The 72,089-nt window shown below is 33.3% G+C and overlaps 1 protein-coding gene across 1 annotated transcript; it reads left to right on the top strand.

The window, feature by feature from the left end:
- The first annotated feature begins 43,778 nt into the window (after positions 1 to 43,778).
- LOC112785862 (uncharacterized) lies at positions 43,779 to 59,482 on the top strand. The gene is made up of 6 exons (XM_029296603.1): positions 43,779 to 43,814; positions 43,905 to 43,937; positions 56,823 to 56,954; positions 57,245 to 57,428; positions 57,525 to 58,034; positions 58,224 to 59,482. The coding sequence occupies exons 1-6, from the start codon at positions 43,779 to 43,781 to the stop codon at positions 59,480 to 59,482; spliced, it is 2,154 nt and encodes a 717-aa protein (XP_029152436.1).
- Positions 59,483 to 72,089: the final 12,607 nt, after the last annotated feature.

The following is a 72,089-nucleotide window of genomic DNA, read 5'->3' as shown; positions in this document are numbered from 1 at the left end:
AACTGACTTCCTGACTAAGAATTACAAGATAACCATAGATTGCTTCAAACCAACAATCTCCGTGGGATTCGACCCTTACTCACGTAAGGTATTACTTGGACAACCCAGTGCACTTGCTGGTTAGTGGTACGCGTTGTGAAAAGTGTGATTCACAATTCGTGCACCAAGTTTTTGGCGCCGTTGCCGGGGATTGTTCGTGTTTGGACAACTAACGGTTTATTTTGTTGCTTAGATTAGGAAAAATTTCTCTTTTTTTGGTTTTAGAGTCTTTTATTATTTATCCCTTGTTAAAATACTTTAAACTTATAGCTCAGTTATTTAGAACGTGGTGTTTATGTTCATGGTAATTGACTATCATATTTTTAAAACCTTTTTCAAAAATAATTTTTCTATTAAATCTTGTGCCAAACTTTAAGTTTGGTGTTTTCTTGTTGATTTCCCTTTGGTTTTCGAAAATTTTGGTTTGGTTTTCTAAAAGTTTTAAGTTTGGTGTTCTTTCTTCATGTTCTTGTGTTCTTGTGAGTCTTCAAAGTGTTCTTGAGTTTTCCTTGTGTCTTGATCTTAAAATTTTTAAGTTTGGTGTTCCTTGGTGTTTTCCCGCCAAAATTTTCAAAAACAAGGAGCATTAGATCTAAAAATTTTAAATCTTGTACTATCTTATTGTTTTTCTCTCTCCTCACTAAATTCAAAAATATCTTTTCAAAATATCTCTTCTAACTTCCTAACTTCTTATCTTTTCAAAATTTGTTTCAACTAACTAACTAACTTTTTGTTTGTTTCTTAACTTTTTCAAAACTACCTAACTAACTCTCTCTCTCTCTAATTTTCGAAAATATCTTCCCTCTTTTTCAAAAATTTCTTTTTTATTAACTAATTATTTTTATTTTTTTTATAAAAAAAAATTTTAATTTCAAAATTCAAATTCTTTTTAGTTATTTTATTTTATTTAAGTATTTACTTCTTATAAAATAAAATAAATAAAAAGATAAATCAATCCAAGTTATATCCATATATCCATCATGGACATAAGTGGAAATGAACAGTCCAGGAGGACTCTGGGGTCATATTCTAACCCCTCTACTGCTTCATATGGGAGTAGCATATGCATACCCTCCATTGGAGTTAGTAGCTTTGAGTTGAATCCTCAGCTCATTATCATGGTGCAGCAAAGTTGCCAGTATTCCGGTCTTCCACAGGAAGAACCTACAGAGTTTCTGGCACAATTTCTACAAATTGCTGACACAGTACATGATAAGGAAATAGATCAGGATGTCTACAGACTATTACTGTTTCCATTTGCTGTAAAAGATCAAGCTAAGAGGTGGTTAAATAACCAACCTAAGGCCAGCATAAGAACATGGAAACAGCTGACAGAAAAATTCCTGAATCAGTATTTTCCTCCAAAAAGGATGACACAGCTAAGGCTGGACATCCAAGGCTTTAAACAAGGAGATAACGAATCTCTTTATGATGCCTGGGAGAGATACAGAGAGATGCTACGAAAATGCCCCTCTGAAATGTTTTCAGAGTGGGTTCAGTTAGACATCTTCTACTATGGGCTTGCAGAAGGAGCTCAGATGTCTCTAGATTACTCAGCTGGTGGATCTATCCATATGAGAAAGACAATTGAAGAGGCTCAAGAGCTCATTGATACAGTTGCCAGGAATCAGCATCTGTATCTAAGCAGCAACCCTTCCATGAATGAAGAGGTTAAAACAGTAACTGCTGAATTCAGTACTGTAAAACAAGCTGCTGAATTCAATCAGCAATTGGATTTTCTAACAAAGCAGCTAGCTGAATTCAAGGACAGGCTACAGGAGACAAGGATAGCTAATATACATATGGACGAACAGTTTAAGCAAACAAAGCAGCAGTTATCAAGGCAAATAGCAGAAGAATGCCAAGCAGTTCAATTAAGAAGTGGGAAAACATTAAATACCCCACCTCAAGGCATCAAAAATTCAAGAAATGAGCAACCCACCAAAGATTCACCTGAGGACAGTAAGAGCCCAGGGAAAAATAATTCTGGCACTAAAACGCCAGAAAATGGGTGGAAGGCTGGCGCTGAACGCCCAGACCATGCCCAAAACTGGCGTTCAGCGCCAGAAACAAGGCAGGATTGGCGTTCAACGCCAGAAATGGGCAAGAATCTGGCGTTGAACGCCCAAATGGGGCAGAATCCAGCGTTGAACGCCCAAAATGGGTACATTTTTGGCGTTCAGGCGCCAGGAACAGACAGTAAGCTGGCGTCTAACGTCACTCCAGCTTCTGACTCTGACACTCAATTGCCAGTGAGGGATCAGACACACACAAGTGTTGATAACAACCCCTCTAAAAAGGCTTCTTTAACCACTAAGGTTGAGGAATATAAAGCCAAGATACCTTATCCTCAAAAACTCCGGAAAGAGGAGCAGGATAAGCAATTTGCTCGCTTTGCAGATTATCTAAGGACTCTTGAAATAAAGATTCCATTTGCAGAGGCACTTGAGCAAATACCTTCTTATGCCAAGTTCATGAAAGAGATCTTGAGTCATAAAAAGGAGTGGAGAGAAACAGAAAGAGTTCTCCTCACTGAAGAATGCAGTGCAGTCATTCTGAAAAGCTTTCCTGAAAAGCTTAAAGACCCTGGGAGTTTTCTGATACCATGCATATTAGAAGGTGATTGCACCAAGACAGCTTTATGCGATCTTGGGGCAAGCATCAACCTGATACCTGCATCCACTATCAGGAAGCTTGGCTTAACTGAAGAAGTTAAGCCAACCCGGATATGTCTCCAACTTGCTGATGGTTCCACTAAATACCCATCAGGCGTGATTGAGGACATGATTGTCAGAGTTGGGCCATTCGCCTTTCCCACTGACTTTGTTGTGCTGGAAATGGAGGAGCACAAGAGTGCTACTCTCATTCTAGGAAGACCCTTCCTAGCAACTGGACGATCCCTCATTGATGTCCAACAGGGGAAATAACCCTGAGAGTCAATGATGATGAGTTTAAGTTGAACGCTGTCAAAGCCATGCAGCATCCAGACACATCAACAGACTGCATGAAAGTTGATCTCATTGACTCTTTGGTAGAAGAGATCAACATGGCTGAGAGTCTCGAATCAGAGTTGGAAGACATCTTTAAAGATGTTCAGCCTGATTTGGAGGATTCAGAGGACATGAAAGAGCCTCTGAACTTTCTTCTGAAAGAGGAAAAACCTCCTAAACCCGAGCTCAAGCCACTACCACCATCCTTAAAATATGCATTTCTGGGAGAAGATGACACTTTTCCAGTGATCATAAGCTCTGCTTTAAATTCACAGGAAGAGAAAGCACTTATTCAAGTGCTAAGGACACACAAGACAGCTCTTGGGTGGTCCATAGGTGACCTTAAGGGCATAAGCCCAGCTAGATGCATGCACAAAATCCTATTGGAGGACAATGCCAAACCAGTGGTTCAACCACAGAGGCGGCTAAATCCAGCCATGAAGGAAGTGGTGCAGAAAGAGGTCACCAAGTTACTAGAGGCTGGGATTATTTATCCTATTTCTGATAGCCCCTGGGTGAGCCCTGTTCAAGTCGTCCCAAAAAAGGGAGGCATGACAGTGATTCATAATGAAAAAAATGAACTGGTTCCCACAAGAACAGTTACAGGGTGGCGCATGTGTATTGACTACAGAAGGCTCAATACAGCCACCAGAAAGGATCATTTTCCTTTACCATTCATAGACCAGATGCTAGAGAGACTAGCAGGTCATGATTATTACTGCTTCTTGGATGGCTATTCAGGCTATAACCAGATTGCAGTGGATCCCCAGGATCAAGAGAAAACAGCATTCACATGCCCATCTGGAGTGTTTGCTTATAGAAGGATGCCATTTGGGTTATGTAATGCGCCTGCAACCTTCTAGAGATGCATGCTCTCTATTTTCTCTGACATGGTGGAAAAATTTCTGGAAGTCTTCATGGATGACTTCTCAGTATATGGAGACTCATTCAGCTCCTGTCTTGATCACTTGAAACTTGTTCTGAAAAGATGCCAAGAGACCAACCTAGTTTTGAACTGGGAAAAGTGTCACTTCATGGTGACTGAAGGAATTGTTCTTGGGCATAAAATCTCAAACAAGGGAATAGAGGTGGATCAAGCAAAAATAGAGGTAATTGAAAAATTACCACCACCTGCCAATGTTAAGGCAATCAGAAGCTTTCTAGGACATGCAGGATTCTATAGGAGGTTTATAAAAGATTTTTCAAAAATCGCAAAACCTCTAAGCAATTTGCTAGCTGCTGACACGCCATTTGTGTTTGACACAGCATGCCTGCAGGCATTTGAAACACTGAAAGCTAAGCTGGTCACAGCACCAGTTATTTCTGCACCAGACTGGACATTACCATTTGAGCTAATGTGTGATGCCAGTGATCATGCCATTGGTGCAGTATTGGGACAGAGGCATGACAAGCTTTTGCATGTCATTTATTATGCCAGTCGCGTTCTAAATGATGCCCAGAAAAATTACACAACCACAGAAAAAGAACTACTTGCAGTGGTTTACGCCATTGGCAAGTTCAGATCATACTTAGTAGGATCAAAAGTGATTGTGTATACTGACCATGCTGCTCTTAAATATCTACTCACAAAGTAGGATTCAAAACCCAGGCTCATCAGATGGGTATTGCTTCTGTAAGAGTTTGATATAGAAATAAGAGACAGAAAAGGGACAGAGAACCAAGTGGCTGATCATCTGTCCCGGATAGAGCCAGTGGAAGGGACGTCCCTCCCCTTTCTTGAGATCTCTGAGACGTTCCCTGATGAGCATCTATTCGCCATTCAGGAAGCACCATGGTTTGCCGATATTGCAAACTATAAAGCTGCAAGGTTCATACCCAAGGAGTACAATAGAATACAAAAGAAGAAATTAGTTACTGATGCAAAGTACTACTTGTGGGATGAACCCTATCTCTTTAAGAGATGTGCAGACGGAATTATCCGTAGGTGTGTCCCCAGAGAGGAAGCACAGAGAATCCTATGGCATTGCCACGGATCTCAATATGGAGGCCATTTCGGAGGTGAGCGAATAGCCACCAAGGTCCTCCAATGTGGCTTCTATTGGCCCACACTCTATAAAGATTCCCGAGAGTTTGTACGTCATTGTGACAGTTGCCAAAGAGCTGGTAATCTGCCTCATGGTTACGCCATGCCTCAACAAGGAATCTTGGAAATTGAGTTGTTTGACGTATGGGGAATTGACTTCATGGGACCTTTTCCACCATCATATTCAAACACTTATATTCTGGTGGTAGTTGACTATGTATCAAAATGGGTTGAGGCTATTGCCACACCTACCAATGATACTAAAACAGTGCTGAAGTTCCTCCAGAAACATATCTTTAGCAGGTTTGGTGTCCCTAGAGTGTTAATCAGTGATGGGGGCACTCACTTCTGCAATAAACAGCTTTACTCTGCCATGGTTCAGTATGGAATTCGCCACAAAGTGGCCACACCATATCATCCACAAACCAATGGGCAAGCTGAAGTCTCTAACAGAGAATTAAAGAGAATCCTGGAACGGACAGTAAATACCCATAGAAAGGATTGGGCAAGGAGCTTGGATGATGCTCTGTGGGCTTACAGAATAGCATTCAAGACCCCTATAGGGACCTCTCCATACCAACTCGTATATGGTAAGGCATGCCACTTGCCCGTGGAACTGGAACATAAGGCCTACTGGGCAACCAGATTCCTAAACTTTGATGCCAAATTAGCAGGAGAAAAACGATTGCTCCAGCTAAATGAGCTAGAGGAATTCAGATTCACAGCTTTCGAAAATGCCAAGCTTTATAAAGAAAAATAAAAAAAATGGCATGACAGAAAGCTGTCATCTAGAATCTTTGAACCAGGACAGAAGGTCCTGTTGTTTAACTCTAGACTCAGGCTATTCCCCGGGAAACTGAAATCTCAGTGGAGGGGACCATACGTGATTATAAGTGTATCACCATATGGTTATGTGGAGCTTCAAGATATTGATTCTGATAAGAAGTTCATTGTCAATGGACAGAGAATCAAGCATTATCTTGAAGGCAACATTGAGCAAGAATGCTCAAGGCTGAAGCTAGATTAAAAGCTCAGCAAGGTCCAGCTAAAGACAATAAAGAAGCGCTTGCTGGGAGGCAACCCAGCCATGGGGCATCAATCCTCTAAGCATTTTTGCCCTATTTTTATTTTTATTTGTTTATATAAAGTTCACTGACACTAAGGTACAGAATCATTTGTATAAGTTTACAGGGTTACAGAAGGAATCTGCACACAAAACAGAGATAGGGAGCTCAATGGCAAGAAAACGCCAGTAAAGGGGCATTTTGGGCGTTCAGCGCCCAAAATGGGCACCCACTGGGCGCTGAACGCCAGTAAGGGCAGCAATCTGGGCGTTCAACGCCAAAAACAGGCACCCAATGGGCGTTGAACGCCAGTAATGGCAGCAACTGGGCGCTGAACGCCCAGGAGATCAGCATTTGGGCGTTGAACGCCCAAAACAAGCAGTGTTTGGGCGTTCAAACGCCAGGAAGACAGGGAGGAGCCAAATCCATTTATCCCACACGTATTTCCATTCTAATTTCAAATTTTATGCTTCAATGCATGATTTTTACATGAACATGTCAAGAACCCTGATTTCTAAAATCCTTAATTTCAAAAAAACCCATCTTTCCAAATTCAATCCAACCCTTTTCAAAATCTTTTCTGAAAACAAATCTATCTTTTTCACTCAAAAATCTTTTCAACTAATCCATATCTTTTTCAAATATCCATATTATCTTTCTCAAAATTCAGAGTTATCTTTTCAAAAATCTATCATATATTTTCAAAATTAAACTCTATCTTCTATCTTATCTTTTTCAACTCAATCTTTTTATCTTATCTCCTCCAATTTTTCGAAAAACCCACCCCCCCACCCCTTTAAAAATTGGGTTCGGCCTCCCCCCTCCTTCATCAACAAGTGCACCTCGATCTCCTTCTATCCCTCTCCTTTCTTTTCTTTTGCTTGAGGACAAGCAAACCTCTAAGTTTGGTGTGTTTATCCGAGATCACTAAGATCATGGCTCCTAAAGGAAAATAATCCACTCCAAGAGGCAAGAAAGAGAGCGTTCCAAAACCACTTTGGAATCAAGGGAAGTTCTTATCTAAAGAACATTCAGACCATTATCTTAAAGTAATGGGTCTGAGATCAGTGATCCCGGAAGTTAGATTCGATCTGAAAGAAGACGAATATCCGGAGATCCAGGAGCAAATTCGAATCAGGAACTGGGAAGTCCTGGCTAATCCTGAAACGAAAGTAGGAAGGAACATGGTCCAGGAGTTCTATGCTAATATGTGGCAGACTGACAAGTAAAGACTATCTGGAACTGCCTGCTACGAATTTCGGACCATGGTCAGGGGAAAGATTGTTCATACCACCCCTGACAAGATCAGAGAGATATTAAAGCTACCTCAGCTAAAGGATGATCCAGACTCCTTCAACAGGAGGATGATGAGAGCAGACATTGGCCTGGATAAGATTCTAGAGGACATATGTATCCCTGGAGCCAGGTGGACCACCAACACAAAGGGCGTTCCAAATCAACTCAAGAGAGAGGATCTCAAACCAGTTGCCAGAGGATGACTGGACTTCATTGGGCGTTCTCTGTTGCCCACTAGCAACCGTTCTGAAGTCACAGTTAAAAGAGCAGTGATGATTCATTGCATCATGACGGGGAAGGAAGTGGAGGTTCATCAGCTGATTTCCACTGAACTCTACAAGATTGCTAATAAAAATTCAAAAGAGGCCAGGTTGGCTTATCCAAGCGTGATTTCTCTGCTCTGCAAGGACGCTGGAGTCAAGATGGGAATAACTGAATATATCCTAATTGAAAAGTCAATCACCAAAGCATCAATGGAGAGACAACAAGCACAGGAGGATCCTATCAAGAAGAGAGCACAGGAATTCCTCCCAGAGATTCCTCAAGCAGAATATTGGGAATATCTTGAGACGTCTGTCACCAAGATACAGGAAGCTATGGAGCAAATAATAAAACAACAGAAGGAACACAGTCAAATGCTGACCTATATGTTTAAAGAATAAGAGGAGCAGGGGCGTGACTTAAGGGAACTGAAGCGCCAAAAGTCTTCTCTTGTAATACCAAGCATCCCAAGGATCAGAGGAACCCCCGTGCCCCCAGAATAAAGGTTGTTAATTTCCAATTTCTGCCTTAACTCTGTGACAAGTGTCCTTATAAAAGTTTACCTTAGAAGTCATATAATAGTAATTAGTATCTATTTGATTTTATCTCCAATTAAGCTATAGTTTATTTTTCTCATCATCATTAAACATGAATAAAATAGTAGATCTTTTGAATAAGAAGCAATAAAATTTCGAGTTTAATAAAAGGAATTCTAATTGGTTAAATGTGGTGGCAATGCTTTCTATCTTCTGAATGAATGCTTGAACAGTGCATATGTCTTTTGAATTTGTTGTTTAAGACTGTTAAATATGTTGGCTCTTGAAAGAATGATGAACATGAGACATGTTATTGATAATCTGAAAAATCATAAAAATGATTCTTGAAGCAAGAAAAAGCAGCAAAGAACAAAGCTTGCAAAAAAAAAAAAAAAAAAAAAAGCAAGCAGAAAAAGCCAAAAGCTCTTAAAACCAAAAGGCAAGGGCAAATAAAAAGGATCCCAAGGCTTTGAGCATCAGTGGATAGGAGGGCCTAAAGGACTAAAATCCTGGTCTAAGCGGCTAAACCAAGCTGTCCCTAACCATGTGCTTGTGGCGTGCAGGTGTCAAGTGAAAACTTGAGACTGAGCGGTTAAAGTCAAGGTCCAAAGCAAAAAGAAGAGTGTGCTTAAGAACTCTGGACACCTCTAATTGGGGACTTTAGCAAAGCTGAGTCACAATCTGAAAAGGTTCACCCAGTTATGTGTCTGTGGCATTTATGTATCCGGTAGTAATACTGGAAAACAAAGTGCTTAGGGCCACGGCCAAGACTCATAAAGAAGCTGTGTTCAAGAATCATCACACTGAACTAAGAAAATCAATAACACTATCTGAATTCTGAGTTCCTATATATGCCAATCACTCTGAGCTTCAATGGATAAAGTGAGATGCCAAAACTGTTCAAAAGCAAAAAGCTACTAGTCCCGCTCATCTAATTAGGATCTGAGCTTCAATCAAAAACTCTGAGATATTATTGCTTCTCAACCTATTAGTCTTCTATTTTATTTGTCTAGTTGCTTGAGGACAAGCAACAGTTTAAGTTTGGTGTTGTGATGAGCGGATATTTTATACGCTTTTTGGGGATAATTTCATATAGTTTTGAGTATGTTTTAGTTAGTTTTTAGTCTATTTTTATTAGTTTTTAGGAAAAATTCATATTTCTGGACTTTACTATGAGTTGTGTGTTTTTCTGTAATTTCAGGTATTTTTCTGGCTGAAATTGAAGGAGCTGAGCAAAAATCTGATTCAGGCTGAAAAAGGACTGCTGATGCTGTTGGATTCTGACCTCCCTGCACTCAAAGTGAATTTTCTGGAGCTACAGAACTCGAAATGGAGTGCTTCCATTTGCGTTGGAAAGTAGACATCCAGGGCTTTCCAGAAATATATAATAGTCCATACTTTGCACAAGAATAGACGACGTAAACTGGCGTTCAACGCCAGTTCTCTGCCCAATTCTGGCGTCCAGCGCCAGAAAAGGATCAAAAACTGGAGTTAAACGCCCAAACTGGCACAAAAACTGGCGTTCAACTCCACAAATGGCCTCTGCACGTGAATTGCTTAAGTCTCAGCCCCAGCACACACCAAGTGGGCCCCAGCACACAGAAGTGGGCCCCAGAAGTGAATTTCTGCATCATCCATCATAGTTTATCCAATTTTTGTAAACCTAGGCTACTAGTTTAGTATTTAAACAACTTTTAGAGACTTATTTTGTATCGCATGACATTTCAGATCTAAACTTTGTATTCTCATTGTTGGGGGTGAGGAGCTCTGCTGTGTCTCGATGAATTAATGCAAGTATTTCTGTTTTCTATTCAAACACGCTTGTTCCTATCTAAGATGTTCATTCGCGCTTAACTGTGATGAAGGTGATGATCAGTGACATTCATCACCTTCCTCAAACCATGAACGTGTGCCTGACAACCACCTCCGTTCTATATCCGATTGAATGAGTATCTCTGAGATCTCTTAATCAGAATTTCCGTGGTATAAGCTAGAACTGATGGCGGCATTCATGAGAATCCGGAAAGTCTAAACCTTGTCTGTGGTATTCCGAGTAGGATTCAAGGATTGAGTGACTGTGACGAGCTTCAAACTCCTGAAGGCTGGGCGTTAGTGACAGATGCAAAAGGATAGTAAATCCTATTCCAACCGGATCGAGAACCAACCGGTGATTAGCCGTGCTGTGACAGAGCGCGTGAGCGTAGTTTTCACTGGAAGGATGGAAGGTAGCCATTGACAACGGTGATCCACCAACACACAGCTTGCCATAGGAGGACGTGCGTGCGTGAGTCAGAAGACAGAGGAAAGCAGAGATTCAGAAGACAAAGCATCTCCAAAACTCCAACATATTCTCCATTACTGCATAACAAGTAATCTTTAATTTATGCTCTCTTGGTTATTCACAATTCAACTGATAAACATAACTGACTTCCTGACTAAGAATTACAAGATAACCATAGATTGCTTCAAACCAACAATCTCCATGGGATTCGACCCTTACTCACGTAAGGTATTACTTGGACGACCCAGTGCACTTGCTGGTTAGTGGTACGCGTTGTGAAAAGTGTGATTCACAATTCGTGCACCAACGTGCAACAGACGCGCATGCGTGGAAAGTGAAGTCGCATGGAGATGCGTACGTGTACGCGTGGAAGGAAATTGCCAAGCGACGCGTACGCGTGACACATGCGTACGCGTCAATGCTCGCACGTGACTCACTTAAAGGCAATCCACTGGGGGCGATTTCTGGGCTTCCCAGGCCCAAATCCAACTCACTTTCTGAGCCTATTTACATGCAGAAGTTAGAGGATGTTAGACACAAGGTAGTTACCAATTAGTTTTAGAAGTAGTTATAGTCTAGCTTTCTAGAGAGAGAAGCTCTCTCTTCTCTCTAGAATTAGGATTAGGTTTAGGTTAATTTTTTCTTAGATCTAGGTTTAATTCATGTCTTGATCTACTTTTCCTTCTCAATTTCTTGTTGCTACATCTTGTTCTCTTAGTCTTTGGTTGTAATCTCCCTTATTTTGCATACTTTGTTGTTGATACAATCTTGTTCCTTTTATTTTCTTTTAATACAATTTAAGGTAATTCATGTCAATTGTTCTTTCTTTGATTGTTGTTATTAATTCTTTGCAATTAGTAGTTGTTAGATTTCATTCTTGTTGTCAATTTACTATGCTTTCCCTTTATGCCTCCCAAGTGTTTGACAAAATGCTTGGAAGGATGTTAGAGTAGACATTTTGTGTTCTTGGCTTGGGATGGTAACTTAGGAATTCTTGAGTTACTAATGTCCAAGTGTTTGATAATTGATAGCCATTGACTCTAGCTCTCATTAATTCAATTAGTGAATAGCTAGGACTTATGGACTAGGATTGATATAGCTCATTTGACTTTCCTTTACTTGTTATAGGATGATTTAATGGGATTGATCCTTGCAATTATCATATTGTGGTTAGTAATAAGGATAGAGATCCTTGACCATCAATCCTTGCCAAGACCTTTTTATCATTTGATTTTCATTACCAATTCACTTTCCTTATATCTCATCCAAAACCCCAAAATATACAACTCATAACCAATAACAAGAACACTACCCTGCAATTCCTTTGAGAGACGACCCGAGGTTTAAATACTTCGGTTATTAGTTTTATTAGGGGTTTGTTCTAGTGACAACCAAATGTTTGATTGAAGAAGATTGTTTGTTGGTTTAGAACTATACTTACGACGAGGCTTTATTCATTCTTTACCATCGACAATTTTCCCTTCATCAATGCTTCCATAAGTAGTTTAGGCATTTCAATTCAGTTTTTGCACTTAGTTTCTTTGGATTTATCCTTAGTTTACTAGTTTAGTTGATTAGACCTTTGCATTAAGTTCTAGTTTGTCTTTTGCTTGCTAGCTGAGTTGCTTAGGCCACTGCACCAATGCTTATGATTGTATGCTTAGTTCTTGAGTTCAATAAAATAAAATGTTATGAAAAATAAGAGTGAAGTTCAATGATGTAGAATTAAGTCCTAGTGTTTATGGTGGTGTTTGCTAGCTAAGTTGGTTCATCAATAAGGAACAAGGCTAAGATACCTCTTGAATTATAAGCTTAAAGTGCATTCTATGAGACTTAGATGAATAATAAGATCCTAAAAAGAAGAAAAAGAGAATGAAAAAGAAAGAAAGCAGCAAGAAATAAAGCTAGACACCAATAGTTTGAACCTTGAGGCATGTGTTTGTGGTGTTTTTGTGCAAGGATCTGCTTGGAAAAGTAAGTTCTTAGGAGTGCTTCATTACTTGATAACTTGGGTTAACTAACCCGGGATTGTCAACTGAAAGTCCACTATCAAGAGCAACTTTGTCACTAAACATTTAGTAACCCAAAGAGGTGTTGGGCACCAAGGTCTCAGGAATGAATAACAAACCATGTGCCTGTGGTGTGCATGTGCTGAGGAGAGGCTTGAGTAAGTAGGTCCTTAGGGGCATTTCAACACCTAGCACCTTGAACCAACTGGTTCGGGAGTGTTGGCTGAAAGCTTATCATAAAGAGTTGCCTCAACACAGAGCACTTAGCTAAAGAAAGCAATAAGCTCTAAAGAGGAAAAGAAACAAAAGCAAAGCTAAGACAAGGATCAAAGAATAAGGGTCTCATAGAAGGCAATAGAGTAAGTAGTCAAGAGCATGTTATAGCCTAGAAACTAGCAAGAACATGAACCTAATTTGCTATGGATGAAACTCCATGGACCAAGGATTTGAATTCTCTTAATAAGGACTTGTATCTCTTGTACTTTCATTCATTCTTCTTATGTTCTATTACTTGCTTGAGGACAAGCAAGATTTAAGTTTGGTGTTGTGATGCCAGGGCATCTTGGCTAGTTTTACTAGCCATTTTTTGTATGTTTTAGGTTACTTTCATGCATTTTATTAGGAAATAAGCAAGTATTGGTTGAATATGCATCCATACCTTGATTCAAGCAAACATTGTGAATTTTAAACACTTTCATGAGAATAATGCTAGAATTGAATGATAGAACAAATCATGCATCATCTAATGATTTAGAGGAAGACTTTGATGCACTTTGTTTGTTTGATTTCAGGCAAAAAAAAGCAGAGAAGAGCCACGTAAGTGGCCACATTAGTGCCACTAACGTGGCCATTAACATAGAAGAGAGGACGGCTTGCAACGTTAGTGGTGAAGTTAGCACCACTAACGTGTTCGAAGGCCATATAAGCCCATGTTAGTGGCCAGGTTAGTGCCACTAACGTGGGCACTAACGTGGAAGAAGGGGGAGTTTGCAACGTTAGTGGTGAAGTTACCACCACTAATGTGTTTGAAGCTAAGGCATGCCCACATTAATGGCCACGTTAATGCCACTAACGTGGGCCATTAACGTGGAGGAAAGGGAGTTTGCAACGTTAGTGGTGAAGTTAACATCACTAACGTGTTTGAAGCCATGGTTTGCCCACATTAATGGCCATGTTAACACCACTAACGTGGGCCATTAAAGTAGAGGAACGGGTGCTTTGCACGTTAATGGTGAAGTTAGCACCATTAACGTGACCAAGGGTTAGGAAAGGCTACGTTAATGGCCACATTAGTGCCACTAACGGTGGGGTTAACGTGACACAAAGAGGTTGGGGATGTTAGTGACCAAGTTAGTGTCACTAATGTCTTCAAACCAGGAATTTACACTTGATGTTAACCACACTAACGGCCTGACTAACGTGAAAGCTACCCAATTCAAACTCTCCCAGCAAGCTAAGCAAAGCCCACGGAGATTGTAACTGCTTCAACTGAGCTCAAAGGTCCACATCCAGAGACTTGCAGAGCTAACTGAAGATCAGAGAAGTAGTATATATAGGGGTAGTTTTGAACAAGAAAAGAAGGATTGGGACCTGGGAATCCAGGATTGTAAACACTCTGTATTTTACTTTCTCTGTAATTTAGTTTTACTTTCAATGCAATTTACATTTTCATTTTCCATTCCCAGAGCTATGAACAACTAAACCCTCTTCATTGGGTTAGGAAGTTTTGTTGCACTTCAATGGATCAATCATAGTTTTCATTCTTCTTCTTCTTTCCTTTCTCTTTGACTTACTTGAAAGCTTTTGATCTTCATCCAATTGAGTAACTGTCTCGGAAGAAAAGTTGCTCATACTTGGATTTCCTCTGAACCTTGGAAGAGGAATGAGGAAATCATGCTAAAAATGCTTTCTCATGTTGGACTCGATTGGGGTTGGATGGATATAGTGACATATAATCCTACCAATACTTTGATTTAGAAAGACATGTAGTATAATCTGTGATCATACTTCATCTCTTCCCATGGGCAATTAGATCAAGGAATTGGACAATTTTTCAAGCTAAGAGAGATTGAATTGCCAAGGAATTGGGATTCAATCACCTAATATTGCCAAGAGATCAATGAGTTGGATGGATTGAGGAAGACATGAGAATGAACTCGATCCGGAGAATGCAACATCTCATGAGCTCAATGAACCCCCGATTTCTGATCTTCCCATTCTCTATATTCTGCTGTTTCACATTTATGTTCATCACCACCATTCCCATTTAATTTTCTGCAATTTACTTTCTGCACGTTATATTCTGCTATTTACTTTCCGTTATTTACATTTCTTGCTATTCACGTTTTTTGCCATTTAAATTTTTGCAATTCTCAACTCAATTCTGCTTAATTCAACTAGAACACTCATCTTATTAAAGTTGCTCAACCAATCAATCCCTGTGGGATTCTGATAAGCGGATAATTTATACGCTTTTTGGCATTATTTTTAGGTAGTTTTTAATATGTTTTAGTCAATTTTTATTATATTTTTATTAGTTTTTAATTAAAAATCACATTTCAGGATTTTACTATGAGTTTGTGTGTTTTTCTGTGATTTCAGGTATTTTCTGGCTGAAATTGAGGGAGCTGAGTAAAAATCTGATTCAGGCTGAAAAAGGACTGCTGATGCTGTTGGATTCTGACCTCCCTGCACTCAAAGTGGATTTTCTGGAGCTACAGAACTCCAAATGGCACGCTCTCAATTGTGTTGGAAAGTAGACATCCAGGGCTTTCCCGCAATATATAATAGTTCATACTTTGCACGAAGATAGATGACGTAAATTGGCATTCAACGCCAGTTCCATGTTGCAGTCTGGCGTTCAGCGCCAGAAATAGGTTACAAGTTGGAGTTCAACGCCAGAAACAGGTTACAACCTGGCGTTTAACCCCAGAAACAGCCCAGGCACGTGAGAAGCTTAAGTCTCAGCCCCAGCACACACCAAGTGGGCCCCAGAAGTAGATTTCTGCACTATCTATCATAGTTTACTCATTTTCTGTAAACCTAGGTTACTAGTTGAGTATTTAAACAACTTTTAGAGATTTATTTTGTACCTCATGACATTTTAGATCTGAACTTTGTACTCTTTGACGGCATGAGTCTCTAAACTTCATTGTTGGGGGTGAGGAGCTCTGCTTTGTCTCGATGAATTAATGCAATTATTTCCGTTTTCTATTCAAATACGCTTGTTTCTATCTAAGATGTTCATTCGCGCTTCAATATGATGGATGTGATGATCCGTGACACTCATCACCATTCTCAACCTATGAACATGTGCCTGACAACCACCTCTGTTCTACCTTCGATTGAATGAGTATCTCTTGGATTCCTTAATCAGAATCTTCGTGGTATAAGCTAGAATCCATTGGCAGCATTCTTGAGAATCCGGAAAGTCTAAACCTTGTCTGTGGTATTCTGAGTAGGATTCAGGGATTGAATGACTGTGACGAGCTTCAAACTCACAAGGGTTGGGCGTAGTGATAGACGCAAAAGGATCAATGGATCCTATTCCAGCATGAGTGAGAACCGACAGATGATTAGCCGTGCGGTGACAGCGCACCTGGACCATTTTCACTGAAAGGATGGATGGTAGCCATTGACAACGGTGATCCACCAACACACAGCTTGCCATAGGAGGAACCTTGCGTGCGTGAAGAAGAAGACAGGGGGAAAGCAGAGATTCAAAAGACAAAGCATCTCCAAAACTCCAACATATTCTCCATTACTGCATAACAAGTATTTAATTCATGCTCTTTTATTTTTCGCAATCCAAACTGATAATTATAATTGATATCCTAACTAAGAATTACAAGATAACCATAGATTGCTTCAAGCCAACAATTTCTGTGGGATTCGACCCTTACTCACGTAAGGTATTACTTGGACGACCCAGTGCACTTGCTGGTTAGTGGTACGAGTTGTGAAAAGTGTGATTTACAATTCGTGCACCAAGTTTTTGGCGCCGTTGCCGGGGATTGTTCGAGTTTGAACAACTAAAGGTTTATTTTGTTGCTTAGATTAGGAATAATTTATTTTGTTGCTATAGAGTCATTAAATCTGAGTCCTTTAATTTTTTTTCAAAAAAAAATTCTTCAAAAATATTATTTTTCTTTATTAATTTTTAATTTTTTTTCGTGAGTTTAGTGTCATGTTTTAAGTTTGGTGTCAACTGCATTCTTATCTTTTTCTTTTAAATTTTCGAATTTGTGTTCTTTATTCTTCCTTGATCTTCAAGTTGTTCTTGTTTATTTTTCTTGTTTGATCTTTGGTTTTTCTTGTTCTGTGTCTTTTCTTGTTTTACTTGTGCTTTCTCAAAACATTAGTTTTCAAAAAAATTAATTTTTAGTTATTAAAAATACCTCTTTAAAACAAGTGTTACATTTACTGCTCAATTGGCTAGAGCGTTGGTTTATGTTCTTGGTAATTAGGTATCTTCTTTTTAAAATCTTTTTCAAAAATAATTTTTCTTTGATTGAATCTTGTGTCAAACTTTAAGTTTGGTGTTTTCTTGTTAATCTTTTTATAATTTTCAAAAATTTTATTCAAGTTTTCTAAAAATTTTAAGTTTGGTGTTCTTTCTGTTATTCTTGTTGTTCTTGTGAATCTTCAAAGTGTTCTTGAGTCTTCTTTGTGTTTAGATCTTAAAATTTTTAAGTTTGGTATTCCTTGGTGTTTTCCCTCCAAAATTTTCGAAAACAAGGAGCATTAGATCTAAAAATTTTAAGTCTTGTGTCTTTTGTGTATTTTTTTCTTTCATCATTAAATTCAAAAATATCTTTTCTCTTTATTTTAAGTAATTTTAGAAATTTTCCTTTAAAAATTCAGATTTTTATTTTAAAACTTTTTGTTTCATCTTATCTTAGTTTTAAAATTTCAAAAATCATATCTTTTTCAAAATCTTATCTTATCTTATTTCAAATTCAAAATTCAATTTTCAAATTCCAAAATTCAAAATTCAATATTCAAATTTCAAATTTCAAATTTCAAAATTTCAAATTTCAAAATTTCATTTTCAAAATTTAATTTTCAAACTTAAAAATCAAATCTTTTCAAAATTTAAATCTCTTTCAAATCCTTATCTTATATTGTTGACTTTTTCGAAATTCAAAATTCAAATTTTCAAATTTCAAAATTCAAATTTCAAATTTCAAAAATTTAAAATTCAAAATTTAATTTTCAAATTTAAAATTTAAATTTCAAAATTTCCTAACTACTTTCTCTCTCTTCATTTTTCGAAAATCCTTACCCCTTATTTTTCAAATCGTTTTAATTAATTAATTATTTTAGTTTTCAATTTCCTTTTAATTTTTGAACTTATATTCGAATTTTCACTTATTTTATTTTATTTTCGATTTCCAAAAAAAAATTTTGCAATCCACATCATCTCCCTTTCTCCATCATGGATCTAAGTGGAAATGAGCAGTCCAGAAGGACTCTGGGGTCATATGCTAACCACACTACTGCTTCATATGGGAGTAGTATCTGTATACCCTCCATCGGAGTCAGTAGTTTTGAGTTAAATCCTCAGCTCATTATCATGGTGCAGCAAAGTTGCCAGTATTCCAGTCTTCCACAGGAAGAACCTACAGAGTTTCTGGCACAGTTTTTACAAATTTCTGACACAGTACATGATAAGGAAGTAGATCAGGATGTCTATAGATTATTACTATTTCCATTTGCTGTAAAAGACCAAGCTAAGAGGTGGTTAAATAACCAACCTAAGGCTAGCATAAAGACATGGAAACAGCTGTCAGAAAAATTCCTGAATCAATATTTCCCTCCAAAACGGATGACATAGCTAAGGCTGAACATCCAGGGCTTTAAACAACTTTTAGAGATTTATTTTGTACCTCATGACATTTTAGATCTGAACTTTGTACTCTTTGACGGCATGAGTCTCTAAACTCCATTGTTGGGGGTGAGGAGCTCTGCTTTGTCTCGATGAATTAATGCAATTATTTCTGTTTTCTATTCAAACACGCTTGTTTCTATCTAAGATGTTCATTCGCGCTTCAATATGATGGATGTGATGATCCGTGACACTCATCACCATTCACAACCTATGAACATGTGCCTGACAACCACCTCTGTTCTTCTACCTTCGATTGAATCAGTATCTCTTGGATTCCTTAATCAGAATCTTCGTGGTATAAGCTAGAATCCATTGGCAGCATTCTTGAGAATCCGAAAAGTCTAAACCTTGTCTGTGGTATTCCGAGTAGGATTCAGGGATTGAATGACTGTGACGAGCTTCAAACTCACAAGGGTTGGGCGTAGTGACAGACGCAAAAGGATTAATGGATCCTATTCCAGCATAAGTGAGAACCGACAGATGATTAGTCGTGCGGTGACAGCGCACCTGGACCATTTTCACTGAGAGGATGGATGGTAACCATTGACAACGGTGATCCACCAACACACAGCTTGCCATAGGAGGAACCTTGCGTGCGTGAAAAAGAAGACAGGGGGAAAGCAGAGATTCAGAAGACAAAGCATCTCCAAAACTCCAACATATTCTCCATTACTGCATAACAAGTATTTAATTCATGCTCTTTTATTTTTCGCAATCCAAACTGATAATTATAATTGATATCCTAACTAAGAATTACAAGATAACCATAGATTGCTTCAAGCCAACAATCTCCGTGGGATTCGACCCTTACTCACGTAAGGTATTACTTGGACGACCCAGTGCACTTGCTGGTTAATGGTACGAGTTGTGAAAAGTGTGATTTACAATTCATGCACCAAATTCGACCTCACTCTATTGTGATTTTTTACTTGACGACAATTTGGTATACTTGCCGAAGGAAGATTGTAGTGATACAAGATTCCGTGCATCATTATGATACTAAAAAAGGAGCTCCACCTTCCATTCCCATTCCAAGTAAGCTTCAGGGTCACTTCTACCTTTAAATTCTGAGATGCACATCTTGATAGCATTGAGGTTACTATCAACATTTTTCGATTGTCTATGACACCGGAATTCAGGCGAAGTCTCCTCTTCAGACTCCTCAGAATGATTATGAATAGATTTTTGAGACTGTGCTCTTCGATTAGGGGAAAGAGAGTTAATTCGGGAATCCATGTCATCAAGACGTTGTTCAATTCTTGCAAGGACGCCAGCGAGTGCGTCGACGCGGAACGTTAGTCGTGGATCGGGGTTTCCGTCATTGTTAGCCATCAATGAACCTGTGAAAAAAAAAACAAAGACCTCACAGCACACTTCTCACGTGTATCACTCGGAGTAGGACACTCATGTTTACACTCAATACGTGGCTTTTACCCTTTGTTGAGCTCATCACTCTTGCCTTTTTCTACTCTTGGATTGCTTTAACAAGTTGCATTTCAGAAAATAAGGAATTGAGACACAAAACTAAGGTAATCTGAATGATAGAGACGTTCAACTTGACAAAAAGACAGCCAATGTATGTGACTGACGAGAGGATTTTTACCAGTAAAGAGATTCATAGAAATGGTTGCGTTGTAGATATAGTCTCTAAACCGACAAAAATCCCTTCGTACAAACGTTTTGGGTGTCACAAGTAACAAACCCCTTTAGAAATTGTTAACCGAGTATTCAAACCTCGGGTCGTCTTCTCAAGGAACTGCGATGAAGTATGTTCTTATTATTGGCTATAAAGGTTGTAATCGGGGTTTAGAAGGTGAGAAGCAAGTAATTTAAATGACAGGTAAAGTAAATGGCACTAAACAAATACTGTAAAGCAGACTTTTGGTAAGGTAAAAGAAGTTGGAGGTCCAACGTGGTTATCTCTCTCAATTATAATGAAAGTTGAATCTAAACTCCACGTGGTCAACCTTTACTAAGGCAAATGAAAGTCAAGGGACTAATTAATCTGGCCTTCGAATCCTATTTATTTCCTAAGAAAAGGTTGGGATTATTTAAGTTCAGCTTAATTAGCAAGATAACGATTATCAATTATATTGAGTTTAATAACTGTTGAGTTACTAAATTCTTAACCAGAACTAAAAGGGGAAAAAGTAAAATTGCTGAAGTAATAAGAATATCCTTAGATGGGAAGCAATGGTAACTTAAATCAAAGTGAATAATCATAAACTGAAAATACCTCAATTATCATTAATTCAAATAACAATCTGTGACATGGAATAATTCATAAATCAAATTATAATAATCAATTCAAATGTTGGAATAAATAAATAAAAGTAAAACTAAAATAAAAGAACATTAAACCTGGGATCCAGAGTTACTCTTAAAACAAGAAGAAATCCTAAATCCTAAAAGAAAGAGAGAGAGAATCTCCCTCTCAACTAAATCTAAATCATTGAAAGGTAAAATATGCGAGCTCTCTTTGAATGGGTGCATTCCCATACTTTATAACCTTTGGTCTATACTGTCTGTACTTGGATCTGGGCCAAAAAGGGCTTTAGAATTCGCTGGGGGCGCATTCTGTAAATTCTGATACGTGGCCCCTGTCACGCGTCCGCGTGGGTCACGCGGTCGCGTCATTTGGAGTTTTTTCTTGCCACGCGATAACGTCAGCCACGCGACCGCGTCATGTGCATTCTGCTTAAGGCGCGCGGTTGCGTCAGTCATGCGGCCGCGTCGCTGCTGATTCGTGCTTGGCACGCGATCGCGTCATTCATGCGATCGCGTGGATACCAGTTTCCTTAAAGCTCTGTTTTGCTTTCTCCTTCCATTTTAGTATGTTTTCTTTTCCATCCTTTAATTCATTCTGCCTTAGAAAACCTGAAACTACTCAACACACCGATCACGGCATCGAATGGAAATAAAGGTAATTAAAATAATTAATTTTTAAAGCTTAGGAAACATGTTTTTCACAATATGACATAATAAGGAAGGGACAGTAAAACCATGCAATTAATGTGAATAAGCAGGTGAAGGATTGTATAAATCACTCAAATTAAGCACAAAAGAACTCATGAAATATGGGTTTATCAACCTCCCCACAATTAAACACTAGCATGTCCTCATGCTAAATCCAAGGTAAATAATTAAGGTTAAAGTGATGGAATGTCATGCAATGCAACCTAATTTAAATGCAACTACCTAAATGAATGATGCATCATGCAACTCTAACTTATTCACTCATATATAAAGCTTACATGTAGTCAAGTTAATTCACATTCTCAAGGAGTCATGTATATATATATATATATATATATATATATATATATATATATATATATATATATATATATATATAGCTAACCCTTAAATAATAAAGCATTTTAGCAAATGAGATGGGAAAGAAAATATTGTACAAACTTGCAAAACAATTAGTAAATATAAGCATAGATATATGTTGATGAGTTATAGAACCCTCACTGGATTTTGTGTTTACTCTCTAGTCACTCAGTGTTTATTGGATTTATTCACTCTATTTTTCTTTTTATTCTTAATTTCTATAGCTTTGTTTTTCATCTAACCAATCAACAATTATAGAATATAGTCATACCAAAAAGTCATGAGGTCTTAATTGAGGTTGTAATGGGGCCAAGGTAAAGGTAAGGATTTATGTATAGGGTTAAGTGAGCTAAATAAGTGAATCCTTAATTAGACTAAGATCTCACCTAACATACACATCTAACAAGATAAAACTTCTTTACCTATTTTCCCACATTTCCTACTTATTGTTACATGCTCATGTTTCACTTTTTTGTTTCTTTTTTCTATTCCATGTGCATTGCTTTTATTTTGCAGTGGGGAATTTCTTTTGTATCCCCTTTTATTTAGATGCTGAAAAATAACTCTTTTTTTTTAATGCACATGGCAATTAAAGCACTTTGATTTTCTCATGAACATGCTTCCCAAATTTATTTTATTTCTTTTAACCTTTCTACCTTTTGTTTCTATCATCCATGTTCCCAAAAGGTTTCCCACATTTAACTCTATTCATGATTTTCTATCTTAAGCTAACCAAGGATTCACTTAGGATTTTCTTTTGTTTTTCTGCTTAAGGCTAGTAATTTGGCTAAATAGAATAAAGGGGTTTTAAAAGGCTCAAGGGGGCTAATAAGGGTGATGTGAAAGGTAGGCTAATTTGGGGTAAGTGAGTTGAAATCAAATGATGGCCTCAATCATTCTCTTGGTATGTATCTATTCTATATTCTATAATTGGACATATAGATTAAAGCAAAGGAAAGAACATCAGAATAAAAAGAAATGTAACACACAGAAATGAAATTATGGTTTGAATGCAACCATACAATTTAAGCTCAAGACTCACAGGCTGTGTGTTCTCTAACTCAAGCATCATATATCATTTATATATTGTATGCAGGTTTAGTTAAAAATTCCAATTATTCTCATAAAAAAAATTATTTAGGGTGGCTTTTAAAGTTTTAATGTTCCTCCTTGATGAAATGTTGTTAGCTTAACTACATCATGTAATGCTATATACAAGTTTTGTGGATTTAAATCTGATATGTTCAATTTTCTAGCTTACTTCCTTTTTATATGTTTCAATTTAAACTATACTATCTTATGCTAAAAAAGGTAAACTATACTAATTAATCCACTAATAAATCAGAATTGCAAACTAAACTAAATAACTAAAATAAACTAAATGGCTAAAGTATGAACTAAAGATGCAAAATACAGAAAATAGAGTAAAAATACATAAAAGCAATGTATAAGTACTCAGAAAATAACAGTAAAAGGAAAAATACAGAAAAATATCCAAAATAAAAGAAAAAGTATGTAGTGGTTCACCAAAATAAACGCCAGAGATGGCGACCTCCCTACACTTAAAAGGAAGCATCGTCCTCGATGCTCAATCAAGCCGGGTGTGAAGGAGTGTCATCACTGGGAGGGATGGTAGCGGGGATCTCAGTGGTGGTGGTGGGCTGAGGGTCTGGCTGCTGTGGAGGAGGTGCTGACTGGATCGGGATCTCAAGATCCGCAGCCTCAATCTGATGTGGGACCGCTGCCTTGGTGCGGCTGGTGCTGCCTCCTGGGGATGGGTCTCTGCCTCGGGCGCATCCGCCTCCTCCTCAGATGCCTCGGATGGTGTGTCGGGCTCGGAGGGGATATCGCCGGATCGTATCATCAGCTTTAGGTGCTCATAGTGCCGCTTGTTGTGACGCTCCATCTGGTCAAGTCGTCGGAACAAGCAGTGCACCAGATGATAGACGGGCTCTGTGGCAGGTGGAGGTGCAGTGGTGGTAGCAGGGGTAGGTGGTGCAACAGTGGAGGAAGAGGGTCCAGCAGACTGTGGGGCTGACTCATCAGTAGCAGTGAATGGTGCTGGTCTGTGGCCCAGGGCTAAGAAGTTCCGGCTGTGCGGAATGATCTTCCTGCAATCCGCCGCTGGTGGTCTCTCATCAGCATCCTCCCATGGCACGTCAGCTCGACGGCCAAGCTGTGTAACCAGATACGAAAAGGGGAGGGTACCTCGGACGTGGACCCTGGCCATATAATGCCGAATGAAACGTGGCAGATAAAGGTCCTTACCCTCTAGCACACACCAAAGGAGGGTGATCATAGCAGCCGGGATCTCCGTCTCGTGAGTACTCGGCATCACATAATTACTCAAGATCTGATGCCATAACCGAGCCTCATCGTCCAAGTATGCTCTCTTGATCCCTCTAGGCATGGTAGTGTCCTGACCCATCTCCCAAGGAATTGTCGGGTCGAGAGCTATCCGTGCCTTCACGGCATCCCAATCAAACTTCATCTGGCGCATGTCCTCCTCAGCCTTTGAATAACCATCAGGCTAATCGGACTTGGCTGGGAGCCGGAGAATGTCCTCTAAGGCCTCCTCAGTGACTAGAATTTGTTTTCCTCTCAGGTTCACTGCATCTAGGGTGGTGAGGTAGTAGTTGCAGTAGAATTCCCGGACCCAAGATGAATTTACCTCTGTCAGTGTTCTCTCCAGAAAGAACCAGCCCCTTTGCTTAATTTGCTCAGTGGTGTACTACTGGAAGGCTTCTAGAATCTTCAGAGTTCGTTCCAGATATAGATTTCTGGAGTTTGCAAAAGCCGGGTACTTCAGCTCACAGTACCGGTTTGCAAATTTGATAGGATCATTTGCAGGGAGCAGCTGGTCAGCCTTTTCCTGCTGTGTGAAGTTCTTCTCCCACCATGAAGAATCGTGCATTAGAACAATGATGGATTGGGAGGAATTTCCTCTCTTGCGCTTGCCAGTAGCCTTGTCTTTTCCTTTCCTTTGTAAGGCAGACATCCTGAAAAACAGAAAATCAGGAAATGGATAAAATAGGAAAGCAAATAGGCAATTAAACAAAGGAAACTCAAAGCGGCAAGGGAGAATTAGAATAAGAAAAATGAGTAAATGAAATGTGATTGAATTCATGTTAAATGGAAAAATAAGCAATATGCCATGGTTAGAAAGTTAGAGGAAAGTGAAAATAATCAGAAAATATATTAAAAGAGTTAGTATGGTTAGAATTTGAAAAGGAAATTAGTAAATTAAAATTAGTGAGTTAGTAAAGTGCGGGTTAAAGTAAGTGGCATAGAAAAATTCCATATAACAAGGATTCACGGGTAAAAATAGAAGTACTCACAATCGAACAAGGAAAACAGGGTGATGCTGATTCGAATAGAAATAAAGAAAGCAACAATTGGAATCAGTGAATCACAAATGCAGTTTATAAACAAGGAAATTAAAGAGGATAAGAATGTCTGCCATAGCATTCAAGAAATGGTTTGGGTAAAGTAGAGTAAAACAGAGTTCAGAAATGCCAAACCAAAACATGAATGAAAATAATTTTCAAAAAAAAAAATTTAGGCAGCATTCCGGCTAAAATTGGATTGTTCCGGAAAATAAACAGCAGTCATAGCAGTTCATATGAATTAAAAACTTGATGCAGTTATCAGTAATGAATAGAAACAGGAAAATTTAGAGTAACAAGCAGCAATTACAAGAAAGCACAGCATATGAATGAGGTCACAAGAACAACAAAATTGCAGTTATGATAAAACATAAACAGGAACAGTGCAAGTAAACAGACCTAGATCTACTAACCACAGCCTAAGCTACCTAGCAACCTAAAAATCCACTACAGAATACATGTCTATCTATCCTAATGATGAACAAAAACGGAAAAAAGTACAGAAAAAATGACGAACGGATAAAAGGGGGTTGCGTTTTGCGGAACCTGTAGGCGGAAGGGGTGGAACGGGGAAGAAGGTGGCTGCGGCGGCGTCCGGCGCGGTGGCGGGGCACGGTGTCGCGGTGGCGGCTGATGGGGGCAGTGGCGGCGAGGGTTTTGGGTTAGTGAAAGAAGAAGGGGGGTGCGGGTGGGTGGCGGAGAGAGAGGGGGGGCGCGGCTGGGTGGCCGGCGGTGAGGGGCGGTGGTCGCGGAGGCAGTGGTGGAGAGGGGAGGAGAGAGGAAGAAGGGAGAAGAAGGGAGGGGAGGGGGTTGCGGCGGCAGCGTCTGGGGTGGCGGCGGCGTCTGGGTGGCCGGCGGTGGCGGCTGATGGCGGCTGGGTGGTGGTTAGAGGGAGAGGGAGCAGAGAGGGAGAAGAGGGTTGGGGGTGGGGGGCTCGCGACTGATAGGGTTCGCGGGCTGGGGGGTTATATTTTCGAATCCACGCGGCCGCGTGGGGCACGCGTTCGCGTGGTTGGGACGAAAATGGGAGTGACGCGATTGCGTGGGGTGCGCGATCGCATGAGAGGGGGGAAAAGAAGGTTGACGCGATCGCGTGGGTCGCGCGATCGCGTCGCTGGAATTTGTGCTAAACGCACGACTCCAGCGCCGTTTTAGTGCAACTCTCTATCTCCTTTTGGGGTGATGTGCAATCCATGCGACGCGATCGCGTCGCTCACGCGGTCGCGTGGGAATGGTTTTGTGCAAGTGACGCGATCGCATGGGCCATGCGATCGCGTGGGCCAATTTGTGCGAAACGCACAAGGGCCGCACGATTCCAGCCTAACTTTCTGTTCGTTGGATCCTTACACCGATATATAGATCACGCGGCCACGTGGGTCACGCGGCCGCGTGGGTCACGCGGTCGCGCGGGTGGTGTTTTCCGCGATATGGCGCGATCGCATGGGGCATGCGGTCGCGTCGTGCATTCCCTTTTTTTTTTATGCATGAAAAATGCAGAATGCAATGATTAACATGAATGTTATGCATGATTCCGAGTTTAATAAATTAAAATGAAAAAGGAAAAATGAAAGCAATTAACAAGAAATAAATTGAAAAAGAAGCGACCATACCATGGTGGGTTATCTCCCACCTAGCACTTTTAGTTAAAGTCCTTAAGTTGGACATTGGAGGGGTATCCTGTTATGGTGGCTTATGTTTAAATTCGTCCAAAAATCTCCACCAGTGCTTGGAATGCCAATAGCCTCCGGGGTCCCAAACTAAGCACGCAAAGCTTCCAAACAGCTTTAAATATATTGTTAGGCTCCCGGGATGACAAATGTCAGAATAAACTTCCGGATTCCAAGCCTTGCTTTTAAATCTGCCTCCGTCTTGATCTACATGTCTCCATTCGGGCGGGTTAAAAAGTAGAATCTCACCTTGGTGACCAAACGTTTTTCGTGATCCATGTAATTGAGCATGATACCAATCCGTGTACTTCGAGGTGAAGCGTGGAACCTTATTGAACCTTGTACACCAGCTCTTAGTACGAGCCGTTTCCCTCTTACTCTTAAAGCCGCAGAGAGCTCTAAGCTGGTCATCTGTTTCAAGCAAACCATATTCAAGCGAATAAGTAAAGTTATAAGTTAAGGATTGTACCCACTTGAAGCTTGTATTAGGTGGTAATGGCCTTGGGATAGGTGTTTTTGGTGGTTCTGCAAGTTCCGTTTCCTTGTGCTCTTCCGTGAATTCCTCCACTTCTTTGCAAAGATCTTCAATTGTATCTGTGTCCTGGTCAAAGTCTTCTGTGTCTTCCTCATCACTTGAGTCATAGATTGGAGGTTGAGAGAAATCTACCTCTGCATCATCTTCATATTCACTTGGGGAAGATTTTTCGATCTCAGAGAATTCACTTGCGGATGCAAGTTCATCACTAAGAGAGCTAGACTTGTGACTATCATCATCAAGGGAATTTGTTTCTTGGATTATTCCGTCTGATTCTTCATAAACGATTTGCCTTGGAGAAATATCCTCCTTAGCATCAACTGTAGCATCATGGACGGAGTTTTCCTCAATTCTGGATTTCCATGGAGGTTCAGCATCTCCTAGATCTTCAACTAACTCTTCTTCTTGAACAAATACAACTTCTTCTAATTGTTCCAGTACAAATTCATGCTCTGTCTTGTCCACTGGAGTTTCTGGCACTTCCTTCATGCTCTGCTCTTCATTGGGCTGTCCACATGGAGCTGTGGTTGACCCTTGTATATTTGAGCGCCTAAAAGCCCATTGAATCATCGCTTGCTCCAGTTATTTAATGGTTGTTTGAAATTTAATTACTGTTTCTCTTAGGCGATCCTCTACTTCTTGGGTTGCTGGACTTGGACATGCTACAAAGGAAAGTGGTGGTGATTGGGAGCGATTGGATTGGTATTGGGGTAAGGATGGATCATATGGTGGCGAATGGTGAAGAGAAGCTTGTGAGTGTGGTGGTTCAAAGTTATGTTGAAAGGGTGATTTATATGTACGGGGTGGGGCTTGTTGGTAGTTACAAAGTTGTCCACCATGTCTTTCAGCTGGGTATGCATTGTGGAATGGTCTTTGTCCAGGATATCTCGGAGGGTGTTGCTGCCAAAAGGGTTGATTAGATCCTCTTGGTTCTATCCATCCTTGATTGGTCTGACCTTGATGCACATTCCTGCTGTAACTTCTATTTCCCTTAACAACATTAGAACCAAACTCAAAGCGAGAGGGGTAAGAGTTCATAGCAGCAAATAAAGATAAAAAGGAAAAACAAAAATAAATAAACAAGCAAAAGAAAAAATATTTACAATAACCAATAATAAGGCACACGTTAGCAGTTCCCCGGCAACGGCGCCATTTTGACGAGAGGATTTTTACCAGTAAAGAGATTCATAGAAACTGTTGCGTTGTAGATATAGTCTCTAAACCGAAAAAAATCCCTTCGTACAAACGTTTTGGGTGTCACAAGTAACAAACCCCTTTAGAAATTGTTAACCGAGTATTCAAACCTCGGGTCGTCTTCTCAAGGAACTGCGATGAAGTATATTCTTATTATTGGCTATAAAGGTTGTAATCGGGGTTTAGAAGGTGAGAAGCAAGTAATTTAAATGACAGGTAAAGTAAATGGCAATAAATAAATACTGTAAAGCAGACTTTTGGTAAGGTAAAAGAAGTTGGAGGTCCAACGTGGTTATCTCTCTCAATTATAATGAAAGTTGAATATAAAATCCACTTGGTCAACCTTTACTAAGGCAAATGAAAGTCAAGGGACTAATTAATCTGGCCTTCGAATCCTATTTATTTCCTAAGAAAAGGTTGGGATTATTTAAGTTCAGCTTAATTAGCAAGATAACGATTATCAATTATATTGAGTTTAATAACTGTTGAGTTACTAAATTCTTAACCAGAACCAAAAGGGGAAAAAGTAAAATTGCTGAAGTAATAAGAATATCCTTAGATGGGAAGCAATGGTAACTTAAATCAAAGTGAATAATCATAAACTGAAAATACCTCAATTATCATTAATTCAAATAACAATCTGTGACATGGAATAATTCATAAATCAAATTATAATAATCAATTCAAATGTTGGAATAAATAAATAAAAGTAAAACTAAAATAAAAGAACATTAAACCTGGGATCCAGAGTTACTCTTAAAACAAGAAGAAATCCTAAATCCTAAAAGAGAGAGAGAGAATCTCCTTCTCAACTAAATCTAAATCATTGAAAGGTAAAATATGCGAGCTCTCTTTGAATGGGTGCATTCCCACACTTTATAACCTTTGGTCTATGCTGTCTGTACTTGGATCTGGGCCAAAAAGGGCTTCAGAATTTGCTGGGGGCGCATTCTGTAAATTCTGATACGTGGCCCCTGTCATGCGTCCGCATGGGTCACGCGATCGCGTCATTTGGAGCTTTTTCTTGCCACGCGATCGCGTCAGTCATGCGACCGCGTCATGTGCGTTCTGCTTAAGGCGCGCTGTCGCGTCAGTCATGCGGCCGCGTCGCTGCTGATTCGTGCTTGGCACGCGATCGCGTCATTCATGCGATCGCGTGGATACCAGTTTCCTTAAAGCTCCGTTTTGCTTTCTCCTTCCATTTTAGTATGTTTCCTTTTCCATCCTTTAAGTCATTCTGCCTTAGAAAATCTGAAACTACTCAACACACCGATCACGGCATCGAATGGAAATAAAGGTAATTAAAATAATTAATTTTTAAAGCTTAGGAAACATGTTTTTCACAATATGACATAATAAGGAAGGGAGAGTAAAACCATGCAATTAATGTGAATAAGCAGGTGAAGGATTGTATAAATCACTCAAATTAAGCACAAAAGAACTCATGAAATATGGGTTTATCAGTGACAAAGGAAGGGAAACAATAAGTGATACTAAGATAACAGAAACAAAAAAATTAAATCCTAATTGGAACCCAAAGAAAATTTAAAAAGCTAAAACAAAGCTGAAACAAATTGAATTTCCATTTTTTTATGTTTTTCTTGGACTTTTTTTTTTTACTTTTTCTTTTCAAACGCTGATGTTAATATATAGAAATTGTAGTAACAAAATTTAAATAAATTTTGTTTTTTTTTTAACTATGAAGTAAATTTGCAAAAATTGACGAGAAAAATTAAAGAGACTAAATAAGAATCGTGGAACGTGCAGATAAATAAGAATTTACCTAGAACCTGTAACTGATACTAAATTATAAGAAAATAATTGGGATTTAATAAATTCGAAACATTAAAATCCAAATGGAAGAGTTGGAAGGAGGATATCATAAAAAGAATGACACAAAAGGAAAGAATATTGGCACACTCCAAAGACACAGTGAAAACATAAAGGATAGATAAAAGTTTTTCTACTAGACCTCTAAGATACCTGTTATTAGCAACCTAGGTCACCGGAAGGGATTCCCTACTAGACCTTCAAAGAATCTGTCCTTGACAACCTAGATCAGAGGGATGAAAATTGAAAGAGACCCCACGCAAATTCACCTTAGTATTGGATCCTTCAATCTTCTTCATGTAACAAGCAAAGCAAATCACTCACCTCACTTAATCACACAATAAAACGTGCTTAAAGCAACTGAAATTTATTTATCAAAAGTTGTGTAAATGGTCTCACCAAAGGTGTTTAAATAGGCCCCTAATAAACTAACTAAAAGATAAGATAAGATTTTAAAATTTAAATCAGATTTGATCTTAATGGAATAGATCAGATTTGATTTAAACTTAAAATTTCTAAAAATACTACTAAGCAAATCAGAACTAAAAACAAATCTTCTAACAAACTCTAACCCAAAACAAACTAAAACAAATGCCTGAAAATTCGAAAATTAATGATAAATTATGCCTTTCACTGAATTTGAAAAGTATTATTGGACTTCTTGTTGTCATAACTTAGTCCAATGGGCCTTGTCCATTCTTTCTTGGTTAGAACTTGATGTAAGTCCTCATGCATAAGTGTTGCCAAGTTCCTAAAACTCTTCTTGAGCTTCTTTGCACTTTGCACGTGTTCTAATGATGGGATCTTCTAAAAATGTGAAATTTCCATTCAGCCCTTATGCCTTAGAATACCCCAATTATCTTTTCGAGCATGTATCAATACTTTTCTTTTTTTTTTTTTAGTTTTCTATCCAACTAAATAAAAAATTTATTCTTTCTTTTAAATTTTTCTTATTTTTCTTTCATTGAAACATATTAAGATAAATTAAAAATTCATCCAAATTATCTTTTCTTCTTTCTTCTCCTTTTCCTTAATTATCAAAAGATCTTTGTTTTCATCCTTCTATCCAAATAAGGCCTAAGTATTCATCTTTGTTAGTTGTTAACGAGTTTCTGATTGTTAATGTCAAAATAGTATAAGTTATAGATAATATTTTTGTATAGATTTACTTTTTATTTGATTTTATAGCTTGAAATGGTCAAACATCATATCATAAGAGTGCAAGATATTTTTTCAGATTGACTATGTTTACTCTATTATTATCTGGATGCTCTCATATGTGTGGAGCACTGTTTTTTTTTTTTTTTTTTTTTTCCTTCTCTTTCTGCCATATATCTATCTTGGCATATTCAGCTAGACGTAAATACGATAAGATTATAAGAATAATATCTCATCATCCTATTAAATTTTCTCATCTAACAAACCAAATTAGGTGAATTATTATTCAAACAAGTAAATGCAATTTTACAATTAATAATTATGATAAAAATATATAGAAAAAGGTCAAAGAACATAAAAAAAAATATATGGTGAGAGTGATTTATTTTTTTTTCCCACATTTTAATTGTAGTTGTAATTTGTAAATGAAATGGTAATTTCCTATCTGATCTTTTAGAATGAAGTGGTGATGGGTTATTTCTACTTAGAAAAAAGCATTACACTTTTTTTAGGCAAACTATGAGCTTTTCAAATATTCACAACTTCATTCCATCTCATTATCCTATATTTATTCATTGTCAACAAAATTTTATATAATTTTTTTTTAACAATCTCACGTATTGTAAATTCCTTAATAACTCTCTAAGTTGGGTTAAATTCACAACCTCAAAAATAGAGACAATACAAGTGTAATTATCCGTATCATGCGCGTGAGAAGATTGAAATTATAATTTTAAATTATTTTTTTAAATTAATTTGAATTATAATAATTTGATTAATAAAAAAGTAACATGTTATGTATTGTTTATTTTTTTTAATCTAGTGCTAATTGGATTAATTCTAAAATAGTTATTTAATCGATTTTAATAATGTACTTTCTTCAATAAATCACATATATATACTAAATCACACATATATACTGAATGTGATTATAAATAATATAGTAATAGTTAAATCCACCAACAAATATATTGGCTATTATCACACTATAAAACAAATTAAATATAAAGACTATTAGCACTTATAAATATATAAAATCGCACTTTCTTTGATTCGTGCAAAGGTTTACTTATCAAATAAACTTAAAATATAAACAAAAAATATTTATAAAATGGACCTAGCATCACTTGAAAGAATCACGAAAAATAATCAACTTATCTTATCATCGATGAGAACCATTTCTATGTAAGTCGTCTTGTTCTTGTCAAATTTGGATGGGACTTTCCATAACCTTATAATTCTTGCCTTTATTTTTTAAACTTTTTCATTACATAATCTACCTTACCATAGGTAACACTGTTGATAGAATCGCAATTAGTAGCCCTTAAGTATGAAAAATAATAAACAGAAAAAAATTTATGTCTGAGATACGAATTTTCTAGATGATAAATAATTGTAACAATTCACTATTACTCCTTATATATATATATATATATATATATATATATATATATATATATATATATATATATATATATATATATATATATATATATATACGGTAATAATTAGCAAATATTTTCAATGGAGATACTTGCTACAATTAGGTAAAATTTATGTCATTTTGAAAAAAGAACAAATAGGTCCCTGACCTTTTGCTCCGCGGACATTTTCGTCTCTGACCATTGAAAAATACTTTTAAGTCCCTGACCTTCACAAAACTTGGACAGATCAGTCCCTACGGAGGCATTTGGACGGAGGGACTGATCCGTCCAAGTTTTGTGAAGGTCAGGGACTTAAAAGTATTTTTCAATGGTCAGGGACGAAAATGTCCGCAGGGCAAAAGGTCAGGAACCTATTTGTCCTTTTCTCTTATATTTTTATTAACCTTTATGATTGATTCAATAGAGATATACTTACTCAGTATATATGTTATCTACATTAATTATATGTCAATATTTTTAGAAAAGAGCTAAAAGAGGAGATATATAAATATATATATTATCATTGCTATATAGAAAGCATACATAAATTACTATATTTTTTTATTATATTATACAACTTAACATTATAGTATCATGTTATTATTATTTCTAGATACTTGCTATAATTATATCAAATTTAATTATGACTCTAAATAAAAAAATAGATAACATTCAATATTATTTTTTTCTTTTTTACATTCAATATTTACTGTAAATATAAAAAGTAAAATAATTAATAAAAAAATATGAGCAAAAATAAAACATATTAATTAAAATTTAATTTGTTATCTAATTAATCTTGTGTCCATACGATATAACTTTACGAAAATGTTATGAATCACAACCTTTTTTATTCTATAAAAAAAATAATATATGTAGCCTTTAGTCGTACAAAAATAATTATAAGAATTAATTATTGATGTTGATATTAATCACAATTAATTATTGATACCCTATTTTTTTAAATATATTTTACCTTTTTAAAATATAATGCATGTACTGTATAGATCTTTTTATTATTATTATTATTATCCACTAATTGATATCAAATTAAATAGGTCACTATGAATGTGTACATCAACTATCTTCTAATAAAATTATTATACTCGAATGAGAATTAGAACTATATCAATTGATATTATTAGAATGATTAGAAATATCGATGATTGATAAGTAGTTTAATAACACATTGAATATTGATTTGATATATTAAAATAAATTTATTTGAGAGAAAAAAAGAATTCATGTGTAATTTTCAGAAATTATAATATATATATATATATATATATATATATATAACGGTAGTTTTTTTTAATACATAAATAATTCTATACATATACATAAATAAAAAAATATATGAATTATATTTTGTTAAATTTTATGTTACCGTTTATTAAAAATATTTAAAAATTACATATATTAATTATTTTTTTGTTATAATTATTTCGTTATAAATATATATATATATGATTATTTTTTATTTTACAATTGTACAATAATTTTTTATTTTTATATCAATATATATTCTTCAATCCCGATCCCATTCATACGCATATTAACTTTTTTTTTCTAATAGTGATATTTTAATTTTTTTTTCTTTTTTTTAATACATTTTTTAAATAATTACATTACTAATATGAAACATAAAATGAGAAAGAAAGGTGATACATATATCCAAGAAAAAAGTAAACTTAAAAATAAAAAAAATAAATTTTATATTAAAAAATGTAAAAATAATATATTCAAAAAGAATAGTCGTAATATATAAATTAAGTCAACAATTTAAATTTTTCTAAAACTAATTTAATCAAATACCAATATTAGAAATAAATTACTTAAATAATATTTAATCAATTCTAGTCCTTAGACACTGATATATTAAAGTCATTCTCGTAACGACAACAAACTGAAACAACATCATAAGTTCGAACATTTAAAATTCGTGCAAATTCAGATCATTCTCTTATTCTTTGAAAACCTTCTGTATCCTGGTAGAGTTGAAAACCTATTAATCAACTTTTATAAAAATATTATAAAAAAATAAATTATCTTTAAATAAAATAATAATACCCTTAAGAATTATTAATCAAAATAAATAAAAAAATTAATATAAAACAAAATCATAGAAAAATATTAGTAAAATTAAGATAAAAAAAAACAAAAATTACAAATTATAAATATTTTACCAGAAGTACAAAATAGAGACAGAGAAAAAGGATATATAAAATAATAAGATAACAAATTGAATTAATTGAGTTCATTTATTTCATTGCTTTATATATTATTTATTAAATAATTTAATATTTATCTCGATAAAATTAAATAATAAATTAGTTATAATTATTTTGGTTTAATGAATCAAACAAAATTTAAAATAATTTGATATTTATTCTAATTAAATTAAATATTTGAAGTTATGATTAATGTAATTTAATGAATCAAATAAAATATTAAATGATGAAATATTTATCCTAATCAAATCAAATTACATAATAGACTAGTTATAATTAATACAATTGAATGAATCAAACACATTAAATTAAAAAATAATTTAGTTAATTTATATCTTAAGGACACATTTTAAAAATATTTTTTATAATATTTTTAAGTACTTAATTAGTTAATACAAATAATTAGTATAATTGATTTAGTTCAATAAATTAAAAGAAATAAATGTGAAAGAAAAAGATAAAAGAAAAGTGAAATTATAAAAACATGTAGCCATTAAAAAGAAATAAAAAAGTCCCTTTTAGTTTTGTTTGATTTATTAATTATTAATTTATTATAATTAATTTCACAATATTTATTATACGTTATTCATCTTACAAATTAATACAATCAATTAATTGATATTAATTATCGATAATTAATTATAATTGATATAACTCATTTCGCTATACTTTCTAAATAAATAATTAAAAATGCACGTCTCAATTTTTTGTTAAAGTAGAATAAAATAAAATATATAAATTAAGTAGATATAAATCTGAAAATTATAAAATTTTATTAACAAATCAAATAAATTAGTACCATAAAACTAAATTTAATGTCTATTTTAAAAATAATTACTGATCTTTTATTCTTTTAATTATTAATAATTTAAATAAAGTAATACCCTATCACTTATTTTGTTATCTATTTTAAGTAATTGCTAACATTCTATTTTTCTAATTATTTGCTTGTCTTATTTATCATTTATACTTTCAATCAATTATATTAATAAACAAATAAACTAAATTAACTCCGGTTATACTTGGACTATTCAACAATTTAACATAATCTTTTTAATTTAGAATTAACTACTAACGATAGAAAATAAAAAATTTAGAGTAATTCAATATCATGAACATTAATTATTATTGTGAAATAACCTAAAATCATAATGTAATTTATTTTTAAAAAAATAATCAAGTATTATTGTTAATTATGAAATAACCTAAAATCATAATTCATTTTATTTTTAAAAAAAACCATCCATTGATATCTATAAATAGAAACTATCGTCAAAATATTTTAATTAAAAATATGAGGGGTTAATTACTATTCATTATTAATAATATATCAATTATATCAAAAAGTAAAAATATAATTATCCGTATTTACACAATTAGTAGAATTACCATCATGAGTAAAATTTTGTCAAAAAAAAATTGCATACATAGTGAATTTAAAAAATAAATGTCGTTAAGTAATTATGATTTTTTTAATAAATAGTAAAAAATTAAATATCGTAAACTATATTCTTTTAAAAGTAACCATTTTAAAGTGTTATGTTTGGCATGGTTTATTTGTATATAATTTAAATTGATATTATTTTTAATTATAATAATCATTTATCCTTAATAATCATTCTTAGAATTTAATAATTTTTCATGTCTTACAATAATTATCTATAAATATATATATATATATATATATATATATATATATATATATATATATATATATCCTAAAAAAATTATTAAAAAATTTATTCTTTTTGCTCTATTTTCACATTAAAAATTTTTTTGTTCTATCTTTTTTAATTGTTATTATGTTATTAGAATTGTTAAATAATATTAAAATATTCTTTAAAAATAGAAATAGCGATAGCACCTTGAATAATTAATTCAATAGAATTAAATTTAAACGAATAAGATGATTCAATTAATTATACAAATAATAGCATATTTATAAATATTAATAATGAAAATAGTCTCACTAATATAAATGATCAATACAATAATTAGATGAAAAAAGTAAAAAATAACTAATTACACAATTGCATAATTTTTAAGATCATATATAGTAGTTGAATCTAATGGACAAATAAAAAAATATCTATATGATAATGTCCTAATATTTTAGCATACTATAAATCATATTATAAATTTATATATTATATTATAATTTTAAGTCAACTCCTTAAACACATTATAATATAAACCATCTAAAACGATACACCAAATTAACAAATATCACATGGGTCAAAACATACACTCTAAATTGTCACGATATTTCAAATAAAAAGAAAATCAATACAGAAAAATCAATGAATATAACTAAAATAAAGAGCAACAAAGAGACATACAAAAAAATAATAATAAAGAGAATCAATAAAAACATTAACATATAAACCATATACACGAACAATGTATATATTAATTATTGTGAATCACAATATATATATATATATATATATATATATATATATATATATATATATATATATATATATATATGAATTGAAGTACACATGACAAAATAAAATATTACAAAACAAAATTATAGTAAGATTATTTAAAAACAACATAAAGATGACACATCTTTTTTGTTAATTAGAAGCTAAAAGAAAAAAAAGCATCCACCTAATAATAAACAATTAAAATAAACAAAAATTTATAAAAATATAAAAAAATGAAATGTATAAATAAAGATAAAAAATAAAAATTAAATAAATTATAAAAATTGTACCCTAAACATGAGAGAGAGAGGGAGAGATAGAAGGAGATAAATAAAGATAAAAGAAACAAAAATAAAATAAATTATAAAAATTGTACCCTAAACATAAGAGAAAGAGGGAGGAAGGAAGGGAGAAAGGGAGATAAATAAAGATAAAAGAAACAAAAATTAAATAAATTACAAAAATTGTATCCTAAACATGAGAGGGGGGAGGGAGAGAGGAAGAGAGAAAAGAGAGAATGAGTAAAAAATATTTGATCTTGTATAAATAGATAGTATTGAGAAAAATAAACTAACTAAATTAATTCATATATTTTGTTATCATATTTATTATTTATTAAATAATTTGATATTTACTCCAATCAAATCAAATAATTAATATAAGTAACTAAATTAATTAATTGATATAATTAATTATAATTAATCAATTTATATAAATTATAATAAATAGTGAGATTTGAATATCTAATTAAATTAATTAATTGATATAATTAATTAATTATAATTGATTTACTTTAACGAATTAAATGAAATAGATCAGGAAACACCTCAAGAGCATGTCATATTATCATTAAGTGAGAAAATTTGATTTTTATATAATAGAATAGAATAGAATAAATAGATAATAAAGATATTTTCTTAAATAAGTATAATTATACATTATTCATTAAATATTAATTGTAATGTTGTAATATAATTATAATAAAGATATTTTTATAAAATAAATTTATTTAGAGAAATATAAATTGGTTATTAACAGCCGGTGCCATTATCATATAATTATCATATTATATTATTATTATCAATATAATTAAAATGATTAAAAATATTTTCGATTGATAATTGATAAGTAGCTTAATAATGTATTAAATATTGATTGATTTCATATAACTATAATAAAAATATTTTCTTAAATTAGTATAATTATGTATTATTACTTAAATGTTAATTATAGTATAGTTATAATAAAGATATTTTTATAAAATAAATTTAGAAGAGAAAATAGTGCATTCATTTTGGCGAAAAAATAGATTCATGAAGAATTGACACCTCACTTTCATTAGTTGGGGGAAAACCCAGTTTTAGTATATTAAGTAGACAAATTCTAATTGTGAAATTTTAAATCTTCACACACTGCAAATCATGGAGATCAACCACAATGTAATGGCGACTTTTTCTTACTTTTGACCATGATATAAGTTCTCCTTTTCTGGTCAAGAGTCCAATAACATCTAATTAAAAAAAACGAATTAAAAGCATGAAATTAAAGACAAATAAATGAACAATACAATAATAATAATAATACAAATTAACTACGTATCAAATAAGTTAACCTTTTCATTTGTTTGTCTCAATATATCAGCATGATCAAGAAAATTGAAATGATTGTCAGAAATGTTACTACCATCAATCGTATTTACTATACATGACTCCTTCTTAAAAGTTATTCTACACACATGTGTAGTTGGAAGATAAAATCCGCTTGATTCCTCAATCAGAAAATTTGAGAAGACATAAACCTTCCCCTCGATCAGATCATGCTCAAACATCTTTACTAAATAATTCTTTATTGAACAATGAATTTTATCACACTGTAAAACAAATTAAAAATGAAGATTATTAGCACTTATAACTCTATTAAATCACATTGTCGTTGATTCGTTCAAGGGTTTACTTATCAAATAAATTTAAAATATGAACAAAAAACTATAAACTAGACCTATCATTACTTGAAGCAATCATGGAGGATAATCAACCTATCTTATCATCCATGAGAACCATTTCTAAATAAGCTGTCTTACTCTTGTCGAATTTGGATGGGACTTTCCATAACCTTATAATCCTTGCCTTTATTTTCCAAACCTTTTCATTACATAATCTACTATAGGTAATACTGTTGATAGAATCATAGCTTGTAGCCATTAGGTATGAAAAATAATAAAGAGAAAAAGAACTATGAATGAGGTACGAATTTTCTACATGATAAATAATTGTAACAATTGACTATTACGACTTATATATATATACACACACACTAATTACACACGATACGGATTTTTAATGGAGATACTTGCTATAATTAGAAAAAAATTATATAAATAGAGACACCTGCTAAGTATATATATATGTTATCCACATTAATTATATGCTAAAAATTTTAGGAAAGAGATAAAAGAGGAGATATATACATATGTATAATATTATTGCTATATATGAAGCAGGTTTAAATTGCTATAATTATAGAGACTTACTATAATTATATCAAATTCAATTATGACTGTAAATAAATAAAATAGATAACAATCAATCCTATTTTTTTCTTTTTAAATTCAAAATTGACTGTAAATATAAAAATAAAATCACTAATCATTAAAAATTTGAGTAGAAAATAAAACTCCATAATAAAAATTTAATTTGTTAACTAATTAATATTATGTCCATATAATATTATTATTATTTATTATTATTATATACTGATTAAAATCGTGAATATATACTGGTAAAATTATTACATATGAATGAGAATTATAACTATATCAATTATATTAATTCGAAATAATAATAATAATAATAATAATAATAATAATAATAATAATAATATATTATTATTATTATTATTATTATTATTATTATTATTATTATTATTATTATTATTATTATTATTAGGACAAATCACTGAAATAAGTCAATGGGAGCTCAAAATTACACAAATCAGCCAAATACAAAAAATGGTTCATGAATCAACCAGAGACATATATCTATATAATTCGAATTAGGTTAATTCGAACTTCATCTTCATGTAATTCAAATCATATTGATTCGAATTACCTACACGCACACACCCACTAATTCGAATCAACCTGATTCAAAGATTCGAATTACACTCACACACGCTGCACATAATAATTCGAATTGGCCAGATTCGAATTACTCATGATTTAATTCTGCCCATTCTTTTATTAAAAAATTAATAATTGATTAAAAAAATTAATAATTTAAAAATTAAAAAATATATTTTTTATTTTATGCATTAAAAAAAGCTAACAAAATATTTAATTACGAGACTTCTTTAAAATATTAATGAGCTATCAATTCGAATTTCATACAATACTCTTTGCCCATTTTTAATAGCTCATGAATATTTTTTTATAAATATTTTTAATAAATTTATTTAAATTATACCACAAAAAAATATTTTATTCTATACAAAATAATTTTAAAAAATGGATTAAAAGATGTTATGAGTACTATAAAAATTTGTAATGTTCTAATGACTTAGGACATTAAAGAAATACTCTACATAGTCAACAATAATTTAGAAATTAAAAAAAATATAGTTATAACCAGTATTTACCTAAATTACTCGAATATTACAAACTTTTATAGTACTCCAAAACAATTTAAAGGAAAAATAGCTTAAAAAATGTTAGGAGTACTATAAAAGTTTGTAATATTCCAATAATTTAGGTAAATACTAGTTATAACTATATTTTTTTAATTTCTAAATTATTATTGACTATGTAGAGTATTTCTTTAATGTCCTAAGTCATTAGGACATTACAAATTTTTATAGTACTCCTAACATCTTTAAAGCTATTTTTTTAAATTATTTTGTATAGAATAAAATATTTTTTTGTGGTATAATATAAATAAATTTATTAAAAATATTTATAAAAAAATATTCATGAGCTATTAAAAATGGACAAAAGAGTATTGTATGAAATTCGAATTGATAGCTCATTAATATTTTAAAGAAGTCTCATAATTAAATATTTTGTTAACTTTTTTAATGCATGAAATAAAATATATATTTTTTTAATTTTTAAATTATTAATTTTTTTAATCAATTATTAATTTTTTAATAAAAGAATGAGCAGAATTAAATCATGAGTAATTCGAATCTGGCCAATTCGAATTACTATGTGCAGCGTGTGTAATTCGAATCACCATGATTTGAATTACTTTGGGTGTAACTCGAATCAGGTTGATTCGAACTAGTGGGTGTGTGCGTGTATAGGTAATTCGAATCATTATGATTCCAATTACATTGAAGGTGTAATTCGAATTAGGCTAATTCGAATTACATAAAAATGTCCTCTTAGTTGAACCTGTAATAATTATTGGTTTAGTTGAATCACGTAAATTTTTTCCCAACTTGGTTTATATGGGTGATTTGCCCTTATTATTATTATTATTAAAAGTATTTTTAATTGATAATTGATAAGTAGTTTAATAATGTATTAAATATTGATTTGATATCTATACCAATATATAATGGGGATACACAGGTTTATTATCCAATTCTTTCTTCCTCTTTTGCCCCCTGTTTCTTTTTTATTAAAAATTTAGTTTACCCACGACAGAATTTAAAAATTGAACCACTTCTAATAGAGAAAACTGACACTAGGTACTCAAGATACATGATATTTTAAAATTAAATTTATTAAAATATACCAATATATAATGGAGATACACAGGTTTAGTATCCAATTCTTTCTTTCTCTTTTGCCCCCTGTTTCTTTTTTATTAAAAATTTAGTTTACTCACGACAGAATTTAAAAACTGAACCACTTCTAATAGAAAAAACTGACACTACGTACTCAAGATACATGATATTTTAAATTAAATTTATTAAAATATAAATAATAATTAATATAAATAATGTTATACTATAATCATAATAATAATATAAATAAAATTACGTCAATAAAATATTAATTATTTATTATTTTTTTATAAGTATTTTTTATATATAATAGCCCATAATACAATATTATATAAGTGATCAATATATCATTATAGACTTCTAATAGAGAAAACTGACACTACGTACTCAAGATACATGATATTTTAAAATTAAATTTATTAAAATATAAATAATAATTAATATAAATAACGTTATACTATAATCATAATAATATAAATAAAATTATGTCAACAAAATATTAATTATTTATTATTTTTTATAAGTATTTTTTATACATAATAACCCATAATACAATATTATATAAGTGATCAATATATCATTATAGTACAATAACTGATAGTATATAAAATATTTTTATTTTCTTAATAGTTATTTCAATGGGATAATAGTATTTAAAGTATAAAGAAAAATAAATCATTATTAACTAAAGTCATTGGAATAATTAAATCTACAATATATGGTTTATATATTTTTGATGTCCAATATTTATTTTTTTTAAAAAATTACATGTACAAAGTGTAATCATTAATCAAATTTATACCAATACAATATATAATGGAATATACCAATGTATAATGAGAATAAGAAAATTTAGTATCCAATTTTTTCTTACTATTTTACCTCTGTTTCTTTTGTTAAACATTGGATTCAATATAACAAACTGTTATTACGTCCTCCATGTTTATTATTTTTTTTATCAAGGAAAGAATTGACCCACGACAGAGTATCAAACTGATTCACCATCAACTCACGACATATTTTAAAATTGAAAAAAACTGCTACTATTACGTATTCACTTTAAAAACTAACTCACTTTCAATAAAAAACTGTTCCACCTTCAGTCATACTTTTAAATTACTGTTTTTCTTTCAATCTTGGTCTTGCAAACGTTTTTCTGCTCTGCATATTATTGTTATCTTTCTGACAAATAGCAATGGAAACTTCACGAAATCAACCGTCATGTCAACGTCGACCCACTTGGACAGATTATGCTAGACGAAGAAGACAGAACATGACCGAAGAACAAAGACAACAATACCTAGCTAGAAGACGTGCAAGTTATCGGGAAATGATTTGACAAGGAAAACAAATTGCCATACCAACTGATACAACTCCAATTCCAAACATTGGTGGAGGTACCTGATTAACTACAGACATAGGGGTAGCCAGATTAACTACAATTAGACAAATGGCCAGAGCTACACCTATCATCAATTTGTTACGGGTAACACGATAACTAAATTTAAATTTCTTTGTTATGAATTCTTGAATTGAATTAGTTCTTAATAATTATATTTTACTTTTCAAAATACAGGAATGGAAGCGTATGACAATAAAACTGCCACAGGTAACAGAAATCAAACTATCACACACAAAATTAATTAAATTAATATTACTATACATGGTTTAGTATCCAAAATATATATATCACGAAATTCTACATACACTGCAGTGTCTTTCTTAATCAAATAACACATCAATCATATATGAAGTTATAAAGTTAACATTAAAAATTTGGTATCCAACTTTTTCAGACATCATTCATCCTTAAAAATAATTTAAAAAAAAAATTTAATGGTCAAAATAATAATAATATTTTTTTAATATATTTCGTTTTCATCTTACAATATAATATATAACGTAATATATAATATTTATATTAAAAAAGAATAAAAAATAATGTCATGTAAGACTAATGACAAAAAATACTCTTATATTAAAGTAATGAATCAACGTAACATTAAAACTTTTAACAACACTTTAATTTAATTTTTTTAAATTCGTTATGTTCTCATATTTTAGAACTTTGGTAATGATATATATTTCTAAAAATAAAAAAAATTAAGATATATCTTACTTACATACAAATATAACGGTTAAAAAAATTATAAGAGCTATCTATACCAATATATAATGGGAATACACATGTTTAGTATCCCATTTTTTTTCTCTTTTGTCTTTGTTTCTTTTTTATTAAAAAATGATTTACCCACGACAGAATTTAAAAACTGAACCACTTCTTTCAGGATACATCATATTTTAAAATTAAATTTGTTAATTATATTTTTATCTTTAATTTTTCATGATATTTTTTTAAAATTATTAAAATATAAATAATTAGTATAAATAACATTATACTATAATCATAATAATGATATAAATAAAATTACGTCAACAAATATCAATATATAATGGGAATACACAGGTTTAGTATCCAATTCTTTTTTCCTCTATTATCCCTGTTTTTTTTTTATTAAAAAATGAGTTTACCGACGACAGAATTTAAAAACTGAACTACTTCTAATAAAGAAAACTGACACTACGTACTCTGGATACATGATATTTTAAAATTAAATTTATTAATTATATTTTTATCTTTAATTTTTCATGATATTTTTTAAAAATTATTAAAATATAAATAATTAATATAAATAACATTATACTATAATCATAATAATGATGTAAATAAAATTACGTCAACAAAATATTAATTATTTATTATTTTTAATTAGTATTTTTCATACATAATAGCTTATAATACAATAGTATATAAGTGATTAATATATCATTATAGTACAATAACTGATAGTATATACAATACAATTATTTAATTAACAGTTATTTCAATGGGACAATAGTATTTAAATTATATAAAAAAATAAATCATTATTAACTAAAGTCATTGGAATAATTAAATCTACAACACATGGTTTACATATTTTTTATGTCCAATATTTATTTTTTAGAAAAATTACATATAAAAGTGTACTCATTAATCAAATCTATACCAATATATAATATAATGAACTATACATAACGGTTAAAAAAATTACAAGAGCTATTATTTTTTATCCCCTATAATTAAAAAAGCACTGCATAAATAAAGATTAATTCTTTTTATTATAAAGAAGATTAATTCCTTTTATTATCAACGTAAACACAAAAAAAAACAAGAATACATTATCGTATAACAAATAAATTATTTTTTAAACATATCTTTGTATTCTTAATTGTCTTAATTGATAAAATACTCATCATATCATTAATTTATGGTAACAAATTAAAAAAAAATTAAAATATCTCAAACATTAATGGACGAGAATCAAACTTTTGAAAGAAAAAACACTATAAAAAATATAATAGAAGCATAGAAAAAACTATTTGTATTATAATAAAGAAATATAGATCAATTCTAAAATAATTAAAGTTATCGATATTTTGTTTCAGGCAATCAAAGTTAACTAATATTATGATAACTAATTATTCTCTTATGAGTTTAATTTATACTTATTTTCTATATTGGTCTTTAAAAATATAGGTACGAAAATACATGGTAACAGAGCTGGTCCAAATAATAGATCCCCTGGTTAGTATCTTTGTATGCTTTAAACATGTAAACACATTGATATAAGTTATTTTGTATGCACATTAAATCTTCTTAACGTATAATATTAACAAAATTAACCAACTTAATTAACACGCTTTATTTTATTGCTAAGCACTAATTTTTTATTAATTCTAAAATATTTAAAGTTACCAATATTTTGTTTCACGAAATCAAAGTTAACTAATATTATGATAACTAATTCTTTCCTTATTAGTTTAATTTATGCTTATTTTTCTATATTACTCTTTAAAAAATATAGATACAGAAATACATGGTAACAGAACTGGTCCAAGTAATAGAACACCTGATTAGTATCTTTATATGCTTTAAACATGTAAACACATCGATATAAGTTATTTTGTCTGCACATTAAATCTTCTTAACGTAGAATATTAACAAAATTAACCAACTTAATTAACACGCTTTATTTTATTGCTAAGCGCTAATTTTTTATTTTTTCCAAAAAGTATATAACATATAAAATTTGCAATTTTTTCAAATATAAGTGTACGTCAAGACACCATTGCTACTACTAATTCAATTCCTCAACCAATTGCTTCTTATGAACCAACTACAAACAATACTAGAAGCCATGCAAATATGAATGGTGAGTACTCTATTTATATTTCTAATATTTTATCATCATCATATAATAATAATTTAAAACATTTATTATATTGAATAAATATAAAGTTTTATTAATATACATTACTATATAAAATGTGTTTAGTTAAACTTATTGTATTATTATGCTTATTAGTTATCATAATAACATAAGAATTTTTGTTATGTTTATTATCTGGATTGCTCTTTAAATTATGCTTACTATATAATGTAAACAAAATTCTGAATTTAATAAAAAAATTTAAAATAAATACTTAACAAATAAAACATTTAAAATAGTTGATACATTCATGAAACTAATAATAATAAGAATAATTTTATAATAAAATTTTTGTAACAGCATATATCTTTTAAAATTAAAGAGAAAAACTGAACAAAAAAAATTTAATACAAAAACAACAATTAACAAATAGTCAGATACTACAAAAATATTGATGTCTTATCTCATGTATTTAAAAATAAACTGTACAAATTATATGGGTCCTTTTTATTATAAGGTTATTAACAAATTAAGAATTTAATAAATGGTGAAATTTACTAATGGCACAATGTGTTCTAATTTCTTAAAATAAAAAAAACTAAATATTATATTAAAAGGTACAAGTCAATAGGTAACTAAATAATGTAGACCTCAAATTAAAAACATAGATAATATTGTTTACATTCTTATGAGCTACAAGAAAAAATTTTAATGAATCACTAATTTAATTACTAACTAAAAAAAATACTACTACAACTGTTATCCAATAGCAAAAATCATGAGACACATAATATCATTTAGTGATGAAAAATAAATTTTAACATCATTACAGTAACTAGGGAATAAACCCTTGATGATAATAAAATTATCAAATTAAAATTTAATAATGTAGAAAATGTTATTAACATAAACACCAACAAAAATAACAAAATAAAAGTACACCATACATGTTAACCATAAAAAATATTTATACAATTTTAATGGACAAAATTTTTACTGTATCGTTAATTTATCATAATAATTTAAAAAAATATAATTAAAATTATTACAAATTACTGGGCGACATTCAAAACTTTCATAAAATTGAATAGCAAGCAAAAACACAATAGAATCATATCATTTTAAAAATATTTTTTGTATATTTCAGTATAACTCAGAATGAAAATTTGCTATATTAAATATATATTTAACCTCATATATTACCTAGAACTTCAAACTTTGACAATCTTATATGAATTTAGGCAACAGAAAAATCTAGAAAAAGACACTACATCTTTAAAAATTACGTTTATTTTTCAAAAAACAAACCTCATTTGAGAAGTTGTATACATATTCTTTGTTCACTCTTGATTTCACTATCTAAAATAATATGAAATAATTAATGAATTCTACCCGAGTCCCTAACCATACAATTGTTGGCACATGTAGAAAAAGAAATCTATAACATAATATTTTAATATTCCTATGCGAGTGCAGAAATTAGACACCATGTCCGAACATCCCACAATTGTGTTCAAAATTTTCAAGAGAATACAACAGTGCTTCAAACTACACTACTTCCTACAAGGACATGTACACACTGTAATGCACGTCTGTTTCACTATGAAACATTTGACTTATGTTGCAATGGAGGAAAAGTCTCTTTGCCCCAAGTAAATGCTCCTCAGGAATTACTTGAAATCTTCTTAGACTCTTCTGCAGAAGGGAACCATTTCAGGAAACACATTCGTGGTTACAATCATATTTTTTCATTAACTTCGTGCAGTGTACATATAGACGAACAATTAGCTACAGCAAGTCATGGTATATATACATTTCGTGCTCAAGGATCAATGTACCACAGTATAGGAGGATTTCATCCGGATCAAGGGGCGCGGCCACGCTTCTTGCAACTGTATATATACGATACTGAGCACGAGTTACAAAATAGGATGCTGGAGAATACTGATAAACCTCATTTGTAGGGTTTATCTTGTGTTGAATTTAGAGGGTTTTATCATCTTTTCCCACATTTATTCAATGAAATAGCATGGTTTTGTAAATTCTCCTTTAATTGTGTTTAAGAGTGAAAACATGCTTTTTAGGCCCTTAATTGTTTAATCTTAATTCACCTTGATTCTATTAGATGCCTTGATATGTTTGTTAAGTGATTTCAGGTTTAGGAGGTAAAGATTGAATCAAGGGAATGAAGGAAAAGCATGTAAAAGTGGAGAACTCATGAAGAAGTGAAGGAATCGCAAAAGCTATCAAGCCGACCTCTTCGCACTCAATCGACCATAACTTGAGCTACAAAGATCCAAATGATACGGTTCCAGTTGCGTTGGAAAGCTAACATCCGGGACTTCAAAATGATATAAGATTTGTCATAGTTGCATCACGTTTAGGGGGGCATGCACGCGCAGATTGGCAAGTGATTCATTAAAAGCAAATTAGTGGCCAGCAAATTCTAAAGCCTTGTGGGCCCAATCCAACTCATTTCTGATGCTATTTAACCCAAGAATTGAAGAGGGATGAGATATCTAGTCATTAGTTTAGTTTTATTTTAGTTTTATTATGCTTTAGTTAGTTTTAGAGAGAGAAGCTCTCATTTCTCTCTAGAATTAAGATTAGGTTTTAGATCTAGATCTACTTCTTCTTCTTCTCTCTTAATTTTTCTCTTTCATCTTCAATTGTTCTCTTGTAGATTGTAGAATTCTTCTTCTCTTGTAATTCCTTTGTATTGTTAGTTATAGTTTATGAAGTTTCTTTTGTAGATCTACATTTCTTCTTCAATGCAATTGGTGAGTTCTTTGTTGTTTCATAATTGTCTTCCTTTTCTATTGTTAATCTCTTGCTATTCTAGTTAGATCTCTCTTTAATTCTTACAATTCATGTTGTTTACTTTTATTGCCTTCTATGTGTTTGTTAAAATGCTTCTTCTAGTTATGAGTTTACTTTTCTATTGTTTTGCCTTTCTATTGTCAATCTCTTTCTTTTGTAGTTGTAGATTCCTTTAATTCTTGCAATTTACTATGCTTTCCTTCTATGCCTTCCAAGTGTTTGATAAAATGCTTGGTTGGATTTTAGAATAGAATTTTATGTTCTTGGCTTGGGAAGGTAACTTAGGAACTCTTGAGTTACTAATGTCCAAGTGATTGACGATTGGGAGCCATTAACTCTAGATCTCACTAATTGATTTGGTGGAGAACTAGGACTTATGGACTTGGATTGATATAGCTCACTTAACTTTCCTCTACTATTAGTTAGGGGTTGACTTAGTGGGATTAATCCTTGCCAATTCTCATGTTGTGGTTAGTGATAAGGATAGAGATCCTTGACCACCAACCCTTGCCAAGACCTTTGTAATTGTTAGTTTATTTTCATTGTCATTACATTTCATGCCTCTTATCAAAAACCCCAAAAATATCTCATAACCAATAACAAGAACACTTTATTGTAATTCCTAGGGAGAATGACCCGAGGTTCCAATACTTCGGTTTATAGATTTTAGGGGTTTGTACTAGTGACAAACAAATTTTTGTATGAAAGGATTGATGTTGGTTTAGAAACTATATTGCAACGAGCTTTCATTTGTGAAATTCTAAACCACACAAAAGTCGTCTCATCAAAATGGCGCCGTTGCCGAGAAATTACAATGGTGTTGTGTTATTGGTTATTGTATATATGTGAATATTGTGAATATGTTTGCCTTTTGCTTCTTTGTTAATTCTTGCTAGTTTTAGGATTCGGTTTCCTTTGTTTCTTATTTGATTTTATTTTCATTTTCTCTTGCTATCATGAATTCTCACTTTGGCTATGAGTTTGGTTCTCACTATGTTGTAGGAAATGAGGACTATAATGAGAATGTGTATCAAGGATGGGATAACCAAAAGTGGGAGGTGCCATATGCATATGACCGATTCTCTTGGCAACAACCTCCACCAATGCACTATGAAGAAGAGCCATTCTATGATGCATACCAATCCAATGGCTATGGTAAATTTTCTTGTGACTTTCAAGAACCACCACCATATGCCTATGAGTCATATCCTCAACATGAACCTCAACCATACTCACAAGCCTCTTTTCACCAAACACCTCCATATGACCTTGACCCATTTCCACCCTACCAACCACCTTTTCAAACATATGAGCCATACATGGAACCACCATCCCAAGATCACTACTCCCAAGAACCATCTCAATACACACTACCACATCCTTACCAAGAAGAACCACCTTCCTATTATGAACCCTTTCTCCAAGACAATGAACCCTCTTATCCATCCCAATCCTCAATGGATGAAACCCTTAGCCTTATATTTCAAGGGCAAGGAAAAATGCAAAGGAAGACACTAGAATTTGTGGCTACCTTAACCAAGGTAGTAAGCGTTTTAGTCTCTCAATATTTGAGCACTCAAACCGCTCCCATGGTCACATGTGGAGAATCAATTGAAAAGCATAGCATGAAGGAGAGATTGGAAACTCCGGTGGAGAATGAGGGATGTTATTTTGTATTAGAGAAATTGGAGGAACCTATGATCATTGAAGAAGAGGAAGAAGTGGTTGAAGACTTAGGAGATGCGGAACCTCCTTGGGAACCTAAAGCTGAAGAGAACCTCTCCAAGAAGAGTGAATTTGATGTTGAGGAGGAGAGTGGACAACCTCCAAAATAATTTTTGAATGAAGATTTAGAGAGAATGAAGCAAGAATTAAGTTTCCTTGGTGATGAAGATCATCATCCAAGCCTCTTGGTGGTGAATCCTTTGAACTTGAAGAACCTTCTCCCAATGAGATAGAAAGCAATGTGGAAGTAGATTTCTCTCAACCTCCCATCTATGATTTGAGTGATGGAGAAGAGCTAGATGAAAATGATGAACAAAAGATTAAAAGTGAAGAAGTTTGTGAAGAGGTGGAGGCAATCAAGGAAGAATATAAGGGAGTAGAGCTTGCAAGAACATTGGGAATACCTCTCCCCAAGCCATCACCATCTATTCTTTCGTTCAAGTGGGTAAATTCCTTATACTTAAGCTTTATTATTCCCCTTGAATATGGTTTGCTTGAGACGAATGGTCAACTTAGATATATTTGTGGCTTTAAGAGCAAAAGGGAGATGGCTAGTGGTTGGAAATATCATTCTAGGTTCATGAAGGCTACACGTTCAAGGCTTAATTGCAACGGTTGGTGTAGAGCTAAATTGCTTGGGTATAGGATGTTGTTTGGTTGCTTAAATGAGAATTCCAACATCATGGCACCCAAATGGAATAATGATAATCAACTCAAAGATGGGTGTAGAAACAAGATATGGGATCCCGGCATACATGAGGATCAACTTTGGGAGCCCATAGTCTATGAAGAACTCCATCAAAGCTTGGGAGAATTGAACTTAAAGAATGGAGCTCATTGGAAATGCAAGCGTTGGTGGATGTTCAAGGATGGCTTCAAGCACAAGCCACCTTGATGGAGCTCCCCATAAGTCCAACTTAAGGACAATAACCAAAAGTACTAGGTGGGAGACACCCCACCATTGTAACTTCTTTTCATTTTCTCTTTTTGTACATATTGATAATTAGTTTAAATTCATGTTTTTGGTTGATTTGTTGAGTATAATTGGTAGTTTTGGCATGTTAAATAAGGTTTTATGGTGTTTTGGTAGCTGTTTGGAGGTTTGGAATGCTTAGATTGGTGCAAAAACATAAAAAAAAAAAAACAGAGCACCATCCGCGCGTACGCGCACTGCATGTGTACGCGTGCATCAATCATTTTCGCCTATCCGCGCGGACGCGCCATGTACGCGTACGCGTGGATTGAGAAATTCCACCCCAAGCCAAAAACCCAAGAGTTGTGCGAATGTTGCACGCGCATTGTGCCTTTGGCACAAAATCACTTGCGCGTACGCGTACATGACGCGTACGCGCCACTCTCGAAATAAGCCATCCGCGCGAACGCGCCATGTGCACCTACGCGTCGCGTCCATTGCACCACCATCCGCGCGCACGCGTACGTGCGGATATCCTTCCTTCACCACATCTCTTTTCTTCACCTCTTTTCATTTCTTTCCTTCTCCTTTCTTCTTCCCTTCTCCTACCCTTCATCCAACACTCCCAAACACCATTGATAACCATTTATTTTAGTTAGTTAATTAGTTAGTTAGTTAGTTGATTAGTTAGTTTTAGTTAGTTTTCATTTCATTTTCTCTTTTTCATTGTAAGTGTTGGATTGTTATTCTTGTTTACCATTAATTGCTGCTGAGTATTAAAAAGGGATGTTATCTTAACATCATTATGTTTATAATTATTGTTGGATTCTATTATTGAGGTTATATTTTGCTACTTAGTTTTGAGTTTTTCATGCTTACCTTTTAAGAATACCAAGTGATGAGAATTGCCTTCGAGCTTGTAACTCTTCTTGAATTGCATGATTCGGCCACCATGTGATTTGAATCATATTCTTTGATTAGGCAATCTCTTGATATTGGATGTTGTGCATTTACTTTAATGCGTTGTGTTTCATGGTCATATACATCCATATATGTTATAGCTTGAATGCCTTCATGCTTCTTTAATGCTTGTTTTACCTTACAAGTTTACTTAAAGCATCTCAAGCACACTAGAATGAGTAAAGTGCATGCCTCTTTTTTGTGACTCAGCTTTTGACGCTAGTGTGTGTTCTAAAAGGCGCCTATTTTAGAATTCACACACTTATTTTTCATCAAGTCACACTAATTCACTCACTCAATTCTAGTGATTAGTACCTCATTCCAATAAATGTATGCTTCCTTGCTTTTGTTTTCTCATCTTATGGTGTTATATTTTTATTTTTTTTCATGAATGACGCACCACAAGCAAAAATGGAAGCGCAAACAACACGCAGCAACCGGTTGACCTACCGGCTGAAGGTGGCAATCCGGAGAGTCTCCGTACCCCCTTGCTCATCTTTAAGTGCACCGAGGACTGTGCAAACTTTTAAGTGTGGGGAGGTCGTCTGACCGGTCGGCGATTTTAGGTGACAAGTTTTTAATCTCAACACTTTTCATTTCATTTTAGGTCTTTTAGGATTTTTGTTTCATTTTCTTAATTTTGCATATATATATATATATATATATATATATATATATATATATATATATATATACATAATAAGCTTAGTCAAAATAATGAAATTTTTCAAGATTTCTATCTATAGGGCACCAATTGATTTGAGTGAAAATTTTTCATAAGACTTGCTTGAATTATATATATTGTGGAACATGTTTTGAGCTAAGAACACAAGCAAGTGAGATTTGAGCCTAATGGTGTGGTTACATCTTATAACCACTTATTTTCCTTCTTGGTGTGGTTACATCTTTCTATGATTGTAATCTCTTTATGTCCATTATTTTGTGTATTCATGCACTTATATGATTGAGGCCATCATTTCATTTAGCTCACTTACCCAAATAGCCTTACCTTTTATCTTCCATTGTTAGCCAATTTGAGCCTGCGATTAACTCACTTGTTCTTAATTTTAGCACATTACAAGCCTTGAAGTGAAAAACAATAAATGTCCTTATTTGGATCTTTGATTATCTTAGGCTAGTGTGTGTGTATCATTCAAGTGTGGGAACCTTGGGACATTGGTTGAATAAAATGGTAGTTTTGTATTTTTATTGAAATTATTTGGAATTGGGTACATGCTCATGTATTGATAAAAATGTATAGACCTTATGCATTGATGTTCTTGTATATAGTTTGAAAGAAAAGAAAAAAATAAGAAAAACAAAAGAAAAAGGAAAAAAAACAAAAAGAAAGAAAAGAAAAAGAAGAAAGAAATAGAAAAAAGAAAGAAAAAGAGAAAGAAAGAAATAAAAAGGGGACAAAATGCCCCAAAGCAAAGCGAAGCTCAATAAAATCAATGCATATGAGTTGTGAAATGAGAAGAAAATGCATGAATATGTTAAAAACTGAAAAATGGGTAGTTAGATTATAACTTAATTGTATAGGATGTCATAGGTTAGGTGGGAAGTTTAAGCTAATCAAAGATTCAAATTTCAAGTCCACTTGACCAAATATGCATCCTTACCTTGACCCTAGCCCCATTACAACCAATGAAAAGACCTCATGATACTTGTATGCATGCATACAATAAATGTTGATTGTTAGAAGAAAAAAAAATCTTGGAAAGCATGATTAGGGGAGAATTGAGTGAATCAAACCTAAACACTTGAGCGAATATAGCACAAACACATCCGGTGAAGGTTTGATGCTCAATTACATGTTTTCACCTATAATCATCATTTTTCTTGCAAGTTTGTAAAAATATTTAATAACTCAATTCAATTGTGGATTAGACTTGTTAGTCCTTAGTCCTTGTGCATATATGCTTCTTGGAAATTGATTTATGTTGACCAAGCAATTGCATTCATATAGATAGTTGCATATAGGTAGATTGCATTTAGTTAGACTTCATTGAATAAATGTTGATACCCCTTGTTTCTCTCTTGGCTTAAGCATGAGGACATGCTTGGTTTAAGTGTGGGGAGATTGATAAACCCCATTTGTAGGGTTTATCTTGTGTTGAATTTAGAGGGTTTTATCATCTTTTCCCACATTTATTTAATGAAATAGCATGGTTTTGTAAATTCTCCTTTAATTGTGCTTAAGAGTGAAAACATGCTTTTTCGGCCCTTAATTGTTTAATCTTAATTCACCTTGATTCCATTAGATGCCTTGATATGTTTGTTAAGTGATTTCAGGTTTAGGAGCCAAAGATTGGATCAAGAGAATGAAGGAAAAGCATGTAAAAGTGGAGAACTCATGAAGAAATGAAGGAATCGCAAAAGCTGTCAAGCCGACTTCTTTGCACTCAATCGATCATAACTTGAGCTACAGAGATCCAAATGATGCGGTTTCAGTTGCATTGGAAAGCTAACATCCGAGGCTTCGAAATGATATAAGATTTGTCATAGTTGCATCACGTTTAGTGGGGCACACGCGCCGATTTGCACGTGATTCATTAAAAGCAAATTAGTGGCCAGCGAATTCTAAAGCCTTGTGGGCCCAATCCAACTCATTTCTGATGCTATTTAACCCAAGGATTGAAGAGGGATGAGGCATCTAGTCATTAGTTTAGTTTTATTTTAGTTTTATTATGCTTTAGTTAGTTTTAGAGAGAGAAGCTCTCACTTCTCTCTAGAATTAGGATTAGGTTTTAGATCTAGATCTACTTCTTCTTCTCTCTTAATTTTCCTCTTTCATCTTCAATTGTTCTCTTGTAGATTGTAGAATTCTTCTTCTCTTGTAATTCCTTTGTATTGTTAGTTGTAGTTTATGAAGTTTCTTTTGTAGATCTACATTTCTTCTTCAATGCAATTGGTGAGTTCTTTGTTGTTTCATAATTGTCTTCCTTTTCTATTGTTGATCTCTTGCTATTCTAGTTAGATCTCTCTTTAATTCTTACAATTTATGTTGTTTACTTTTATTGCCTTCTATATGTTTGTTAAAATTTTTCTTTTAGTTATGAGTTTACTTTTCTATTGTTTTGCCTTTCTATTGTTAATCTCTTTCTTTTGTAGTTGTAGATTCCTTTAATTCTTGCAATTTACTATGCTTTCCTTCTATGCCTTCCAAGTGTTTGATAAAATGCTTGGTTGGATTTTAGAATAGAATTTTATGTTCTTGGCTTGGGAAGGTAACTTAGGAACTCTTGAGTTACTAATGTCCAAGTGATTGACGATTGGGAGCCATTAACTCTAGATCTCACTAATTGATTTGGTGGAGAACTAGGACTTATGGACTTGGATTGATATAGCTCACTTGACTTTCCTCTACTATTAGTTAGGGGTTGACTTAGTGGGATTGATCCTTGCCGATTCTCATGTTGTGGTTAGTGATAAGGATAGAGATCCTTGACCACCAACCCTTGCCAAGACCTTTGTAATTGTTAGTTTATTTTCATTGTCATTACATTTCATGCCTCTTATCAAAAACCCCAAAATATCTCATAACCAATAACAAGAACACTTTATTGTAATTCCTAGGGAGAACGACCCGAGGTTCCAATACTTCGGTTTATAGATTTTTGGGTTTGTACTAGTGACAAACAAATTTTTGTATGAAAGGATTGATGTTGGTTTAGAAACTATATTGCAACGAGCTTTCATTTGTGAAATTCTAAACCACACAAAAGTCGTCCCATCAAATACATAATTGCATGAAAGTTTGGTTTTGAAGCTAAAACAATTGTTGCACCGATATAATCCTTTTATCCATGTATTCTGCCAGCTTGCACAACGACTAGATGTGCAAGAGTGTAATTTGGTGATCAGAGAGCGACCTGCTAATCAACCACAATACAGTCTCCCAACTGCTTCACAAGTAGCAGCCATAATAGTTGGTGATGACATTGAAACAATGGTGCGCGGACGAGATATCAAGGTTCAAACTTAGAAGGATTCAGGAGTTTGTTGGGTATTACGATCCACTACAATATCCTCTTCTTTTTCCATTTGGAACCCATGGATGGGATATAAATACTCGAACTCAACGTGGAAACAAAGTATCATGCCAGACATATTATAGTTATATGCTTTAGGTACAAACTCTTATATTTGCTACATCATTTATAGACTTCCGTATATGATAATTTGTACCAATACATCATTTCACAATTTCTAACAATTTTCTATAATCCTCGATATTCGTAGATCCGCCCCAATGACCACTCAACAGTTTTGCAAGCGGGGCGACTTCTTCAACAATATGTTGTTGACAACTATGTGAAAATGGAAACAGGCAAGTTAAGATGGGTTCGACAAAGACAAAAGGAACTTCAAGCTGAACTGTATCAAGGCTTACAAGATTATTTGCACACAGGAGAGAATAATGCAGGTAATTATTCAATTTAATGGCCACACGATTGATCATTATGTGTTCCTGAATTTAAACTTTAAAACTAATAATACTTTTCTCTAAAATTGGTTTTAGAAAATGTTGGCAGAAGAATGATATTACCATCGTCGTTCGTGAGCAGTCGTCGAGACATGACTCAACGGTACGAGGATGGAATGGCTATTGTTCTTAAAGAAGGAAAGCCGGATATCTTTCTAACTATGACATGCAATCCATCATGGTCGGAAATAGCTTTGGAACTCAGTCCTACTCAAACTCCACAGGATCGTCTGGATCTAACAACTAGGATTTTCAGAGCCAAGTTCGAACAATTAAAGCATGATGTTATTACCAAAGGTGTATTGGAAAAGGTGAAAAGTTATATTTATGTCACCGAGTTTCAGAAAAGAGGATTGCCACACGTACATATGTTGCTAATCTTAGAAAATAATGGCAAGTTGAGTGATCCTGACCAATATGATAGTTTGGTCCGAGCAGAAATACCATGTAAAGAAACAGAACCACACTTACATGAGGCAGTGCTAAGGCATATGATCCATGGTCCTTGCAGAACACTAAATCAATCTTCACTATGCATGAAGAACGGTCAATGTAAATGCAACTAACCAAAAGAGTTCGTACCAGAGACACGACGAGGTGATGACTCATATCCTCAATATAGGAGGCAATTTGATACTCCAATCTCTATCAACCAAAATGTCACAATTGACAATAGATGGGTGGTTCCATGCAACCCTTGGCTAGTACTGAAGTATGATTGCCATATCAATGTAGAGATATGTAGCAGTATCAAGAGCATAAAATATCTATACAAGTATTGCTATAAGGGACCAGACCGTGCGGCAATGGAGGTTCACAGAAGTTCTAATTATGATGAGGTGCAACAGTTTATTAATGCAGGATGGATTGCCACTCCAGAGGCATGCTGGAGGATATTTCGATTCAACCTTTACCGAATGTACCCATCAGTTGAAAGGTTGCAAGTTCATTTGCCAAATCAACATCAAGTGAGCTTTTATGAGCACCAAACTATTTCTAAAATAGTTAATAATGACTATTTGTCAAGAACAATGCTCACTGAATTATTTGCACTTAATCAGGCTGATGACCAACAATCTAGGCATCTTTTGTACAGGAAAATCCCAGAATGTTACAGTTGGCACATCAAGGAAAAAGAATGGCGTCGACGCAGGTCACAAAAGAGATCTATCGGTCGGATCTATACCGTTTCGCCAACAGAAGGTGAAAAATTCTACTTGCGTATTCTGTTGTCAAATGTAAGAGGCCCAACTGGTTGGGATGATTTGCTAACAGTCGATGGTGTCCAATATTCATCCTTCAAGCAATCCGCTCAACATCGAGGACTGTTGGAGAGTGATAGTAGTATAAGATCATGTTTGGTTGAGGCATCCATTTTAAGAATGCCATGTGCTTTAAGAAAGTTGTTTGCCACCATTTTAATATTTTGTGAGCCAACAGATGTAAGAAGTCTATGGGACGAGTTTCTTTCATGTATGGTGGATGATTACGCATCAACAAGCACTACAACCTGCAATGGGTTGACAAATCATTTGCTTAGGGATTTAAATGACATCCTCCTACAGCATGGAAAACATATTGCACAATACGATTTATCAGCTCTAACCTCGGACAACGACAATGACAACTTCATGCCTAGAATTATTCAAGAAGAAATGTCCATCGAAGTTCCTCAAGAAGACCTGTGTTCTATAGAAAGATTGAATCATGACCAGTCTACAGCTTTCAGGTGTATTATGAATACAGTTGATCAAAGAGAAAGTGGAGTGTTCTTCATTGATGGACCAGGAGGAGTAGGTAAGACATTTCTTTACAGAGCTATAATTGCAGACTTAAGACGTAAAGGGCATATTCTCTTGGTAACTGCGTCCTCAGGAATAGCTGCAACTTTACTGCCTGGTGGTCGAACATCTCATTCTAGATTTAAGATCCCAATCAATGCAGAGCCATCCTCCACGTGCAATATAAGTAAACATCTGATCTCGCAAAACTGATTAGGCATACGACAGCGATAATTTGGGATGAAGCGCCAATGGCTAATAAAGAGACAATAGAATCATTGGACCGCACATTGCGAGACATCTTAGAAAACAATAATCCATTTGGAGGGAAGGTGATGGTTATGGGAGGGGATTTTCGCCAAGTACTACCTGTTGTGCCGAAAGGAAGTAAGTCGCAAATGATTTCAGCTTCTATTGTTAAATCACATTTGTGGGCATTCACCAAAATTCTCCACTTGCGACAAAATATGCGATCTCTTAATGATCGTGATTTTGCGGAGTATCTTATGCGCATAGGGGATGGGATTGAGCCTACCATATGTGAAGACTTGGTACAAATAGAAGCACACATGGCAATACCATGGGAAGGTGAGGCATCATTACACAAATTAATAGAAGAAACCTTTCCAAATTTGCAATCTCATGGGTGGGATGCATCTTATATAGTGGAGAGAGCGATATTGACACCTAAGAATCATGATGTGCAACAGTTTAATGATATAGTCATCAACCAATTTCCTGGAGACGAATGAATTTTAGCATCCTTTGATGAAGTAGAAGGAGATACAAATAATCTGTATCAACAAGAATATCTTAACTCGATCTCCACAGGTGGATTGCCACCTCATATGTTGAAGGTAAAAAAAGGTGCTCCTCTAATGTTACTAAGAAACATAGATCCTAAGGCAGGCTTATGCAATGGCACAAGGCTACTGTGTCGAGGAACTTTTCAAAACATGTTAGACGTGGAAATCTTAACAGGCCATCACTCTGGAAAAAGTGCTTTTCTGCCTCGGATAAAACACAAAACAACTGAGAACTCAGGATTACCCTTTGTGCTTATTAGAAAGCAATTTCCTATAAGGTTGAGTTTTGCCTTAACGATAAATAAATCACAAGGGCAAACTATCCCTTAGGTAGGATCTATTTCCCTAAACATGTGTTCAGCCATGGTCAATTATACGTTGCTCTATCTCGAAGTGTTTCTCAGTCAACCACAAAAATCTTAGTAAAAAGAAGGAACAGTAGATGAAAAAAGGGGACAATTCACAAAGAATGTGGTGTTCAAAGAAATTTTGTTACTTGCACCTCAGGTAATTTATGTGCTTGGCAAATACGTGAGCCTTTTTACAAGTATAATTTGTGTATTATGTAATTTTATTATTACAATATCAACATTAGAATAGATAGTTTTGTTCACTAATTTCAACAACCAACGACCAAGATTTTTAACAGATAAATTGATATCAAGAGAGCTCATCAGCATATTCAAAGAGATAAGCGAAAGGAACTGAAACCTCTACTTTCCCCAACAGGTTTGCGCCAACTACGATTCACATAAATTATAAAAATTAATAAACATATATCCTTAAAATATATCATTATTGGTTTTTTAAGAAATTATAGTTTGCAATATTTATATTTACTTTGAAAAAAATTCAAAATTTGATTTCTTTAAATGTTGCTATCAATTTTATAATTTTAGCAATAAAATTATAAAAATTAAAATTTTAAAACCAATAAAAGGTATTGGTATGTCTTATTTGGAATGTATCATTACTTAATTCCAAAGTAATATATAAAACACTATTAAAATATATTGTGATACATATATGCAATAAATTATAGGAAATAGGATTCTAATTATTATGGAGTACATGGAAGGATGAGCAATCAATTGCATCAATAAAACTAATCGACAATAAAGTAAGGATTACAGCATTAATGACAGGGACAACTGCATTGATGATACATATTTTTGTTTTAGTGTTATTGATCAAACGTGAAATTGACTTAGGTTCATCCAATCAAAATTTATTCTATTGGTTGGGGAGGTACAGTTAAAGCAGACAAAACTCAATTATGGAAGATGGTAAAAAGAGAAATATTGGATAAAAAGAATAAAAGGTAATGCAATAAACTTTTATTACATAATAAATATTTCCGTCTATTTCGTCCTATATACCAATTATGTTAAACTTTTAACTCTTTTTTTTTTCACCCATGAACTTAAAAGAACACAATTAACTCATTTCGATACAAAACAATATCATTGCAGGTAATTGTTATTAAAAAAAATTCCTAACAAAAAAAAATGTAATATCATTTAATTTATATTTTGTCAATGATAAACAAGGATTAATGTAATTTTTTTTGTCCTTTTAGAAAGTTCACTACAAAACAAGATATCACAATTCTACAGGTTTTAATTGAATTCTTTTCTATAATAAGCAATCAATTTAATTGAATAAACGTGGAGCATTTATATGGTTATTTTTATGGTAAACAAAATCTGACAGTTTTTCAAGATGCAAGAAGTTATTGATAAGGAGATGTATGATTAATTACAAAGGATTTTTTCTAGATACACAATCTTTGTATTCTCCTAAATTTTTCATTAATACTCTTATAGTTTGATATTTAAAAATGAAATTTATAAGCATATTCATTTCTTCTATCTTTCCACTATTTGTAGGAAAATGAAGGCCTCTTCATATTCAAAATTATATTTTGGCCTACCACTTAAAAAAGAAGAAGACAAACATGAATATCCATGATATTTAGGCAAAATTAATCTTTTGTAAATAACTAACATGCATTTGGGTTTGTAGATATACTCTTTTTAAATTAGGATAACATTTTTGTCGTTATTTCTTGAACTATACCTTTTTCTGATAATATATACATATATCTTTATTGTGTGATTTTATAATTTAGCATTTTAAAAGTTTTTTATAGTAATTTTACTCTCAACAAAATATCATATAAATAAGGTTACGTTAATTTTAAAATGATAAAAAAATAGTTATCTGACAAATTTAAAGGGTAAATGATATATTAACACCAACACTAAAATATGATATAAATAAGATCACATCAATATTAAAATTTAAAAAAAGTAATTTAATAAATTTGAAAAACAAATAATATATTTTAAAAATAAAATTAATTTCTTCCAAATAATAGAAAAGCGGCTGAACAGGCACGTTAGTGCCTGTTGAGCCGCTAGTAATTATAATGAAGATATGTTCCTAAATTAGTATAATTATGTATTATTCATTAAATATTAATTATAATATAATTATAATAAAGATATTTTTTATAAAATAATTTAGAATAGAGAAAAATGCATTCATTTTGGAGGAAAAACGGAGTCACGAGAGATCGATACCTCACCTTTATTAATTGGGAGAAAATTCAGTTTTAGTATATTAAGTAGATTTTTTAATGCATGTAGTTCATGATGATCAAGCCCAAAACATGATTCATCTTGATGGTCTTCAAGTGATGTTACTAAAGCAAACGCATAAGGAACCGAATTGAAGAATCTTTACATTGAAGCACAAATACCTGCATTTATAAACACAAACTGTAAAAATATAAAATATAAAGATTTGAAGATAATAGTTAGTTATAAAAATTCTGCTCTTGAAGAAAAGTTATTTCTTTAAGGTTAAGGACTTTTAGGTAAGGTATGAGCGACAATATGGTTCGGAACTCCATCTAAAAATCTCACTCAAATAGGTTGAATTAAACATCTTGTTAACACCTATGCAAAAAATAAAGTAAACTCGGTAAAAATTTTAAAATGAGAATTAGCATTAAAAACCACCACAACTAGAAAATAGATTAATACAGACAGATTTATAGACGGATTTAGTCTTTATTACAGACAGATTTTTGGTTACTGATGGATTTTGTCCTTCTGTAAAAGTCCCGTCGGAAATTATTTACCGACAGATTTTTTTTCCGTCGGAAAATTACAGACGGATTTTTACCAGTTATCGACGGATTTTCTCTCTGTAAATTTTCTGTCCATTTTCCAAAGGCGACAAACTTTCCGACGGATTTTCCGTCTGTAATTACAGACGAATTTTCACTGCTTCCCATTTTTCGACGGATTTTTCATCTGTAATTACAGACGGATTTTCTTGAGATTCTTGGTCCATCAAAATTATTCGCTGCTTCCCACTTTCTGAGCAGAGGATGTCTACCTTACTATATCCGATCTACACTCAGACAAAAAATAAGGCAATTATTTCAACTTGACTAGCATTGAAGAGTGGGTAAATTTGTTAGTATTCTTAAAAGGGTGGAAATAAATTTTACTCAGGTGGTCAAAGTTGATGTCAGAAAAAAATGTAATTGCACATATACAGCCATGCTATAGAAAAAAACTTATTTTGAGCATGATACCTTCAACTCTGCTATCTCTTGTTCTCGTTTTGCAAATGTTACAATGAACGCAGCTTCCTTTTTCTTTGCCTTTTCAAGCTGATAACAATAGATATATGTCAATGGTCAATGATAATTGATAATTAATCAATGGATAGTGAACTACATCAACAGAAAAAAAGGGCAGATTATATTCTAAACCTGCTCTCTTAAAGACTCCTCTGAGGATTTCAGGGCCTGAAGAAAATCAAGCAACATTTTGGGCTCTGGAAAGAACAAAGGTTAACTAATAGTTCACGGATAAATTTATAACAAAAAAATAAAGCAATTGTGTACAAAGAACTAAAACTTGAACAATTAAAATGCAGATGTATATCACAATTAACATGCCAAAGACAAGGAATTACAAACTAACCAGGAGTGGCACCAGCAGGTACACAAGGCTCATTTTGAATTGAAGAATGCCAACTTTGAATCTCAGATTTAGCAGCCTCAAGTTCATTCTGGAAAATTCACTGATCAAGTCAATAGTTATAAATGAAGCCTTGTCATTGATAACCAATCATGAATTCATCTCTTAAATTACATGAAATGTAACTAAAGTCCACTTTTAACATGACAACAGATAGTAAATAAATAAAATAGTAAAAAAATAGAATAATAAATATTTAGACAATAATGTGTGCACAGGTATATTTCCCTGCAAAAAAATGTAACAGGTAGCGCATGTAGTCATCTTTTCTTCGAATTCACGAGACGCCGGTGACGCACCCGCGCGTGACGGTATCATTGCTCTCAACGATTTTTCAGAGCGAGGACTCATTTCTTTGTTTTCTCGTTTCTTCGTTTTCTCATTTCTCCGAGTTTTTTTGTTCCTAAATCTTTTCTTCTCTCATTGATTCCTCGATTTTTGTGAGGATTCGAAGGGATTCTTCACTTTTGATCCGAAGGAATTTGGAGAAATGCTGGATCGGGAAGCTTGATTCTTCTGCGGTTTCGCGATCGTCTTTATTTTTCAGCTTTGTTTTTTTCGTGTGATTTTGATTTGACGCGTTCCGCGAGCTGATTTACGCGGAGGTTACTGTTATATAGGCTTGAATAGGCATTTGATTTGTGTTTTACTGATTTTTGATAAAGGAATTCGATCGAATCGGGATTTTGTTGCAATCATGACTCAGGTACTGTTTCTTATGAATCTGAATCTCTGTTGCTATTTAAAGATGTTTATTACTATGAGCTGACTCCATATTTTCCTGCAAAAAAAATGTAACAGGTAGTGCATGTAGTCATCTTTTCTGTATCAGCTTATCATCAAAGAGTAAAGCTTTCTTCAATTGTAGCAAAGGCTAATTGCATACCAAACGTTTCTCCATATTGGCTCTTGATATAACATTCTGCACAAAATCAGAATACGACTCTTTACCAGTCTGCTGAATATATGCAGCGTGAGCAGCTAAAACATCTCCTATTTATTCCTTAAACTTGGCATTGAAGAAATGGATTTCTAGTACACTCTTTTACAAATAGGAGTCATAATTCAAGTAAATCAAAGCATACACTATAAATAATCCAACTGTGCAAATTTAATGGAAATTATTATTAGTGTAAACCTGTACTAAGATCTATACCACTATCTTAGCTATCAATATAACTTTTTCTACATAAATAGATTTTCTTATATGTTTCCAAAATCGATATAGTTGAAGGAGGTGGACTAGAGGCACATGACCAGAGGACTAGAGATTTTCTTACATTTGATGACTCTATTAAGACAAAAAATTACAAGTGCTAAATAAATTACATGTGATTTAGCAAAGTTGGCTGGGAAATTCAATAGTATTGCAGATAAATTTCTTTAACCCATGTTGCAACACACCACTGATTTGGACCTTCCACCTAAACCCTTATAATGTGCCATTTTTATTTGGTTCCATTCTAATCTGTAACTAACCGAACAGGTCAACTGATGCAAACAACTTTGACATGATAGATTAGTTCAATTGCAAGAAAGAACAATAAGTCAATTAGTTGAATTGACCTGTGCACTGATTCAATCAACAGAGTAGCAAACACCTAAATTTTAACTAGAGAAACTGTTCCAGTTTTTTAAATACTTCCTCACCTCTCCCTGGAATTAAGTTCATCACCTAAACATAATCTCAAGATAAAATAGAAAATTCATAGCACCAAATGACAGCCAACAAATAACAGCAACTAATTGTTTCACAGCATCTTTTACCCAAACCATTCAAGTAGCAAGCATGAACACAACTACTTTTACAAATGTAGCAAAACATGACTGAATATCTTATTATAGTTTCTACATATTAGCAAAGTCATTACCTTCATAGAGATTAATTTAATCTATACTCATGATAGATGGATATCAATGAGAAAAACAAAAAAAAGTGGAGTGCATAATATCATATGCAGAACATGTGCATTTTCTATGAAGAAATTTTAAACCTTACTTAATAATTGTGAGCACAAACTCCAATAAGTGGTAGATCAATGTCAACAACATGAAGATTAGGTTCCTGAGACGTGACTTCCTTCAAGAAAGTGGCTATTTCTTTTTTTTATGAAGATGAAATATGAACTGCAAAAAACAACAGCAATCTGAGTCCAACATAACTGAATATTATATAGAATAACTCAAAAAACTTTTGAGAACATTGTGAAGGCTATTGAAGTCATAGGAAGAATCATCCAAGTTTAAAATGGGCTTGGCTCAGGGATTGCCCAGAAAAATATGCAGAGACTAAATCACTTTTCGTCCACTTATATTCACATTCTAATCAAACAAATGCCCGATAAATAACAAGGAGATGATTACAAAATTTAGAGGAATATTATTATGTTAACTACCATTCAAGCATTAAACCGAACAATTACGACTATTGACCACACATTTTATCACACTTGTTGTCTTATATCTTCTTCAAATTCAATTATTTTGATAGCTATCTTTGCCTAAAGGATTAAACTCTTGAATGGAAGAAAATAATGGAAGAAAATAACTAGTTCATATAGGGATCATATAATATCTAGTATCATGAGAAGAACCATTTCACCAAAAGCAATAAATGGTTTTTGATCTTAACACTACCCATGATAAAATTAAGGAAACCAAAACTTGAATAAGACATGCTAACATTCTTAACATAGGGAACAGTATAGCAAGATCTAATCCATAAACTAGCAATACTTTCCATGAACAAGTACTACAGAACAATCATCAATCAAATGTATGTCCAAACAAACAGAACCTAAGACAAGCAAATACTTGTAACCATCATCACCAACTACAATTACAAGATTACAACTATCTATTAAATAAACAACAAACTAGCAATTCAGAATGGGCTTCCAGGGTGAGAATAAAATTAAGCCAAATAAGCTGCAGGCAGATAAATTACAATTCCATACTTTCGACCAGTTTAAAACAAGAACATGCAAACCAATAAATAAAATTAATTTAATCAAATTAGCTTACTTTATACAAGAGTATGTTTGAGTTAATGATTTAAGTGACTATTAACAGAAAGTTACTAATAACTAACTAACTAATTCACCATCTGTAATAATAAGTACCTATGTGGCCAACAAACACTGTGTCGATCAGTGAGGTAAGTGGATCAGCTGCCAATGCCAAAGCAGCAGGTAGTGCAATGGACAGTATTTCCTTCCCCAGTTCATCATATTTAAGCCACCCATCTCTGTTCAAAGCAGGTATATTAAAATTCAAAACTCCAATTTACATGCAAATAACCTAAAAATAGAAGAGAAAGACAAACTTTTTAACTGAAAATTCTCAGTCACACATTAAATCAGATTCAAAGAAAGAGAAGGCAGAAACTTTATCAAATTAAATCCTGTTTAATAACCAAAAACGAAAAAAGAAATTAAATACAAGGCTTGAGCCAACAACTACTCGGGTAATCAGATAATATCTTGATTATAAAATACTAAGCAGCTGGTTAATTCAATTAAATTTTGCATCTATAACCTACATTTGCTCTTCAATATTTGGGAATGCCTAATACTAGTGTGCATCACAAGGCACTTATCTGGATTATTGTGTATAACCGGGAAGCCAGAGAAGTCTAATAGTAATGTGAATATATAACGTGCATTAATCCTTAGGTAATATGACCAGGAAATGATGGAGTGAACACAAAGCTAATGTACATCAAACCCGGCATTTCACGGACTCCAAACTGTTCAAAACCTGAAATAATTTCAGGAGAAGTCAAAGCATACAACAAACTTCTACAACAAATATAACATTTAATGGAGAAGTAAAATCAACAGTAGCAGAAAGAACATTCAGAATAATGCTCTCTTCAGGTCTAATATACTCCATGATAATATCCTTGATCTGATCATAGATATTTTCAGGCTGGCCATGAACAGGAACCCTAGTTATACCAGGAAGATCCACCATTGTCAAGTTCCCTCCCAAACTAATACTGACAAAATATTGTAAACAATTATAATTCAGATTCAAACTAATCATAGTCCTCAATCAAAAGTTTGAATTAGAAACTAAAAAAGAAACTGAAAAAGCACATAGATCACAATAAGCAATGAGAAAGCACATCGATTACGATAAGCGAAAAAAATCATATGAATTTTGAGTTGAAGTCTGGGAAAAATATAATGCTGCCATTACGAAGATCACCTTGAATTTAGAATGCTTGAGAATCGGAGCATCGCCAGTGGCTCTCCGATGAACAACCACTGCCACAAAACCAAAACCCTAGTTCACGCACCCTATCGGTTCGAACAGGGAGAAAGAGAGAGGTGGAACCGCGACTAACGGTGAAACCGATTTTGGTCGCCACGGAGCTAGGGCTTGCGCGAAGGTATGCGAGCCAGAACTGAGGGGGATAAAAGGAGAGAGAGGCGCGGCGGTGGTGGAGCTTGAGCTTGCTTTGTTCTGCGAATGAGAAGGAACGAGAGAGACAGGGGCTGTATTCTACTGGTTCAGTGTTTAAAGAAGAGGAGAAGAAGGAGAAGGTAGCTGCGGCGGTTAAAGTGGCCGGCGGTGGCGCTGTGGATGAGGAAAGCAGAAGAAGGAGCTCGTCGGCGGTGGCGCTGTGGGGAATGCTAGGTTTGATTTGTGTGCTGTGAATGAATGCAGCTCGGGCATAAACTTAACCCCAACTATCATAGACCTAAAATATCAACATTTACAACGGAAAATTTTAAATTACAGACAGAAAATCCGTCTGTAATAATTTAATAAAATGCAGCATTTTGTCTATTTAATTACAGACGAATTTTCTGTCTGTAATCATTTTTAACGGAAAAAAATTTAATTTTTTCGACAGAATTATAGACGGATTCTCTTTTCTGTCTGTAATTTATGCTAATTCATTTTTTTGTTTTTCGACAAAAAATCCCTCTAAAATTCTGTCTGTATTTCCGTGGGATAAAATCCGTCGAAAATATTCGTCTATAATAACTAATTTTCTAGTAGTGCACTAATAAAAGTTAATTAAAAAGGGACCAAATATGTTAAAATTTTTAATAAGGATCATAATAAATTTTATTTAAGGAGAAGGACCATATTATTTTCATTGAGTGATAATATAATTCTTCAACATCACATTTTCTTTTGATCTATATCTTTTCTGAAATTAAAGTTTTCAAATTAACAATAATACTACTTATCGTAGTTGGCAGCGACTTCCAGTTGATAAAGTTAAACCATGGCTTGGAAACAGCCAAAAGCTACGTGCCGTCAAGGAAAGGAACGTGAAGAGTTAGAGTTGAGTAACGTTTGATGCCGAGGTCGGAGATAAGTGCAGAATCATAATTCTCACGCAATCGAAAATTGTTGGAGATAAACAAATGTTATTGAGAAATGAAGATGTCACAATTATTTTCAATTACAAACTTGAGGCGGTGGAGTATAATGGAGTTACGGTTTATGTCCAATACTTGGGTTGTGATTTGATAACACGATGAACACTAAAATTAGAAATTCTTGAGAAAATTAAATGATGGAAGATGCTTATTGGGACTATACATATAAAAACTTTTTCCAATTAAAATAAAAAGAGATTATACCATTAAAAGATATTATCGTCATCTAATAAATTTTTTTGGTCCCTATTTTTAAATAAATTTTGTTAGGTCCTTTATAATAATTTTAGTTTAATTGATCCTTTTTACTAATTAATGTGTTAATGGTTTTTATGATATTTTTTAAATTTAAACTTTTTATACTATTAAATCATTTATTTATTTAAAAAAATCATTCATTAACCAGCAGTTTAATTGAGAAAGGTTATTGCCAAAATTATAGTGATGATGTATGAAAATGGTAAATTTAAAAGTTACGATGAAAATGATCATAAAGATAGTGACAATGGTGTCTTGGTAGTAATAGTTGGTTCTTTTGCTTTTTATAATTTTGTTGGGTACAAGATATCGAGTTGGTGAATTTATTGCTTAATGATAATAAATTTACTTAGTTTAGAAGTCAATTTTGTAGTCGTATTGACATAATTATGGTTATCAAAGAGTGGTTGGAGAAATTTCCAGAAACACGATTAAAAGGAGGACTTAGGAGATTCTCTGAACATTGCCCCAAGGTAATGGAATATAAAAGGGTGGGTGGGGTTTAAGACCCTTTAAAAGCTTTGATTCATGGTTCACTCATGCGAAATTCTTGCAAATGGTGAAAGAAGAATGACAGAATTTAGGGGACATTCAATTTACTAATAAGTAGGTGGCATAAAGAGAAGTTTAGTGATATTGATAAGAAGATTAAGCAGTTTGAGGATGAAATAAAGAAGACTGATAATATAGTTAGTAATGGTACATATGATGGGACAGTAGATGCAAGAAAAAAGGCGATAGTGAGATGTTGCAAGAGGTGGTATGCTAGAAAGGAGATATATTAGAAAATAGAAACAGATGTCGCAGTTTTACCATGCAAAAGAGATAGACAAGAACACTAAATATTTTCATAACATTACTTCAACAAGATGTAGGAATAACAAGATTGATACTCTGGTAATCAACGAAAGGGTGGTGAGGAATCAAGCAAGGATTAAGGTTACAATTAGGGATTTTTACAAGAGTTTGTATCATCAAGAAGTATCACCTATGATTGGGTTTCGTGAAGGACTAGTTAATCGGATTGAAGAGGAAGAATCTATATCTATGGAGATAGTGCCATTTGTTGAAGAAATTAAGGAGGCAGTATGGGATTGTGAGTCAACAAAAGCTCCAGGTAGTAATGGGTACAACATGAACTTTATCAAAAAGTGTTGGAAAGAGATTGGAGATGAGTTCACTACTACAATTGTGATGAGTTTTTCGAGACATCTAAGTTGCCAAAAGAGTCCAACATTACATCGGTGGCATTGGCACCAAAATCTGTAGGGGCGAAGGATATCAAAGACCTGCAACCGATTAGTATGGTTGGATGTGTGTATAAAGTGGTATCTAAAGTATTGTCAAGAAGGTTGAGGCGGGTTATGTCAGGTTTAGTTGGGGAGACGCATAGTATTTTTGTGAAAGGCAGGAAGATTTACGATGGGGAATTGATTGTTTGCGAGATTGTTCATTGGTTAAAGTTGAGGAAGAAAGCTTCGGCTATCATCAAACTGGATTTCCAAAAAACTTATGACAGAGTCAAATAGAATTTTGTAGATATTGTTTTAGCAAAGATGGATTTTGGTCAGAGATGAAAGGAGTGAATTAAGGAATGTGTGTGTACTGCATAATGTCAGTGTTGATAAATAGGTCACCAACAAAATCTTTTAGGATGGAGAGGGGTTTGAAACAAGGGGATCCATTGTCTACTTTTCTTTTTGTGCTTGTTGTTGATGTACTGCATCAAATGATAGGAGCGGCAATTAGGAATCGGCGCATATCACCACTGTTGATTGGGAGGGATAATATGGAGTTGTCTCATCTCCAGTTTGCGGATGACACTATATTATTCTATCCACCCGAGGAGGAGATTGTTCGAAACTATAAGATGCTATTTCGGTGTTTCGAATTGATGTATGGGTTAAGTATTAACTTTGAAAAGTCTTGCTTGATTCCGGTGAAAAGTCTAGCCAGATTGGGTACATCGGGTGTGTGGTATATTAGGGTGCAAGGTAGCAGAACTACCAGTAAATTATCTTGGAATAAATTTAAATGTGAATCCACGATTGGTGAAAACATGGAAGCCAGTGATTGACAAGTTTAAAGAGTGTAACAACCGTCTCTCCCTCTTCTCCCTTCTCAAAACTGCAATTTAAAATTTCAAAAGCCAATTAGAAGATTGATTTAGAATTTTAAAATTCAGATATAAGTCTAACAACCATTCCAAATTCCTTCTTTTAAATTTAAAATGCCCTAGTCACACCTGCTACTAAAAATATATAAATAAGGATAGAGTAACAGGTGAAGGATT

This window comes from Arachis hypogaea, chromosome 20 (assembly GCF_003086295.3).
Source record: "Arachis hypogaea cultivar Tifrunner chromosome 20, arahy.Tifrunner.gnm2.J5K5, whole genome shotgun sequence".
NCBI lineage: Eukaryota > Viridiplantae > Streptophyta > Magnoliopsida > Fabales > Fabaceae > Arachis > Arachis hypogaea.
Note: the sequence above shows the minus strand (reverse complement) of the source record. Positions and strands in the feature narration are given on the sequence as shown.

Bases quoted from the DNA above. Each gene is read 5' to 3' on its own strand.
- LOC112785862 (XM_029296603.1), top strand. From the start codon at position 43,779: ATGGCCAGAGCTACACCTATCATCAATTTGTTACGG. The intron at 43,815-43,904 runs GTAACACGATAA...TTCAAAATACAG, and splicing joins CTATCATCAATTTGTTACGG to GAATGGAAGCGTATGACAAT. The intron at 43,938-56,822 runs GTAACAGAAATC...GTATTCTGCCAG, and splicing joins TGACAATAAAACTGCCACAG to CTTGCACAACGACTAGATGT.